The sequence below is a fragment of the Helianthus annuus genome, chromosome 5 (assembly GCF_002127325.2).
Source record: "Helianthus annuus cultivar XRQ/B chromosome 5, HanXRQr2.0-SUNRISE, whole genome shotgun sequence".
Classification (NCBI taxonomy): domain Eukaryota; kingdom Viridiplantae; phylum Streptophyta; class Magnoliopsida; order Asterales; family Asteraceae; genus Helianthus; species Helianthus annuus.
Window position 1 is genome coordinate 112,662,899 of NC_035437.2, and position 63,799 is coordinate 112,726,697.

General features: G+C 36.8%; 3 protein-coding genes and 2 long non-coding RNA genes across 20 annotated transcripts; 3 read left to right on the top strand and 2 right to left on the bottom strand.

Moving 5' to 3' along the window:
- Positions 1–19,898: 19,898 nt before the first annotated feature.
- LOC110940888 lies at positions 19,899–26,374 on the top strand. Of its 14 annotated transcripts, none has more exons than XR_004892766.1 (11): positions 19,900–20,207; positions 20,334–20,530; positions 20,691–20,788; positions 21,133–21,237; positions 21,329–21,382; positions 21,477–21,621; positions 21,713–21,756; positions 21,835–21,981; positions 22,064–23,688; positions 23,848–23,945; positions 24,092–26,374. It is a non-coding gene; the product is annotated as an uncharacterized LOC110940888 (long non-coding RNA). The 14 variants fall into 14 exon arrangements; XR_004892765.1 differs by having other exon boundaries at positions 22,064–22,087; positions 22,273–22,332; positions 22,432–26,374; XR_004892767.1 differs by having other exon boundaries at positions 19,899–20,207; positions 22,064–25,516; positions 25,787–26,374.
- A 3,054-nt stretch (positions 26,375–29,428) lies between these two features.
- LOC110940890 lies at positions 29,429–31,174 on the bottom strand. Its single transcript, XM_022182461.2, has one exon. It carries the CDS (start codon positions 31,161–31,163, stop codon positions 29,604–29,606), a length of 1,560 nt encoding a protein of 519 aa, XP_022038153.1. The 5' UTR covers positions 31,164–31,174; the 3' UTR covers positions 29,429–29,603.
- Positions 31,175–32,391: 1,217 nt separating this feature from the next.
- Positions 32,392–33,415, bottom strand: LOC110938978. The gene is made up of 2 exons (XR_004892771.1): positions 32,908–33,415; positions 32,392–32,818 (listed from the first exon to the last, which is right to left on the bottom strand). It is a non-coding gene; the product is annotated as an uncharacterized LOC110938978 (long non-coding RNA).
- A 3,214-nt stretch (positions 33,416–36,629) lies between these two features.
- Positions 36,630–37,181, top strand: LOC110943366. The gene has a single exon (XM_022185117.1). It carries the CDS (start codon positions 36,630–36,632, stop codon positions 37,179–37,181), a length of 552 nt encoding a protein of 183 aa, XP_022040809.1.
- A 3,306-nt stretch (positions 37,182–40,487) lies between these two features.
- Positions 40,488–51,656, top strand: LOC110940891 (crossover junction endonuclease MUS81). Of its 3 annotated transcripts, XM_022182463.2 has the most exons (16): positions 40,709–40,893; positions 41,956–42,035; positions 42,129–42,207; positions 42,745–42,831; positions 42,913–43,041; positions 44,587–44,821; positions 45,326–45,533; positions 45,627–45,700; positions 45,795–45,940; positions 46,099–46,156; positions 47,038–47,196; positions 48,231–48,310; positions 48,852–49,089; positions 50,233–50,319; positions 51,129–51,281; positions 51,511–51,656. In XM_022182463.2, the coding sequence occupies exons 1-15, from the start codon at positions 40,709–40,711 to the stop codon at positions 51,231–51,233; spliced, it is 1,950 nt and encodes a 649-aa protein (XP_022038155.1). In that variant the 3' UTR covers positions 51,234–51,281; positions 51,511–51,656. The 3 variants fall into 3 exon arrangements, with proteins under 3 accessions (XP_022038154.1, XP_022038155.1, XP_022038156.1); XM_022182462.2 differs by lacking the exon at positions 51,511–51,656 and having other exon boundaries at positions 40,488–40,893; positions 51,129–51,490; XM_022182464.2 differs by lacking the exon at positions 51,511–51,656 and having other exon boundaries at positions 45,627–45,694; positions 51,129–51,490.
- The last annotated feature ends 12,143 nt before the right edge of the window (positions 51,657–63,799 follow it).

Here is a 63,799-nt window from a genome sequence, read left to right on the forward strand (position 1 = left end):
AAGATCAGTGCTTTAGTGCAACAGATGTTAGAGCCACTGTCAAGGGGAAAGTATTAGTGCAAAGCTTATTCTTGATCCACTGACCTGATCCATTTTTAGCTTTAAGTATACGTTCCTTTGATAGGGTTCAATCCCAACACTATTGTTCCCTTATCTACTTTCACGGCGAAATACCCCTTGCGACGAATGATCATCCTTCGTCGGGGCGAGGTGTGACGAAGCACCACCATGTTTCGTCGAGATAAGGTCCGCGCATGGATCTGGGCCGAAGGCCCTTCTTGGCGAAACACCTCCTGGCGAAGAACCCTTTTTCGTCATGGGGGTGTTTGGGGGCGAAAGACCCTAGGTTTTTGTCGACTAGCTTGGGTTTTTCATAAACCAAGTGTGGTGCCATGCTATAACTAAACATTAACACTATACAACCCTTAAATTTCATGCAACAACCAAACAATTTAGTCATTCAAACACCATGCACATGATACCACGTAAAATGAACTGCGAAAACAGATTTGTGAAACAAGTGATGCGTAGTGGGAAGACCTTGAAATTTCGGGTTGTTACAGAATGTGTTTTAGCAAGGCCTACAATAGGTTAAGAAGTCAATATATAGTATATACCTATGCAAACTAACGTCCAGGATTCCAATGAGTATTCTTACCAGACATTTTAAAGCTGAGTTTTGGCTAACTATGATTGAGTGACTGGCTTCAAGATGGAATGTTCTTTCAACCTCTAGTAGCTTAAGGGTTAGCAGCAATCCTGTCAGCAGACTCGGTAGAAGGGGGAGCAAGCTCTAAGAATTTCATTGTAGAAAACAAAGTTGAATATCAATATAAGATATTATGGGTATTCCATTATCCTAAAACCCTTCCTACCCCACACAAGCCATTTCAATGGACGATTTTTTCCTTTAAGAATGGAATCTCTTTTCACAAAAAAAAAATCTTTTCCCAATCTTCCTCATTCTTAGTAGCCTTAAGAGTCAAAGGGGTTTTACTAGATATGAGTTGAAAAACAAAAGGACTGGAGTCGTGGGATCTCTAACTATAAACTGTGGTAAGTCAGCGGTTCAGATGTCTAGGTCATGGGATTTAACAAGATTACACAAAACAAACAAGATCCTCCACATCTCATGCATGATTTGAGCATAGACCGACGAGTTCAAAGAACTCGGAAATCAGTGGTGAGAAAGGATAGGTATGACCCAAAGAGAAGGGGAATGCGAGAAAACAAACCCAAGTTCTTGAAAGAAAATCGGACTTGCAATTCTGATCATATGACGAATGATAACAGATTCTAGAAAAGCTCCTGTATATTTGAGTTGGGAGATTTCTAGGTCAAAAAAAGGACAAACCTTCTCTTCAGGGTGTTTAAGCAAGTTTTGAGTAATGAAATTCCCAATAGTATCCCCAATGGTAGAGGATGAAGGTCGGGTCCTTTTGCTCATCATTGATAATTGGAAAAATATCTAGAGAAAACTAAGAGGGTTGAGAGAAAAAAGAGAAATGCATTTGATCTTCTGAATACTTGCGAGAATGGGATAAATAAAGAGAAATTGGAGGATATAATATAGGCATTTGTCTCCTAGCAACCAAACGAAAACATTTGGTGCCTGGATTCTCGCTCCACATCCTGTCCAACTGCCAACTCTGCCATAACTCAAGTGCATTTGAAAAATAGAACCGTTAGGAGAATAGATCCTTCGCTTTTCCTATTTTTGGGGACAATTGTTATGGGTGAAAATTATGACCGGTATTCCGGACTTAAACTAGGAATCCCGGATCCCAGATAGGTTTGATATCCTGAACCTATTCCTGATATTTTACTAATTTATTTCTTGCATAAGTTAGTTGATGATTGCCGGGAATAAATATTGGTCAAGCAAAAGACTCGGACTTCTTGTTGAAAGATGAACGTTGGAGCATGGTTGAAGAAGTCTACAAACAGTTACAAAGGGATATTCATTGTATCCTGGATATTTCTGGTTATACTGTTATGTTTTTGTAGTATAAATAAAGGGGCTATCAGATCGTTTAGGCACACAATACTTTCATTTCGATTACAACTTATACTTTCTATTTGCAGCTCATTTAAAGAAACACAGTCATTGCCGTTCACAATCATCATAGTAACACTTAGCAATGATCAAAGTAGTTATCGAGTTGTTTTCTTTCCTATTTAACATAACAAATAGATGCAAAGTGACATTTGTCGCCTCCCTAGGTTTTATGTTGGCGATCCCAAAAGATCAACGACTTTCCTCGTGTATCTCGTGTTGTTTAAATGTACCTTGTAATTTTTTACCAAAACATACGTGTACATTTTTTCTAACATTTAAGATGTTATTTAAATATTTGCAGGGGGGAGGGGGTTCACGTATTCTTGGGGATCAACTTGAGTCTTCAAGTATTCCGGGGGAAATGGTTTCATAAATATCCCAAGCGGATGGTTTTCACTATTCCGAGGGAATGACTTTAGTCTTCAAGTATTTTGGGGTAAATTTTTTTCATAAATATCTCAGGGATGGTTTTCACGTATTTTGGGGGAATGACTTGAGGCTTCATGTATTCCCGGGGAATGGTTTTCATAAATTTCTTAGGGGATGGTTTTTACTTATTATGGGGTAGTGACTTGAGTTTTCAAGTATTTCAGGAGGGGTGATAGCTTTATCCCAAAGATTGTGAGATGGAAAACTATGAAGGACTCAAATGATGTGGAGATATTTAGAGATCGAATATGACTTTAGAATCTAGGTGGATGGGTATGAAGTCCAAAGTCTTAGCCTAGATGACATCAAAGTCATTGTTGATTTGGAAATGTTCAAGCTCTGAATCTAGAACTTGGCATTAAAGGAATGATCGAGGAAAGATTATTGGGCATCATCAAATAAGAAAATAAAAGACAGACTAGAATAAGTGTGATTTTGGCATCAGCGGATATAGGGGAGATTGTTGGTTATGTAAGATATGGTGACGATGAAAGCCAAAACCCAAGGGAACCATCTTCCCTGCCTGATGATATAAGTTGATGTATAATCAAGAGTCCAGAAGTTTCCCCCTTGAAAGCTTTCCAATCAACCATCAAAATTGTTGATACAAAAACGGTTGCCTCAAAGTACCAAAGACAATGTACAAAGTGCGAGATTGATAAAGTGTTGGTCAACTAGCCAACAGCTAAGACAACAAGTCAAAGTTGAAGACTGGAAGATCAAGTCAACAAGTCAACAAAAGACCATAAGTACTAGATTCCAAAAGTGTTGTAATCCTTCTAGCAATTCTAGCATTCCAACTATTTTCTCTTTGTAATCCAGTAGTTTAATGTAACAGTTTGTTCTCTTAACTGTCTAGCAATTTTGCAAATTGCTGGTAGTTACATCATATATTAGGTTGTTTAGAGTCGCTTTCACGTTAATGTCACTAAGAGTTCTCTCCTCTTATATATAGTTTTGCTTAGAACACTTAAAGGTGAAATCCATGGGCTTGAAATTTTCAAGGATGTCACACTCATCAGACCATGTGGGTTTGAATTGGTATTTCTCAATCTCCTCAAAGGTTGAGGACCCCATAGATCTTTCCAGAGTGATTTTGTTACCAAGCTTATCAGTTATTTTAACTTCTTGGCCATCCTTATTTGTGGGTATGACATCAACAGTGGTTTGAACAGATTCATTTCCAGCAGGGTTTTCAATTTGATCATGTTTTCTAAAACCTACACCAAATTTTACATTGCTTTTGATCTGATTTTCAAGCATAACTTCATAACCTTTGCAGGATTCCACCCATTTTTCACATGTGATTTGATTGGATTCCAACTCCTTTTTACAGACCTGATATTTTTCTATCATTGTCTGAAGTTGGTCCTGTTGGTGCACTACATCTGTTGATTTCGTCTTAGATCGAGTCTTTCATTTGAATGTATAGATTAGGGCACGTTTTACGAGAAAACTGGAGAGTTTACGTGTTTTAGAGTATAGGTCCGCTTATACGGACATAGTAGGTTCTCTTTTATGTCAGGTCCACTTATTCGGACATTTTAGGTTAGCTTATTCGTCAGGTCCGCTTATACGGACATGCCGTATAAGAGAACCTATCAGGTCCGCTTATATGGACATGCCGTATAAGGGGACCTCCTCACCTATATATACCGTATAAGAGGACCTCATTTGTAACATCTAGAATTCCATACCGAGGTGCTGCCGGTGTGAGAAACGATTGTAAAAGCTGTCAAATTAATCCGAAAAGAGAATTAAGAAGATATCTAGCTGTTTCTACGTCAGGTACTTGTTTTCCGCACCTGTATCTGATCAAACTCCTCTGATTGACTCGTTCAGGTCAGAATCCGATCCTACAAGTGGTATCAGAGCTTCAGGAGGAGGAGTTCTATTGAAATTTGCTGGATTTCGTCACATATTCTTACTTCTACACCTTCTTTCTTCGTCAGACCGAGATTTCACGGTCCGTTTCAGCTGATTTTTGGATATGTTGTGCGTATATACCTGATCTAAAACCCTACCAAGTTTCAGATCGAAACTCCAAGTCGTTTAGGAGAAATCGCAGTTTTTCGGTCCATTTTTGCGTCAAACAAACAGGTCCGCTTTTACGGCATAATAAAGGTTCGCTCCAAAAAGGTGGTTTGGTTCGCTTTTTAGGACATTTTTCTGCTAGATTCGCTCAAAATTATAACAGGTTCGCTCAAAATTACATGCTTGGTCCGCTTTTACGAACACCATATAGATCCGCTCATTGTACCTTTTGTGGTTCGCTCTTTTGGTTAAAGAAACAGGTTCGCTCATAAAAAACAAATCGTGGTTCGCTTTTATGTCACTTCATAGATTCGCTCATAAGATAACAGTTGGGTCCGCTTTTTGTGACTAATATTCGTGGTTCGCTTTTGTGTTTCTGAAATTCATAGGTCCGCTCAAATGCATCTAGGTCCGCTCATAAAAATCATTGTCAGATTATAAAGTTTATCGGCCACCATCAAGTCATATAAAAGGTCCAATAGGCTGTTTGCATAGTGTCGGCCCAATCAAAACATTTTGTTGATAATGATGTTGTCAGCCCATGTGTGGTCGGCCCAATCAACAGATATCGCTTTTCACATAATAGGCTTTTCATTGTTGCATTTTCAATAGGCTGTTCACATGGAGTCTTTGTATTTTTGCGAACCCAATCTTTACGTTTGTCTTTTTGGTTAAAACGACATATAAATCACGTTGGTCCAGTCAATACTTGTCGGTTAGTGGGTTTTATAGGTCCAATCACGTTCTACAAAACTGTTGACTGCATTAAAGTTTTTTCGGCCCATGTATGTTGTTGATTAAGTATAAATCATTGATTGTTGTGAGCATGTGAGTTGATAAGTGTTGGCAGGTTAAGTTGTTGTTAGGACGGTTGGAAGTCGGGCAAGGTCGTTTGAAAGTTCATCAGTTCGTTTAGTGTCTTCTTTAGGTCGCTTGAAAAGATTCGATTCATTTGATAGAAATCATTTCGCTTGGAAATTTTTTCCAGTTCGTACGGTTTGGAGTTTAAAATTGTTAAAAGTTCATCAGATCGTTCAAAAGTCCATCAGTTCGAACAGCTTGACAACTTAAATCTCAGATCGCATCAAGTTCAGTTTGAACAGTCTGTCAACATTCAGTTCACACGGAATATTCATCAGTTTGAGTGATTCAGTTCGCACGGAGTATCATTTTGATTCAGTTGCTTTGATTAGCATTTTTAAACTGATTGTGTTTTGTTTGTTTGTGTTACGTCAGGTGAATTCAAGATCATCAGGTGATACAAGTGTGAAGCATGGATTCTGAGTTCTACAACGCATTCGCTACTCCGAGTACCCCAATCACTGCTGTTCAAACCACAATGCTCGAAAACGAAACAAGGACGATGCAAAAGCCTCCCAAACTAATGAACATCGAAGAATTTAAAGGTTGGGAAGGTCGGTTTGGGAATTGGGTGCAAGCAAACTATCTTGATGCTTGGGAATGTGTCGAGACAAAATATGTTCGACCGATGAATGATGATGAAGAGCCTGTTCCGATAAAAGATCTAAGTGCGGATGCTAGAAAGAAGTACAAAGATGAGAAAATGATGCTGAATCTTCTTCAACAAGCAGTGAAAGAGGATATTATGGTGCTTTTGCAACACAATGGAACGTCATATTCGATTTGGAAAGCTTTACGTTCAAAGTTTAGAGGAAGTGAAGAAATGGTTAAAAGCAAAAAGTCACTTCTAAAGAAAGAGTTTGATCTTTTCCGTGGTTTAAAGAATGAGAGTACGAGAGAGATAATTGAACGATATTGTAATTTGCTTGCCAACATGAAAAGGTTGAGTATTGAGAAGAGTACTGATGAGTTGATTGAGAAACTTGCTGATGCGTTGCTATATGAGACTTGGGGCACATACCTTATGATGCTCAGAAACAAGAAGGGTTTTAGCAATCTGACGCTCAGTAAGTTCATTGAAAAAATAGAGGCTCAAGAAATGGAACAACGGAAAGTGATCAGAATGAAAGATTTTGATGGTGAACAGGACATCGGGTTGTATTATAAGGCAGGAGTTAATGAAAAGAAATCTTCAAATCTATCTCCTAAGGTTGAAACTGCCTACAGTGCCAAGAATTCGTCTGGGAGTCAATCATCTGGGTCCAACAGCAAAACCAGCTTTACGTCATTTTCATCATATGATCCAAACATTTCTGCAACTAAAAATGGGAGAAAATTACAGTGCAATATAGTGTTAAATCTTGAAAATGATCAAGATTATTCTGAGGAAGTTGCCAAAAACCAAATGTCTTTATTAGGAATGGTTTTGGAATCTTACACTTGTTTTGTTGCAGGTCGCATCGGCAATCCAATGTTAACCAAGGAAGATTACGACCAGATAGATGCAGAAGAGATGGAGCTAATGGACATAAAGTGGTGTCTGGCTAGTGTTTTACGGAGAGCTGAGAAATTCAAACAAATCACGGGGAGAGATGATCTTCGTGATGCGAATGTTTCTACTTTAGGTTTTGACAAATCTAAAGTCACTTGTTTTCGGTGCAGGGAAAAAGGACACTTCAAGAGAGAGTGCACAAACCGAGAAGCAAGTGGAGCTCAAAATCCGTTTAACAACAACAACGATTACTATCGCAAAGCCATCTATCACCAAGTTGGTCAATCATCTCAACAACAAAAACATCAAGCTCAGACTGCGCATGGAAGAGATGTGATTGAAGATACCGGAAAGAGAGCATGTGTGGTTAATCCAAATCAAAAGCAGTCGTTTAACTGGGATAAATACATTCCAGATAATGGAAAAGCTTGTTTGATTGATCAAGAAGATGAAAGACTACCAGAGGGTTTTAGCTGGGAGAATTTCACTAGGGATGATTATATTCCTGATCAAACTACAACTTACACTGCTTTAACAGCAAAGATTGTAGATGATAGTGATGATGATACGGAATATTGGGCAAGAAAATACAAAGAAGATATGAAGTTGCTTGCTGAAAGTGATAGCGAAGACGAAAAAGTCAAGAAGAAAAAGAAGAAGATCAAAACGCCGGTGAGTAGTGATGATGAAGAGGTGCCGGTGGTGAGAAGGCAAAAGGTGACAGTAGTGCCTAAGTTTAAGGTTGAAGAAAAAGTTGATGCAAAAGAAGTTCCTATAAAATGTGAAAATTGCGAAGCTGTGAAGAAGCAGAATAGCTCTTTGATTTACAACTTGAACAGTCTGAAGGAGTCGTATGATGTGCTGAACAAGACAATGAATCAGTACAATCAAACTAGTGAAGAGCAAGCTGTTGCTATGAAGACACTTCAGGGAGCGTTTATGACAAAACAAAAAGTTGTAAACAATTACATTGAAAAATGTGCTGCTTTAGAACAGAAGCTTGAGCTGCAAAGAATTGAAACAGAGAGAGTGAATCGTTTGTTAAAAAGTTACTCATGTACTTCCTATGTGATTGACAGGATTTATCCGACGGTTGAGAGCATGAAGGTATGGGAAGATGATGAGGTAACTGAAGAGAAAGAAGTTGGAAAAGGTGCTGATGAAAAGACTGCTGACAAGAAGAAGAATGACAAGAAAATCGACACTGAAAAGACGCCATCTGGTAAAAAGAAAGGTGTCAGTTATAACAAGTGTCCACCCCCGCTGGAAAATGGATATTTGCCCAGATATCCAAACGATGAAAGAGTCAAAAAGGCCACAAATTTACAGTGGGAGTCAGAGTCGTCGGTCAATCTTCCAGAAAGTATTGATGTTGTGTTTACATCATCTGACACTGATCAACAGTCTCAATTAATGAAGAAAGTTGTGGATCATGTGTTAGAGAGTGATGATGTGGAAGAGTCAAAGTCTGGGTCATGCACACAGAGTCAAACAGAAAAACAGGGCAAATTGGTTTATGATAGAAAGTTTTTATTGTCAAAATCTAATTTGGATGATGGATTGTTTAAAGTGGCATACACTTTGAATGATTCTGACAAATTATATTCTGATGAAGAATTTCCAATAAGAGGTGTCAAAACTGAACTGATTAAAAAGGTTTTCATACTCACAGAAATCAATATTTCTGAAATAAAAGGCTTATGTCTTATTGATAAACCTAAACCTTACACCTCAAGAGTTCAATAGAGATTAAACAAGAAAAAGAATTACGGTTCTGGTTCAGATTTCCAAAAGAGATCAAACCATAACGGTACTTTCAAAAAGAAAGGATTAGGTTTTACTCCTACAGAAAAACAGAAAAATGAAAAATATGTTCATGATTTTAAATCAAAAATGTCATTTGTTTCAGGTACGTCATCTGAGGAAGAAGAAAAGACAAGTTTCTGGAGGGAATCAAATAGTGAGTTCCTTGCGAAGAAGCAAGACGAACAGAAGAGAGATACGAGAACCTGTTTCCGATGCAACACTGTGGGACATATTGCAAAAGATTGTTCGAATGCGATACAATCAAAACAGGGAGTATTTCGTAAAATCAAAGATAATGTGGTTGCGTTCGAATCACCACTTGATAGAACAAAACTGTTTAAAGATTCTATTTTTGAAATTGGTGAGAGTTCGAACAAGTTTTACAAGAAGAAAGCCAAATCTGACAACCAGAAATGGGTTATTAAGAAGGTTGGTGAAAGCTCTAGCGATGATTCTGATGGATCAAAATCAGAGGAGCTATCTTCAGGCAATGAAACTGATTCCACAAAGTCAGTTGAGCCACAAATTGTTTCAAAATGTGAAGCTGATGTAAAAATTGATAACTCAGTTCCGATTGTTAATGATGAGGAGTTTCCATTACTTCGGGCTGAGAATTATAAAAAGAAAATTGGTAAAGTTGAAATTTCTAACCAATTTTATCATGATGAACAGGAATTAGATGCTGAGAAGGTCTTTAACCCCAAGGTAAAACACATCTTTGGTAAGATGATTGATCGAAAAGTCAAAGGGGTTAAGGAATTTTATGAGAAGAAAACAAAGAAAGAAAAGGTTGAACCATCCCTGGTTTGTGACTGGGATGGTACATATTATGAACAGTAAGTCTCAGGACTTGCCGGAGTTCCCAGGTTGGTAAGCGTGGAGCATGAATCGGCATCTTTCTTGAATTTTATTCGGTAACGTCAATCATACAAACGGTAAAGAGGTTTGTTTATGTTTGTTGGTTATAATTACAAGTGGTTAGATGATTTGATTGCATATGGTAAATCAAGGACATTAATTTGTACTTGTATTTTCCTACATCTGGTTGGAAGACAAGATGATGAACCACATCCCCGAACATTTGTTTGATAAATCTACAAGTGGTAAAATCAATCAAACTTATTTTCTGGAAAAACCATTTTGATTAAAACAAACTTAAGTGTTTTGAAATCTAAATGGGAAAATAGTTTGTTGATAGGGAGAGTTCTGATTGTTTATGCCTAGTGAATGGCGATTTGAGGTGATTTGATATCGGTTGTCATGTTTCTGTACAGTTTGTTTTCATATTTTCGTTAATGTGTTTGCATTTTAGGGGGAGTAAGAAAATTTCAGAAAATCCAAAAACATTAGAAAATTTGAAAAAGCCAAAAACATGATAAAATCAAAAATGAGTTTTGTTGCGAAAAAGAGGAAATGATAGTACATCAGTGGACTATCACAACATGCTAAAGAATTGGAAAGTCAAAATGTGATAAACGATCTTACTGCGGATGTGTCAGTAGATTTTCGCACATTTAGTAAATTGAAACGAGATATAAACCTAAATCAAACTTGCTTGATTCGTGGGTAACTATTCTTGAATATATGGGTAACCCACGAAATCTTGTTTGAAAGGTCCCGTATTCTGAGATACTAGGTCTTTATACTCAGTGATATCTGGGGTATTATCCCGGGACTTCTGCTGAATGGAAGTTCTGACCTAGTCCCCGGATAATACTTTCAGCAAATGCTTGAAAAAGCGCCGCCCTCAGCAAATCGATGAAACAATAAAATTGATAGTCATTGCTGTTGTAAAAAAGATCCTCTAAAGGGGACACACCGAAAAGTCGAGCCGTCATCTCTCTGCTGAATGGAAGTTCTGACCTGAGCTCTCACGGTTTCGCATCTACCCCTTTACAGATATCATCTATGGTATACTCACCTGTAAGACTGAATATTTGGGATCTGGATACAGGAGTATATTCAAGTGGAGTGATACACAATTAAGTTTAAGTCTCTAAAACATTAATATCGTATCTCAAATCAATTGAAGTCTGTGTGAAAATTTAAGTGGACAAACATACTGACAATCTAGGTAAATTGTTTAGAACTGAGAATGTTTAAAGCTTAACGGTGTGGTGATTTGTCTTAAAACTGATATGATCCTCTTGCACAAACTCACAAAAATATTGTCTGTAAATAGTTCATTTCTGCATGTATTTCCTTTCAGAAAATCCAAAAAGATTTTTGGTGTGTTTTAGCATAAATTTTTGAAAAGTCAAAAAGATTTTAGACGACTGATATTGAAAAGCTGATTTTCAAAATTCGAAGTGCTAAACATGATGAACAATTGGTTTGGGTTTTTGTGTTTGTTTTGATAAAGAAAAAACGTCAAAATTCCAAGTGGTTCATCAGTATCTGATTGATTGATTGGTTTGTAAAAAGTGATGATCTTATGCTTAAACGTTTATCATAAATCTTATGTTTGTGGTAGAGTTTTATGCAGGAAAAGTCAATATTTGAGGGGGAGCGCATGTTGGACTTGATAAACTCAAAAGATGTCAAACTTCAAAGTGAGGGAGTCTGTTGATGATAAAAGAGAAAGAGAAGAAGATAGAGAGAGAGAAGCCCAAAGACTGATCAAGACTGAAGATATGAAGACACAGCATTGTTGTGACTCGATAGTCGACTCCATCAACATCTGAGGGGGAGTCTGTTGGTGCACTACATCTGTTGATTTCGTCTTAGATCGAGTCTTTCATTGGAATGTATAGATTAGGGCACGTTTTACGAGAAAACTGGAGAGTTTACGTGTTTTAGAGTATAGGTCCGCTTATACGGACATAGTAGGTTCTCTTTTATGTCAGGTCCACTTATTCGGACATTTTAGGTTAGCTTATTCGTCAGGTCCGCTTATACGGACATGCCGTATAAGAGAACCTATCAGGTCCGCTTATATGGACATGCCGTACAAGGGGACCTCCTCACCTATATATACCGTATAAGAGGACCTCATTTGTAACATCTAGAATTCCATACCGAGGTGCTGCCGGTGTGAGAAACGATTGTAAAAGCTGTCAAATTAATCAGAAAAGAGAATTAAGAAGATATCTAGCTGTTTCTACGTCAGGTACTTGTTTTCCGCACCTGTATCTGATCAAACTCCTCTGATTGACTCGTTCAGGTCAGAATCCGATCCTACAGGTCCTTAGTTATGTTATGCTCTTGTTTGAGGCTGCAAATCTCATTTTCTTTTTCTGACAATTTGTTTTTCAATTTTTTTAAAGATTTTTCAAATTGTACTTCATCATTTAACACTCTATCTCTAAGGTTTTCATTCACCTCTTTGATATTTGCAAATGCTATGATGCATTTGTCTAAACAAAGGTTTTTAAGAACCTGAGGTGATACCTTAGCTGCAGCCATCATGGCACAATCACGAATATGTTCACTTTCATATGGCCCCTTCTCTTCTTTTTCACCTTGCTTCTTCTCCTCTTCTTCAGACTAGGGGTCAGACAGTGGTTCCAACAGGGGTTCTGAATTTTCTCTCAATAGTATTTCACTAGCAACAGCAGTAACCACTGCTTCAGCAATTGTATCCATTGTTTCTTCATTTGACTGTCCTTCTTCAGTTTCCAGCCCTTCAAGAATTGACTCTAATGTTGTAAAACAAAATTCATCACTAGAAATAGCATCATCAGTATATAGAGCAAAGTTTTCATCTCCTAGTTCCTCAGGCAAGCTACTCCAATCAACAAAGCCTTGTGTAAAAAAGCTTTGTTGGTCTGCTTGAACAGCTGTTGGTGCAGCTTGTTGCACCTGAACCTAAGGGACTGGGGCTTGGACATACTGCACAGGAACAGGGGTTGCAGGGTGTGCATAGTGAGCAGTGTTTACATGAGCAGCAGGGGCATATTGGGAATAATGCACAGTGTTTTGGTTATTTTGTGGCCTTGGGCTAGGATGTGTGATGATAGGTCCACTAGCTTGACTCCTGCATTCTCTAGCAAAATGACGTAACCTATTACACTTGTATCACTTTATCTTTGATTTATCCAACCCTACTTTCAGATTCCCATGTAACCCCAGAAATTTTCTCCCTGTCCTTTTATAAAACTTGCTGGTTCTAACACTCAGTAGTGCAAGTTGGTGTAATATGTCCATTTCCTCTAAATCAGTTGGATCAAAATGCTGGAGATCATTGAGTTTAAAGCACATATTATCAGAATTTTGATTTTCTCTATTTGCTGTAAAAGCATAATTGGATGAGTGAGGATCAGAGTTAAAAGCTCCACCAGCTGTTATGTCAATGTAATGATCATAACTCTGATCCTTACTACTACCAGATTCTTCCTGACCCAAAAGAGCTGTGTTGCCAAATGAATAGTCATCTGCAATGTCACACCCCCAAAATCCACACGCGGAGTACCATCGCATGGAGGCGTGACATGACCAGAATCAAGCCACCAATCATATTGAACAATATAAATACATAGAAAATCCAATCCATCAATATAAAAGGTGTTCAAATCCAAACATAGTTAAAGTATCGCGGAAGCATAATTGTGAAAACCCAAACATAAGCAATAGGTTCATAAAGTGTAAATGTTTAACATGGAACTCAACAGTCCATGTGCCCACAACGATCGCGCCTCCCGTGCAAGCTCCATGTACCTATGGTCCTGCAAGGCATGTAACAGAGAGTCAACAACTAGTTGAGTGAGATCACAGTAAGTAAGTTCGTAATAATAGGTCCGTTGCATCACCATGCGTTATTAACTAAGTCAATTGTATGTTCATTTAGTGGGGGCTTCCCATGAGTATATGTTCAATTGGTGGGGGTTTCCCATGTGATATGTACTAGACTAGAGGTAACCATAAGTGTTCTTCTTAACCCGAGAACAATAGTACGTACGAGGTCTACGTAGGTTTTACGTAAGCATCCTTCTTCACCCGAGGATAATGGTACGCAGGGGTTTACGTAGGTTTTACGTAAGTACCCTTCACAACCCGAGGCAGTAGTGAGTATAAGTTTACGTAGGTTTTACGTATGTGTCCTTCGCAACCTGAGGACAGTGGTAGGTACAAGTATACGTAGGTTTTACGTATGGGTCCTTCGCATCCGAGGACGATGGTAGTTAGTCTAGTAACAGTGTAAGTACATGCATCTGTTCAATCCCATTCCTTCAATCCCATTCCTTTAATCCCATTCCCAACCCCGGGAATCCCATGCCTTGGTAAGAGTGTGAACTCACCTTGGTTTGCTTGGCAGATTACACGAAAGTCAATCAAGCTATATTGTGGTCAACCACGTCCTAACATAGGTGTACCATACAAGTCAGGTTCGTATTTAGGTAGTGCACGTATGTTTTCTACACACACTTGCATACACGCATTGATCATGGCTTACATGTATATTTATGGCAGTTAACAGTACATACGAGTTCAACAGAAGAAATCACGTAACAAACAAAGGCCCAAACATGCAGCCCAATTACACATGTCTAAAACAGTGAAAGTCCGAACCGGAAGTGTGATTATATGGTCTCGAGTCGAGACTAAGGATCTCGAGTCGAGACAGTGCGGTCTCGAGTTGTTGGCCTAAAGATCTCGAGTCGCAACCAAGGGATCTCGGATCATGCATGTACTAGTCGAGACTAGATGGTCTCGAGTCGTAACAAGACCCGCAACCATGGTCTCGAGTTATGTTGTTTGTGCCGGTGTGGTGTGGTCTCGAGTCGAGACCGTAGGTTCTCGACTCGCAACCCTTGTCAAGATCAGAAAGTGTAACAAACTTCCTTATTCACAGCTCATTTACTTCCATAACATCAGTAAACAATTTTTGGCAGTTTCACAAATTAGATCAAATCACAATTATTCAACAATCATTCACCCTAGTAATTCTCTAATCATGAACAACCGTTACCCATTCAATTGGATCATCCGATTAACAAATTCAAGGACTATCATGTAACCCTAAGTCATATGTACATCAAACCAACCAATACCACAAATCATATGTTCGATACTCATCAACTCGGCACAAGAAATCGGTTCTAAATCATCATGCAATACCCGAATCAAAGCTGCTTGTATATCATCCATTCATCTAAACACATGTTCCGATTACACAACATAATCTCATTAATAAACATCACTAGCATGAAACCCTAGTTGTCACATGGTATCAAAACATCAAAGATCATACAACCAAACAATAGCAAAATACTAACCAAAAGTGCGAAGTGATTAACTAGATCAAGATGGAAGCCGTGATCCGTAAGCTTCGATGGGGAGGAGGCTGTCGTCGGGTTTCCAAGAGGAGAGGGAGAGCTTAGGTTTTTGTGTGTGTTGATGTTTTGCAAGTAATGAGAAACTACACCCCTTAAGGGTTCATGTATGCGTAATGGGTAAGTGGGCCGAACCCATCTTTGGGTTGCCTTTTTGGTCTCGAGTCCAAATAGAGTGAGCCGAGAGAGAGAAGTGCACGGCCCAAAAGGCTTGTGCGATTGGCCTAGTGTTGTGCAATCGGTTTGTTTAAATACATACGTTCGTCATCACATATCATCACGTAGCACATAATACATAATATTACATTACAATCAAACACGTCCACTAGTCACGTGTAGTTCAAACAAGTTACATCGAAGCACACGAAAAGTTCTAAATTACGAGTTGTTACATTATCCCCAAGTTGAAAGAAAATTCGTCCCGAAATTTGGTACGTACTCACTGAGGCAGCTAGTTAAGTTGCATGGCTTTCCTGGGGTGTCACATCCTCCCCCCGTTGATCTGGAATTTCGTCCCGAAATTCCGTGGTAGCTTCAGCCTCAGAAATTTCTTTTTTTTTTGTTTTTAATAGCAATCTAATACTAATAAAGAAATACATCTAATGCCATATGACATTATCTTATTTCATTTATTTTCATCTAATGCCGTGTGACATTCTCTTATTTAATTCATTTATATATTATATTAAAATACTATTAATGTATTAGATTAATCTCTGATATTATTAATATATCTAATCATATATAAATATAAATGATTGTTATACATTATCCCAATTTATCTCTGCATCAATTTCTTAAACTTTATTTTTTTAATGATTATATGGATTTTGTCTTTGTTTTCATTTTTTTATTAAAATATTTAAGTTATAAACATACATATAATAAAATGAGTATTTAAACTAAATTTAATATTAAATGAATACTATATTAATATATTTGATTAATCTCTAATATTATTAATTATTGATATATCTAATAATATGTAAATATATATAATTGTTATACATTATCGCGATTTATCTTTGCGTCAATTTCTTAAACTTTATTTTTTAAAGATTACATGGATTTTGTCTTTGTTTCATTTTTTCATTAAAATATCTAAATTATAAACAAATAAATAATTAAATGAGTTTTAAATTAAATTTTATATAATCCTTAACTTAGTATTTAATAATAATTAGCAATAATTATCCGGTATATATTGGCCTCTTAATATGTGTAATTTTTTTCCAAATTATTATATGTTTCTATAAATTTCAAAGAAAAAACTTTGACATTTTCTTAATTATGAGTTGTTTAAAGCATTATATGATATTTATCATTTTTAACTTACTTAATATATTTTATTTATTCAACTCATATAATAGATGAGTCTATAAACTAGTAAATAAATAAAAACGTCCCAATGATGGATCGTATCCTACTGAGGCATCCCCTAGCCTAGTTGGTTCCCATGTGGTTGGTTGGGCCGGTTTCCTCCTTGTGAGGATGCCGGTTCGACTCCCGGCTGCGGCTGTTTGGGGTGGGGGGACGTCCCAATGATGGATCGTATCCTACAGAGGCATGGTGCGGTCCTGAGGGCACACCCGGTTTTACCCAGTTGTTACCCTAACGAGTCTTTCGTGTGGGGGCAGTATGGTTTCCGGGGGAGATCAGCTTACGCGGGAGCAGGGGCCCTATAGAACATCGCGTCTTCAAGTGCGGGGCTGACGGGAGTTTGTATTTGACAAACCCCCGGTGACAGCTAGTCATGTACATAGAAATTCACTCTTAAAAAAATAAATAAATAAAAACGGTTGTGGGACATGACTCATAAGACCAAGCGGTATGGGGGTCGGCTTAGGCCCAGCGAGGCCCGGCGCCGGTCCCCCACACCGCCCCCTTTTTCCGTCCCGTCCTTTCCGGCTCCCCATAGACGATCTCGACGGGCCCATTTTCAAAGTTATAGTCGTTACCAACGGCTAGATTTATAAAAAAAAAACAAAAAAAACTTTTTAACTTTAAATATATACCCCTCTTTTCATCCATTTTTATACCATTTCCTCAATATTTCTCCCATTCTTCTCTCATTCTCATCTATTTTTATAAAAAAAAACACTCCCATTTTTTTATACAATCATGAATCCATTCAACCCAAACAACCCAAACCCGAACAATCCCAACCCGAACCAACCTAACTTTTTTCGAGTCCCGCTTACACTCCAACTATGGATCCTTCGTGGGTGTCTCCACAATTTACGTTTTCGGGTTTCCAACAATCACGTAACGCCTTCTCCCAAATGTCCAAGTTCAACAAATGCAACAATACCAAGCACTCCAACAATTCATGCAACGCAACTCGGTTCAACTTGATCAATTCCAATCGCAACCGCCAACTTCCCAACTGTAACCCCCGGTTCAACTTGACGATGATGATGAAGAAGTCGTCCCCGAATTGGCTACCTAAAGAACTCAAGCGTAAAAAAAAACACGGGGAAGGGGAAGGCGGTTGAAACCGAACCCGACACCGCAAAAAAAAAAAAAAAAAAAACGGTTCGAGAGCAAAGCCGAGACAGTGGACAAAAGTAGAGGAGTAGGCTCTAGCAATTGCGTATGTTAAGTCCTCAACTTGCCCGATTGTCGGTATGAACCAAAGTTTATTTTTTTTATTTAAATTTAAAAAGATTTATTTTTTAGTTTTACTAATGCATTTTTTTTAATTTTAGGGACCAATCAAAGGGGTTCTAGTTTTTGGAAGGCGACAACGAATAGATTTAACGAGCTTATGGGGCAAGGCCCGATGCGTGATATCGATTCCGTATCGGGGAAGTGGCGGAAAATGAACAAGACCGTCAATGAATTTTGCGGGTATTATAACGCAATTTACAATATTCCTCCTAGTGGGAGTAACGACGAGGACATTCTTAACCTTGCGATGGCTAAATGGGATTCAAAAAATCTGGCGCCTTTCCCGCACCTCCGAGCATGGAACATTTTAAAGAAAGAACTAAAATAGGCGCCGGTTCCAAATGAGGTCGCAACCGCCAAACGGACTAAAACTTCCAAGTCCGGAAGTTATAGTGTGGGAGGCTCCATCGCTCGTTGTCAAATCGACATAAACGACGACCCGATATATGACGAGGATGTGTTGCCCGTTCACGAGTCGGAACGTCCCACCGGAAGGGACAAAGCAAAAAAAGAGGCGGCCGGAAAGCGCAAAGGGTCCGGCTTGAGTGGAGGGGGGGCGGCTCGGGTGGAGGGGGCGGCTCGAAGGCGTCTTCGAAAATGGACAAGTTGATATCCGAATTCCGTTCATTCAAAGATTTTGCGGCCGAAAAATATAGTCACAAGAAAACCGTGTCGGCCGATTATGCTCGAGCGGAGGATTTTAGGATTATGAGGTTGGATCTCGACTCGATTCCGGAGGATGAACGCGAGGTTTATCGGAGAATGAAAGAAGAGATTAAGAAAAAATGGACGTCGTAAGTTGTTTAGTTTTTTAATCGTATCGTAATTTTTTTTTTCGTTTTTATGTTTCTAGGATTAGTAATTTTTATTTTTAGGAAATGTAATTTTTTTATGTTATGAAATGAATTTATTTATGTTGTTTTTTTTTATGTTTTTATTAAATTAACCAAAAAAAAAGTTAAAAAATTATAAAATATTTAGGTCGGGTAGGCTCATCCTTCACCCCGCTCAAAATAAAAGGAGGCCCATCCTCCATAGAATTGTGATATAACGCTTATGTAACGGTCCATCCCATCATCATCATGGAGATGAGCCTCCAGTACCCTGTATTCTAAGGCTGCTCGGTATGGTGCCGGAGAAGAAGACGTCGCCGGAGCAAGACCGAGGGGGGCGGCGTGGGAGGACGGGCGTCACCAAGGGGGGCCCACATGTTTTGGTCCGTCGCAAACGGTACAACTCCGACGGGGAGGACGGGGCGGAGGGGGGACGGAGGGGGGGGGCGGCGTGGGAGGACGGTGGTGACGTGGCGGCGCCGAGGTGGAGGACGCTACCATACCGAGTAGCCTAATATATCCATGTACAATGCACTAAAGGACAATTTTGGATCTAGGCACTGTGATACGCCAGATTTGCATGGGGATTTGCTCCAACTTTTGTCTTTGCATATAATTAAATATTATAATATTCTTTAATTGTTTTTAGCAATAATTATTTATTTTCCACTGTTCAATTTTTTGACTTGCTAGCGAGAATTTATATAAGATCCACGTTACCAGCAAAGAGGTGGAACGAATAAAACATACAAATAGTAGTTACAAACAACACTTATTACACAACTGAGACCTCTCGATAGAGAAGATCTTTAGAGTAACACTAGGAAGTTGTGTTCATATATATATATTTTTTTTTGAACGGCTGTGTTCATATTACCTATTACACATAACCTATACAATAGCAAGTACACTTTATAAAATTAAAAAACATATATAAGCAAATTAGTTTAGTATCCACTTGGGAATAGCCCAGTGGTGTTGGTGAGTTTAGATAGAGCTTAAGATAGGAGAGGTCAGGGGTTCAATCCCCATGGTGTGCAACGTTAGCCATTTAAAAAAAAGCAAATTAGTTTAGTGATTTTCTTTTATATTCTATATAATAACAAAATGATTTGTGAATAAACATTATTTTATATCAAGTTTATTTAATAAATTATAATTATAATATTTTCCTTCAGCTTTCTTTCTTTTTTTCATTGTCTTATTGTTATTTTTTTTCTTTTTCACATATTTTTAGATTTCTTTCCTTTTTTTCTTCTTTTATGTTTATGTTTCAACTCCTGTCTTGAATTATGGCACCGTTGTGAAGCGGGGGTTAAATCTACTACTTCTAATAAAACAAAATAATTTTAGGCCACTTGGCAGACTCTTACACCAATTATTGCCACCTGGCATCTCCTTAGGCCTTCTTTTGTTTGTTTAGGAGGGAAAACTTCTTCCGCTTCTTTTCTAAAGCTGTGATTGAACAATCCGTTTTACAAACCCCGTTCAAACCCTAAAAACTATAACGCCGCACATTGCATCATCTTCAATCGATCTCTTCAATCCTTTTATTTGATTTTCTCTTGTAAGTAAGAAGCCTGATAATCTTCCAAATAGCGATTGACAACCACATAGCTAACATTGCCCATGAAATCAGGCCTAAGAAGATATGAAATGGTCGCCATACTTGATACCAATGCTTGGATTGTATGAATCGCCCTATCTGCTCTCTTTGTCTCAATCATCACAAGGACCACCAAACCATTTAGGTTATGATTCCTCTTTTTTTGCCATTAATGACGTATTGATCTAAATTGAATCAGTGTTGGGGTTAGGGTTTAGAGCGTTTTTTTTGTATGAATAATGTTGATGTGTATATGTGATTAACATTGTAGGGGTTTTGAAGCATGATGACGAGGGTTTGAATGCTAAATCTCTTTCATCTTCTACATTTGAGATTCGAAAATTGGGATTTTAGGCATGTAGTCGGGGATCCTTACAGAACGCAGATTGCATTCTTTTTTTTTTTTTTTTCCAAATGAGCACCAATTTCCTTCACAATTGGGTTTTATCATGAGGTTTCTTTTAGCTGGTAAACTTTTAGATTTTGTTCTTTGTACTCCCTCTTACTCTGTTAGTTGTTTTTCGATTTGGGTTTTTTTATTACACTATTAATCGGGATTTGAAGGACATTTTAATAAAGATTATCACTTTGCTTGAATCTTCAGTAATCTTGGATTACAATGTTGCAGTGACTCAGTTGATGAGTTATAGCGGCTGAAAGGAAGGCTAACTTAAATAATGAGCAACTGTGATGCAGCTGATGCTTTGTGTCTTCATTTTTCTACAGGTAAAATGTAGCTGATGTTGATGCTTTGTGTCTTCATTTACCCCTCTTTTAGTTTTTAACCTAAAAGGGTTCGCTGAAACTGACCCGTCCTGCAGTTTGTGTAACCACAGTTAAAAACAAAATGAAGGCTAACTTAAAATGTAGCTGATGCTTTGTGTCTTCATTTTTATACAACTATAAGGGGGTAATATGATTAAAGGAAGGCTAACTATTTTTTATACAGGCTAACTTAAATAATGAGCAGCTGATGCTTTTCATATGCTTTTCGTATTCCTTTTGATGTCTTGAATATTTTATTTATTTATTGTCACATTGCTGAATTGTATGTTGAATTCGTTTTATAGTACTATGTTCATCTTGGAGTGATATCTGGTGATTTAGCAAGATTTGAGTAGTCGGAGATTTAGTAAAGACTTATCGAGATATCTGGTGATTCTACCAAATCTTAGGTAATTGTTTTTTAAAATTATATTGTTCTTTAAAATCTTAGCGAGATCACATAATGCCGATGGTGCAATGGATACTGGCTTGAAAGTGCAGATCTTCTTAAAATCAGGAAAGATGCTGGAGTCTGGTGATTCTACCAAATCTTAGGTAATTGTTTTTTTTTTAAATTATATTGTTCTTTAAAATCTTAGCGAGATCACATAATGCCGATGGTGCAATGGATACTGGCTTGAAAGTGCAGATCTTCTTAAAATCAGGAAAGATGCTGGAGTGAAGGACCCTTTCTGGATTCCACCACCTGGTTGGAAGGCCGGTGATTCTCTGGTCCAGGATCCCATTGTGGCAAAAGAAATCAGAAATCTACAAGTAATTTCAAATATCAAAAGGTGATAAAACTTAACTATATTCAAAAGATTATTATATAATGTTCATTTTCAAAATAGTTTGAAGGTCTAATAGATGGTTTAATTTTTTTAGTCTCTTCACAGGGATTATGAGGAGGAATTAGGAAAACTGAAAAGGTAATTAATTTGTTTATTAATTATACAAATAAGATGATAATGTATTCATTTAGGTAGTTTGGTTATGTGTGTAAACAGGGAGGTCCAGGAGTTGAGTTCAAAGAAAGATGAAAGTCAAGCTATTGTGGTTTCTAAACAAGTTGACCCGGTTCCTAAACAACCAACTGATATCTTTATTTATATGTTTGATTCAAAGTCAGAAACAAGTGAGGCACATAACATAAGGTAGGTAACAGTTTCATTTTTCAATTCTGGAATGATGTCTTATCAATAGATATGCCTTCATTCGTGTTTCTTTCCATGGCAGGATAAACGCAGCAAGGTCCTACAGGTCAGTCTTCTAATCAATGTTAAATGATATATATACATACGTACGGATCAAATGCATTTAATATGCATGAGAAGTTTCTAATTTGATATGACATCACCAAATTCTGTGCACCAGTCTTTCTAAAACTGTGAATATGTGATTGAGATGATTAGTTTAAACTTATCTTGACTACTCGTGTATTTCAGATCTAAAACGGAATTGCAGATCTGTTAAAGTTCTATAATAGTTTCATATTTGGTGTTGTGGTGAGTCAGATCTAAATCACAAGTTTTTGGTAGTGTTAATCGTAGAAAGAAGGAGAAGGTTCAGATTTGTTATTGTTTTTGTTGTTGTTCTTTGAGCAGAGAATTATTCCTGATCTGAGTTGCTTTTGCTTTGTAACACACGAAGTAGAATGTTGATGTTGTACGGCTGGATTTAAAGAATTGATAAACGGATCATAATCAAACTGATTCAAAGAAGAAAGACCGGCTGGTTCGAAAAGAAGAAAGACCGGCTGGTTCGATTAGGTTGCATGTTTTTCAAAGTATTTTTTTAGGCTGAACAAAGGGAATAGGAGAGTTTATAATCGACAGTTCAATCGATTGTCTCTCTGCCTTTTAAAATTGTCTACTTCCATTGAATCGACGGCGAATAGATGAATAATCTCGCTGGATTGGCGGCTATGTCCCACCGCGGCGGTAGTTTTCGGCGTATTCTGGGTCTTGCATTCTGCCTCACCGAAGTCCGCTTATATACGAGATAATTCGATTTCAAGCGTTATTCCGATGGAGATTTCATCGCTTCCATAGATAACGGAAGTTGATCTATCGCATAATCTGCTCACTGGTACCATTCCTTCAACTTTTGGTAACTGTCGTACGCTTGAAGCATTCAATGTATCGTATAATCAGCTCACGGGACATGTGCCTTCGTCGGGGATCGCGTTTTCGAGCCTGCATCTGTCGTCGTTCACTGGAAATGAAGGACTCTACGGCAGGGTTATTAACAAACCGTGTGGGGCTGATGCGGAACATGAGGTGAAACGGATTCAATCGAAGAAGCCTACGGGTGCAAACTTACAAACCGACTTTTTTTGTGCACCACTATTCACAACCACTGCCACCGTTGTCGCCATCCCACTGACGCTGTTGCTACCACCTTCACCACTGCTGCCATCTCCACCTGTCGCCATTAACTGCCAAAACATATTGGGGGATCATTTCCTTTTCTAAAACGACTCATTTTCAACCTGAGCCCATTTTGGTCAGAACTGTTTTGGCATGAACCAATTTGATACTTATTTAAAGCTGCCTGTTTTAACCCTATCCAGTTTTAGTTAGAACCTGTTTTGACCCAAATCCAGTTTGACTTGCATCCGTTTTGATTCGTTACCCATCACAACTCACCCCACCTTTTTTAGGCTTTATTCAGACTATTGTCGGTGCATTCAAAGTTATGATGGAAAGATTATATATATATGTGTGTATTTTGTTTAATATGTAATCTTTTTTTTGTTTGTGATGTTGCAGAGGAGAACACAGATTGCATTCTTTTTTTTTTTCCAAATGAGCACCAATTTCCTTCACAATTGGGTTTTATCATGAGGTTTTTTTTAGCCGGTAAACTTTTAGATTTTGTTCTTTGTACTCCCTCTTACTCTGTTAGATGTTTTTCGATTTGGGTTTTTTATTACACTATTAACCGGGATTTGAAGGACATTTTAATAAAGATTATCACTTTGCTTGAATCTTCAGTAATCTTGGATTACAATGTTGCAGTGACTCAGTTGATGAGTTATAGCGGCCGAAAGGAAGGCTAACTTAAATAATGAGCAACTGTGATGCAGCTGATGCTTTGTGTCTTCATTTTTCTACAGGTAAAATGTAGTTGATGCTGATGCTTTGTGTCTTCATTTACCCCACTTTTAGTTTTTAACCTAAACGGGTTCGCTGAAAAAGTTGATGCTTATGATAAACTACTCAATGAAATGGTGTTGGATATGCGTGCTCGCCCGTCAAACAGGTTAAAAACGCCCGAAGAACTTGCACAAGACGAAAAAGAGCGACTAGAAGAATTGGAGGTATGTTAATTATAATGTTTCTTATAATGAATGGTCGGTGGCCTATGCCACCGACAAAAAGGCAAAAAAGGCCACTGTGCAATCATCTGGATTACGGCCACAGCGTTTGGGTCGGTTTGTTTATTCTTGTGGGCGGAATCCGGTTCTTCCGTGCGAATTACCATCGAGGGTTTGTAGCGGAAGAAGCAGAGACGCGGCCTTCTATTTTTTGTTCTCCTTTTATTGATAAAGGTAAAAGTTACATCATAATTAAGCTTTTTTTCTTAATTAACTTTTATGTGGTTGTTATAAATCTTCACCAGTCTTAATCTATGCACTGGTTTATTTTTTGTTTAACTGGAATTGTTCTTGCTATTACTAATGTACTCCAGATCACTCACGCAGTTGTAGCCTGAGTAAGTTGACATCTCTCCGCGTGGGTTCAGATTAAACCGTCAAAATTTATGATCTATTAATTCATGTTGAAGAACTATAAGTCTCATGACATAGATCGATAGCAACGGTCGTATGAATAAGAAAATTAACAAACTTAAATTGATAAAAAAATGAGTATCTGGGGTTATTAGATTAGCATGTAGTGCAGCTGATGAACGTGCTAAGCATGTAGTTTCGGATGATTTTACTTTATGAAAACTAGGGTGGTTGACAATTTGGTTAATTTCTCTATATTTGTGTTGGTTGATTTGCCAGCAAAGAGGTACAAAAAATTGGAAGCCACATATAATGTACCAATTATATCTATGTAAGTTTTAACTAACAAAAGTTTTTTTTTTTAAGTTAACTTAATTAATTTCTTATTGTTCACTTAAGTTCCACCTTTTATACGAGTGTGATATCTAGCTATTGGTTGTGAAAAGTTTACTTAAAAAGTAGCTTATAAAATAATTTAGGAATAATGGATTTTAATAATCCTAACTATCAGCCGTTGCCATTGGCCGGCAATGGATTTTAAAGTGTGTCCCTTTGCATTTTGGCAACCAACCATCTACCATTGATCTCAATTCAGTTGGAGAGGAAACAAAATCTCAAGATTGAGCTAGAGGGGTACATTTCTTTAGGTTATGATTCATATTCCATATCTTCTAACGAATTTTGACACATTTTATTTGCTAAGAAGCAAATAACTTGAAAATTCTTAATTTAAAATTAGAGGTGCACTTTGCATAAACTCGTGAACTATTGATGATTATTTCCAGTATTATGGAACCAAAGAAGTAAAAAAAATAGACGTGCACCTTGCTACTGATCTGTTAGCTTTATGGGTTGATTTGTGATTGTGTTTTATGTCAAATGGGTCAAAAAAGGGCAGGCAAGCTACGCCGGTGTAGCGGACAGCCACTGTTGCTTGTCCATTCTTCCGACATGAGGTAATAGTTGATTACTATATATGTCGATGTGTGTGTGACTGTGTGCGTTTCATTTACAGAGTGTGTGTCGATGTGAGTTTGGGTGCCTATGTGTTGTGTCGAATGTATGTGCGCTTATGAATGTGTGTGTGTCGACTGTGTTAGATGACACATTAACGGGTTAGAACGGGATTAAAATGGAGAAAGTGTTGTTGATGTTGCATAATCCATAGTCTTTTAAGTATATTGACAGTTTGAGGAGTCTAATTTAAATATATGCAATTTCTGCAGCTAGGACATATCTTCAAGGTAACTTAAGGTTCCATTTCCAAAGCAAACTATGTTAGGTACAAGTGACTCGGTGGACAACTCAACCTTTACTTCTGTACGTGCTAATGTGGCAAGTTCAACAAGTGGAAATGCTCGGATTATGGTTGAGGAAGACTCCATCACTTCATATGTTCAGTACTGTTGTGATGGTTGTTCCACTGTCCCTATACTCAGGCGTAGATGGTATTGTACAGTCTACCCTGATTTCGATTTACATAAAGCATGCTATGAAATGCTTGATGTTGACCGACTTCCTCCGCCTCACTCCTGAGACCATCCTATGTCAGCAATTCCAATTGAATCGAAACTAAGAGGGAAATGAAATGTAGTTCTCTACTGATGATTTTTGTGATCGATGTTGCTGCCTTTTGCATCTGATGCTGGCATGATGGCGTCTGCTCCTACAAGGATATCATCCCTGAGTATATTATATTAATATTTAATCATGTAAATACTATTTTCATACATTTATGTTATTTAACTATATATTGTTTGTCGTTACAAGAACAATACCATGATATATAGTTTTGACATCTATTTTCTTTCCTTGAATTTAACTGTTTTCAAGGATATCATCCCTGGGTATATTAATATGAATTTAAATAAGAATTTAGATATTAAAGTTTATACAAACTTGATGTCAATCAAAAGATGAAAACCATGACCTTTCGTTGATCTATTAAAGGTTCGTTGGTATGTAACAGGTTTTTGGAGAGGGTAGTGATCACTCTGTTCGGTTTTGGGTTTGAACTGGTTAGGGTCGTGTATTGTCTGTTTAGGACCTATTTTAACCCTTAGACGTGAAGCCTAAGTTTGGAAAGGCATAGAACAAAAATGATGATCTACATGGGCTTCAATGCCAGTAGATATTATATGTTTGTGTTAAGCAACCCGCGAAACTCGCGGGATCTTAGGCTAGTAGTTTACATAACAAAACCACTTGTATGTAAGCAAATTAGTTTAGTGAATTTTTTTATTTACATAACAAAACCGCTTGTATGCAAAAACTAGAACTTTAAAAAATATTAACCCATTACTTTTACTAATATTTTTTATTAGTTTACTCTTTAATTGTTAATTTTTTTAATTATATTATTTTAGAAATTATTTAAATTAGTTTTATTTGTTATTTAATATTTTTGAGTATATTTTGTTTTTAATTTACAACTTTATTCGAATAAGTCAAATATAGTCAAACTTTACCGTAAGGACTTTGATCAATATCGTTTGAACAACATCGGTATCGTTACCGGTAGCGTATTCATTTTTATGGCTTTCTCGATGTGACGGTATAAAGTTTGATAAAGATGGAGTTGTATTTACAATAGAGAATTTTTTGGTACCGTAACCTATAGCGAGTTCGGTATAGTAACTTTACCGTGATGAACCGAACTGGTACGTCAAACAATATCGATATCAGTAACGATATTCATTATTTTTTGTTTTCAATCGATGTGTATATGCTCTTGTGCTTGTATTTTTCGGTTGCTATTCCGAGTGCCGATACCATATCGAACCGACCCAACATCGACCGAAACCCGCTACAAAGCGCGGGTAATCTCGCTAGTTATATACACATTACATACTAAACGTGGGGAAGTTACTAAGCATATGAATTATACGCAATTTGCCTCTTTAGTTGAAACTTAAAAAACATGTCACGTGTCAGCATTAAAATACTTTTTAGCCTTTTTAAAAAATTAGAACATCTTTTTAGAAATTAGGACCTTTTTAGACGAAATTGATTCTCTCTATATACATGTATATCTATAGAGACATAGAGTAACACTTGGTGAATGAATTCAGAGGAATAAGCTACTAACTAAAAGGAAAACTACTTTGAGAATTTGATGAGAAAAAACACCCAAACTTAAACTACCAAGAGTTGCATCAATGTGTGACCTCCCAAAATCTTGAGTGACTGATACAATAAACCGACAAAAACCCGGCAGCATAAGAAACCTACAACAAAACTCGAGAACTTAATGCAAGATGACGATGTGTCGGTTGTCACCTACACAAACCGAACCTACCAATATCTTAAGCAAATAATCCATACGAGATTCACTCTACTATCCCAACCAACAATGTTCCGGAGCAAACATACCAATGTATGAATCAAAGATGGTTTAGGACGGTACGCATTTCATTGGGTGATAAAACATTTCATCACCTGAAAAAGGGTGAAAGATATTGCATCATGCATTAAATATACCCTGACACATCGCGATGGTATGAACTTGTACCTTTTACCCAATACTAATATTCCCTAATTATCACTTGCATATTTTGGTGTAAATAGAACGCCACTTGTACTTGCAATAGTATTTGTCACAAATGTCTCAACTCATATTATAAATTGGACACGACCTCCTACAATCTGGAAACCAAGTAACCAACAATGTCACTGACTCGGTTACTAGCTTATGAATTACGCCTAAATAAATTGAATGGTTTTTAGTGAACAACTAGAAAGCCATTGGAAAACTATCAATCTTGCATCCTATCTTCCCTTTACCGCTCAACAAATTTTTGACAAGGGTCATTTAGCCACTGAAGTTGTCATTGGTTCGAATTTCAAAATTACGATAACAAGGAGTTGTTGAAGCTATTTTTGTTAGTGTGTGATATGTACCAATCGGATTTGTGATAAATAATCCGTGAGTGGATTAAACTCAAAAGAAACAAGACGGAAACTAAATGAAATTTAGAGAGAATTTGAGACTTAGTAATATTTTTCATTCATAATTTCATTCATAGAAAAACACTACTTAAATAGATTTACAAAATGCATGCACCAGTACGTGGATATGGTCATGGGAATACCTTTCCACCCACTATCTACCTTAATTGAAGGAAACACTAAACAATAAAAACATAAAAATAGGAAACTAACTAACAAATAAAAATAAGAAGTAATATGCTTCTGAACGTGACTAGAGCACATATCATTCCACCCCCCTTAAATCATCCTTGTCCTCAAGGATTAAGTCGGATCATTAGCGGTGCACCACGGTGGCCGCCACTCGGTTCTCCCAGCAGCATTCAGAGCAGTTTTAGTGAAGCCCCACGATGGGCGCCAGTCAAGGTTTGGGGTTGCTTTCGCTGCAGACGGTGTGGGTAATGATGCCCGTTTCACAGCTAGTGTCGGTACAACAGAAGGAGCTTGTCTTGGTGTTGGTGTAGGGACTGTTGGTTGCGGTTGGGTAGCGGTTTGTGGTGGTGTGGTGGGAACGGGTGACACGGCTGGTGGTGTTGCGGCAGAAGCGGGTGACAGGATAAGTGGTGCAGTGGCGGAAGCTTGTTTCGGTGGTAGTGAGGCAAGTGGTGGTGTCGCGGCGGAAGCGGTGTGGCTGTAGGTTGCCCATCTTTGGGACTCCATTTTTAGAAGATTGATCATCTCTAAAAGAGTCGACTCAATCCGACTAAATGTAGCCTTCACTTCAAGAGTGTCCATTGATGGGGATCAAGACCACTCTGATACCACTGTTATGGTTCTTGAACAGTTTTGCCAAAGAATATAGAAAGGGTGCAGATAGAAAATAGAAAGATATAGAGATTTGTTTAGTTCAATTCATGCATACCTTTATTAATAAACCTACGGCTCTTATATAGCCATTCTAAACAGAAGAAAACAAAATAATTCAAAGCTAACTCCTAACAACTTGGAGGAGAACGTTGGTCATACCACGTTTCCCATTATTCTCTCAACTAATTATTCAAACTAATTATTCAAACAAACAGGAAATGAACGTTGCAATCTCCTGCATGCATGCGACTAGTGTGTAGGCTTCTTGGGCTTATGTAGGCTTCTTGGGCTCATGCATCTTGTTGGGCTCCTTACGTAGCCCAGGTACATAACAATCCACCCCCCCCTTACACTTGCCTTGTCCGCAAGGCAAAACACAGGATAAGGCTTCTTGGTCGGTATCTCCGCAATCCGCTTCGGTTTCAGTTCCTCTAAACCGGAGTGTTTCAACCCATGTAACTTGTGTGACGAATCGCCGATACGGAACCCCATAGTAAGATCCTGAAAGTCGATCTTAACCGGGCCTAAGGTCTTCAACCATTGAATCCCAAGGACGATCGGGTAGGCAGCGACGGGTAAAACAAACAAATCGGTAGTGACGGTATACCCCGAAAACTTAATCGAGAGATTCCGAACCCTACCGGCACAAACTAGTTTGTCTTCATTAGCAACCACTACTTCAAAGTTCACATCATTTACAACCGTGAGTCCCAATTTATCAACCAAAGCCTGAGAAATGAAATTATGTGTGCTTCCACCATCAACCAACACCACAATAGTATGGTCACCGATCTTACCTGATAGCCGTAGTGTTTGGGGAAGAATAGTACCCGAAACCGCAAGAAACGAAATCTCGGCTTGAAGACCATGTGGCACAGGATCGGCGTTTTCGGTTACGTGGACCACGTTATCAACCTCTTGTACCCCGCTAATCATAAACAGTTGAGGCTTACTACACTTGTGCCCCGGCGTATAACGATCGTCACAATAGTAGCAAAGTCCCTTCTCGCGGCGTTCACGTGCCTCCACATTTGATAGACGACGAATTGGACTCGGTGCGGGTAAGCTAAGCCGTTGAGTAGGAGCTGATCCTAATAACCCGGGATTTGACGGAGGATGAGTGGAATCACTAGCTAGCTGTGGCTTTTGTGAAGCCAAACTTAAACCTTCATGCAGTGATAATTTTTCTTCCACCATTCTAGCTATTCCAATTGCATCAGAGAGTGTCCTTGGTTTCTTTATCTTCACCTCCAAGCGTATTTCTTCTTTTAACCCCCCAATAAAACAACCCATAAGGAATAACTCCGGTAACCCATCGAGACGATTCGAGAGCCGCTCAAATGCTTCCTGGTAGGCGGCTACGGTGGTAACTTGTTTAAGGCGATGTAGGGCCTCCGACGGATCCTCGTAATCGGTAGGACCAAACCGATTGAGCAAGGCAGTGGTAAACTCCGCCCATGTTAACGGACCACGAGTCTTTGTATACCACCGATGCCATTGAAGGGCTATGCCGTCTAGATGAAAAGAGGCCAAACTAACCTGATCTGTTGTCGCCACGTTCTGAAATTCGAAATATTGTTCTGCCTGGTAGATCCACCCCGTCGGGTCATCGCCACTGAATCGAGGAAAATGGAGTTTCAAATACGGCTTATGATTGGCATTGATGGTGAGAACCCCATCATCTTTTTGTTCCTTTCGGACATTCAGGGTCTGCAACTCACCCAAAATCTTTTCAAATAGCGCGTCGTATTTAGCGAAGCGTTCTTCGGTTTCTTGTTGGAATTCAGTGTTGTTGCGTTTGCCTGCCATGAGATCACCACTGCTCTGATACCACTGTTATGTACCAATCGGATTTGTGATAAATAATCCGTGAGTGGATTAAACTCAAAAGAAACAAGACGGAAACTAGATGAAATTTAGAGAGAATTTGAGACTTAGTAATATTTTTCATTCATAATTTCATTCATGGAAAAACACTACTTAAATAGATTTACAAAATGCATGCACCAGTACGTGGATATGGTCATGGGAATACCTTTCCACCCACTATCTACCTTAATTGAAGGAAACACTAAACAATAAAAACATAAAAATAGGAAACTAACTAACAAATAAAAATAAGAAGTAATATGCTTCTGAACGTGACTAGAGCACATATCAGTGTGTTGAGTATATAATTTAACCACATAATAGGCACAATACAACATTTTGGATAATAGCTCCATAGTAGAGGTAGACAATCGTATAAATATTTTTTATACATAAGTCTTTTAACGATATAATGCAAGAAAAAATTGTTTATACTAATTCTTTTTGTATTGAAAGATGTGCATCTATATAATCGCATAATACACTCACACCATCCACAATAGAGTGTATTTAGTGGGTGTTTTTAAGGTGTCACATAGCACTTGGTCCCACTAATCCGAAACCCTCTCTCTCCTTTCTCCATCCTCCTCACATTCACTCAAATATGCGTTTTTAGCCAAGAACAAAAGTAGACATTCTCTCCTCCACCTCACAACCTCTCTCCTCCATGTCACATTCTCTCTCCTTATAAACACCAAAAAACAACTCTATTATGATGCAAAGGCTAAGACCACCCGTAGTGGGGCGTTTTTTTTTAAAAAAATTCAAAAAAAACGCCGGATAACGCCCCCCACCCCATTACACCCGGCGTTTCCGGGCGTTTTTTTTTTTTTGGAAATTTTGTTGTCGGCGTTTTCTTTATAACGCTGAAATGGAAAATGTTTGGCCAATCAGATGAGGGCATGTGGGTTAGAGATGGAATGTGGGGTTTGATTTGGCCGGATTTTTGAGATTTGCCGGAATTTCAGCCGGATTTTTGAGTTGCAGGTCGAAGAAGGGATGGAGGTCACAAAGAAGAAGGGTTTGAGTATAATATTCACTTTACACCCTCAACTATTTTATGTGTATAATATCCACCTAAAAAGCTACTTTATGTGTATAATATTCACCAGTGGCGTCTCTGAGAATTCACATACCCTGTTCGAGCTTGAAAAATTGGCCCATATGCTTTAACGATAAACAACATAATTACGAAAATACCAAAAATTGTAGTATTTGATAAACAATGCAATTACAATAATGACAAAATCATAGTATTCTAATGAGTTACATACCGTAAAAAATAATAAGTTAATAGCTAACCAATGATTCGTGCAGCCCTTCTTGCAATCTTCATAGCAAATTGTTGGATTAACTCTTCACAATTTATATTATCTAAGACTTCGTTCTCGATAGCTATCATCGCCAACCCATATTTACGAACTTACGAACAGTTCTATAAATATGAATATGATGATATAGGGTATTGTTTCTCTTGGACTTTTGTTTCTGGAATCGAACAAGTATATTACATGGTATATCTTCCAAATTCCAATACACATATACTCAAATATATTTATGCTATCAAAGTTCATCAAAGTTCAGAACCGCAATAACTATTCAATATATCAAAGTTCATCAATCATCGGAATTTAGAAATTCAGAATCAAACTTTCAATATATCAAAGTTCAATCGGAAATTCACCTGATCTTCAACGTGTTTCACTGAATCGCCAATTTTCTGCCGCGTATTTCCGAATCGTCGTTCGATTTTCCTGCAGTCCTGCCGTTCGATTTTTCTGCTTCGTCCGTCCAGTTTCCTAGTTTCCTGCTGCGTATTTTTGTTTTTTTAATCATTTTAGTATTGAATTGGGCCCAATAAAACTATTGTTAAGTTGGATAACTTATAAAAAGTACAAATCTTTTGATAATAGGCCTCTATATTGGATTTGTTATGTGTATACAATTTTTTTTTAAATAACATATATATATCGAATTTTTTAAAAAAATCTCGTGCCCCTCGAAAAAACGGGCCTTGTGCGAAAGTCTTCCCCGCACACCTAAAGAGCCGCCCATGATATTCACTTTACACCCTCAACTATTTTCTGTACGCAAGTTTGTCCATTATCTTTTTTTAACTTTATTTTTTTTTCGGTTTTTTTATTCTGTTTTTTTTCGGGTTTTTTTTTTTATTTCAAGTAGTGTAATTTTTTTTAAATTAATGAAGTTTTTTATGTTTTAAATTAAAAAAAATAATTGTGAAATGATTGAATGGGGTTATGACATAATGTCCCACTACGCCACTTTTTGCTATAATGCCCAAGTGTGACTAGAATGTCACGTGTCGGATAATGCCCCATGATGGGGGCATTATAACAACTTACCACTACACATGGTCTAACATCTTTATACACTTGTATATGTATCACTTAGTAAACCTTGTTGAAATAATATGAAAAATGCAAAACCTTTCCAACAACAAAATCTAGTGTAGAACCGTAACTTATCAAATTGTTGGTTACCACTTTTATATTCGTTTCAACTCTTCCAACATCTATAATTTGGAAAGGAAGCCAAACCATATTTAGGTGTGTACAAAAGCATAAGCACATAGTACCAACTTTTTATGTACGATCGTTAACCTTTCTGCATCAAATCAAACTCTCTACTCACTACTCAACCCACATAGGGATAGGGGTGACAAAAATATTCGAGTCTGACGGGTATACCCGAAGCCTTTGGGACAGGTATACTTGATACCCTACGGGTATTGGGCCGGGTATAGGTATAGAAATTTTTTTTGCGGGTATGGGACAGGTAAGGATTTAGATGATACCCGACCCGATTACCAGAAACTATATACCTGGTTACCCAAAATATATACCCGAAAACTTTTATGTTTTATATTTATTTTCCTTAAACTATAGTTTAGTAATATTTCATATTCTTATTCTTGTAGCTTTATTATTTGAAATATAAACTTTTCATTTTAAATGCATATTTTGATGGTATCATTTATATTTATATGCTATGAAATACAAAATTATTTTTTTGAGATTAATATCATAAATATTAATAATTTTAAATATATCAAATATTATCATTGTGATGATGATATGTATGTTATTTATCAAAATTTAATATATTATATAGATTTTTAAAACATAATATTGTAAAGAAAAGTAAATATATATATATATATATACATAAAAATCGCAATGGGTATGCCCGATACCCGACGGGTAATGGGCCGGGTATGAGACAAGATTTTACAACCGGGTATGAGTATGGGATTAGCCATATCCGACCCATCGTCATCCCTAACCCACATAATCAAAACCATTCAACACTACAAACCCATGAATAATTTTGTTTAAAGAATGCACAACATAACATACAATAATCAATGCACACTTATGCAGCATGTCGGCGATATTGGCCGATATATCATTGATATAACCAATACATCACTGATATGATTTAACCGATATATCACCGATATAACTAATATATCACCGATATATCACTGAATTGTTACTATAAATTGCTATATATAAATTTTGCTGATATTAACCTATATCTCAATATCGGTCCTTAACCGATATCCCATATTTTAGTGCATTAACTGCATATAAATGCAAACACCAACAAAAACTAACAGAAACAAAACTTCAACAAACAAAAATCAGTAAACAAAGTCTAAATATCAAAGATCCAAAATCAGACATCAAAAACTCTGATTTACTATATCAACAAGATCAGTTTTGATGGCAGATTCATTAGGCACAAAGTCCATACGTCTTTCTCTCTCTTCTTCTTGAAGTTTTAACGATATACCCTAACGGGTCCCTTTTGGATACGTTTCATGATGTGGGTAGAAAACCGGCGATCTTGTTTCTAAGACGTTTAGAGGGGATGAGTGCAACTTCTTCAAGATTCTTCTTGTTGGTGTGGAAATCCAAAGTCATTTTACCATAGTATCTTTCGATTACCACACCCTAGAGGATTTCTTCACGGTTTTGGTGCGCACACGACCCATTATTTAGCTTCTTGAATTTCTCCCAACTAAAAAAATAAAAAAAAGTTGTCAAAAACAGGTTGGCATAAGAGGCAAATTTGAACACATATTAATGGGTTCGTTTGGGCTATGTTTTATCTCCAACAGGTCAGATAAAAATGAGCTAAATGAGAAACGGGTTGGCATCACAGGCGAAGTTGATTTGAACACATATGTGTGGGTTCATTTGGGTTATGCATTATCTCCAATGGGTTAAACAAAAACTAGCTAAAAAGAAATGGGTCAGATGTGCACTCAGGTTGTAAGTCATCCAGATTGTAACAAGATAGTCTACTAATGGCAAACTTTTGAAAGCAGCTCAATGCAGCAATTTTGTTTAGGGAAAATTACCAAGATAGTCAAAGTTGACCCAAAAGTTGTTGGCGGTAATTCCCGACTCATCACAAGCCAGTGATGGCAAAAGGGTGACAAAGGAGTTCAAGTCACAAGTCGGTGAACTTGAGGGATCAATGTTGACAAGTTGGTCATAATTGGTTAAGTTTCCCAATTACATTATAATCATATTTGGTAATGACTTGGTCACCAAGTTAGGGTTATTTGGTAATGTCTTGGTCACCAAGTTAGGGGTAGCCTATATAAACCAAGGTAGGGTTAGACATTATTAAGATAAGGGTCAAGAAAAGATAAACCGAGTTATGGTTTATGAGTTATTGTAATCAAGTTTTTTGAGTTATATTTTCTTGGTTATAATAAAAGTTCTTGGAGAGTTATTCCATTCGTTCTTGTTCTTGTGTTTGATTATTCGATTGGGACTTGAATTGGTATCAGAGCCAAGTTCAATCGTCGATATCAAACGGGTACTCGTGTTCTTGATCGGCGGCTAAGAAGTTACGAGTTGGTGATTGGATTGCAAGATTCTATCAACGGAGCGGAGTCATCGTTTCCAGCGATCAAAGGCAATCAACAGTTCACGGGTGACAAGAAGCATCGGGTTTTACAGTTTGTCCTTTTTTATGGTTTTGTTTTGTGACTAAAGAAATACAAAGTATCACAAAAGACTTTTTGTGATTAAAGAATACAAGAAATCACAAAAGGGCTTTGCATAGATTACGAAAAGAAAAAAAAACCAGAATATCTGAAGGATTATTTTTGCACTTTAAAAATCAAGATAAAGCAATTAAAAGGATTTTTTTTAGAACAACGTTCGAAGCAAAAAGTAATAATAAAAAGTTGGTTTATTTATTATTTTTTGTTGGTTTAAACTAAGTTTGGGTTTAAACATTAAACGTTGTTTGGGTTGGACAAACAGGTTCAATTCAAGATCTTTTTTATTCGGTTTTCGAGAGGTATTCGTGACCGGGTTTCTGTGAGCAAAACGCGTTCGTTTCTGAAAAATTGTTCAGAAATCAATGACGGACGGGAACAGACCACCACTAGTTGTGGTTAAGGATCAAAGTACCACAACTTTACAGTGTCCAATGTTAACCGAAACAAATTACAACATCTGGGCGATTCGTATCAAGGCAGTATTCAAGGTTCATGGAATACAACAAGCTTTAGAACCAGGCGAAAAGGAGGTAGATGCCAAAAAGGATGACATGGCAGTTGCACTTCTACTTCAAGCAATACCCGAAGAGCTCGTGTTTCAGGTAGCTCAGTTTCAGACTGCAAAGGAAATCTGGGAAGCGTTGAAGACACGGTATGTTGGGGTTGAACGGGTTCGAGAGGCAAAGCTTGAGCAACTGGAAAATGAGTTCGAATCCATGAAGATGAAAGAAACAGAGACAGTTGATTCTTTCGCGGGCAGAATAAGTCAGTTGGTTACCAAGGCAGCCAGTTTGGGAACCACCTATGAAAACAGAAAACTTACCAGAAAATTGTTAGGTTCCGTTCCAGGGAAGTATGTTCCAATTGTAGCTTCAATTGAACAATTTGCAGATTTGAAGACTATGACGTTTTAGGAAGCGGTTGGTAGACTGAAGACATTCGAAGACAGGATTAAGGGTATCGAGTCTTTAGTAGAAAATCAAGGTAATCTAATGTTTGCCAATGGTGAGTCATCCTCGAAATCCAAATCCTATGAAAATACGTGTGGGCGTGGGCGAGGTGGTTCAAGTTACCGAGGCAGACATCAAGACCGGGATGATGAGGACCAAGATGGAAGTCAAAGCCGAGACGGTCAAGATCATGGGTCAAAACAAACGGGTCAAAGAAGAACCAATGATCGCCAAAAAGGAAGGAAAGATAGATCACAGGTTCAGTGTTACCGTTGTGATAAATTTGGTCACTTCGCGCCAGGATGTCCGGATCGTAAGAAGAAACAAGATGAAGCTAACTTAGCTAAAAACGATGTTTTTGATCCATCATTATTCATGATTAGATGTGATCAAGAAACGGTTTTTCTAAATGAAGAATGGGTGAATCCAAAGCGTTTCGAGACTGAGCCAATGGAGAAAGACACTTGGTATCTCGACAATGGAGCATCGAATCACATGACAGGTAATCGAGCTTATTTCTTTGAACTTAATGAGCGTGTAACGGGAAAGGTGAAGTTTGGAGATGGATCTTGTATTGACATACGGGGAAAGGGATCGGTATTACTTGAAGGGAAAACGGGGGAGAAGCGCATGTTAACCGATGTTTACTACATACCGAGTTTGCAAAGCAATATCATTAGTCTTGGTCAAGCAACGGAAGGTGGATGCGACATTCACATGAAACGTGATTTGCTAACCATTCATGATGATACAGGAAAGCTTATGATGAAGGTGACAAGGACTAAGAACCGTTTGTACAAGATCAACCTCAAGATAGCAAGTTCCGGTACACAAGATAACATGACTGGAATAAAGAATTTTGCGGGTAGGGATCTACAAAGAGGTGAACTGAAAGATGATACGGCAAGTACGAGTCAGAATCTTCTCAAAGATCCAAGTTTAATGAAGAAACCCAAAATTCAAAGTCCAAAGAAAAATCTTCAAGAATTCAAAGAAAAGTTTAAGAAAGGGATTCAAACCCAAGGAGGTACATTTAATGATCCAAGAAAGCGGGTGTTTGCTCAAGATCGCAGCTGAGTCAATGGTGATGCGAGTTCTTATGATCAAAGGACGAGTCATGGAGAAAGGACTAGTCGAGTACAAGGTCGCAAGAATGTTCGAGCTAGGAAGGAGCCGAAAAGCACAGCTAGAGATCAAGATGTATTCTATGAGAATCAAAACAAAGAATACATGATAAAGTCTACCTATTTCAAGTCGGAAATTAAGGGGGTGATTGTTGGCGGTAACCCGACTCATCACAAGCCAGTGATGGCAAAAGGGTGACAAAGGAGTTCAAGTCACAAGTCGGTGAACTTGATGGATCAATGTTAAAAGTTGGTCATAATTGGTTAAGTTTCCTAATTACATTATAATCATATTTGGTAATGACTTGGTCACCAAGTTAGGGTTATTTGGTAATGTCTTGGTCACCAAGTTAGGGGTAGCCTATATAAACCAAGGTAGGGTTAGACATTATTAAGATAAGGGTCAAGAAAAGATAAACCGAGTTATGGTTTATGAGTTATTGTAATCAAGTTTTTTGAGTTATATTTTCTTGATTATAATAAAAGTTCTTGGAGAGTTATTCCATTCGTTCTTGTTCTTGTGTTTGATTATTCGATTGGGACTTGAAAAGTTTCAAAAATAGAAATTAAGATTTAGGCATTTAACCTACACCAAAGTAGTCCGCTCCGCCCTCATTTCCTCCAAGCAGAAGCCGCCACATCAGCTAGGCCGGCTAAGACATCTAGGATTTATCCTACAATTTTGACTGAGACCATAGTTATTGATAGCGAACATCGGACGATTGCGACCAGCTACCTATACGCTACTTATCGATAGCGAGGACATAACAGGTGCTATTTCATGTTTAGCGATACACTAGAATAAAGTTTTATATATATATTTTACATGTATATTTTATGAAAATTCGGTAAATATGGAAGATATATGCTTCTATTTTCAGTCCCGTAACAAAAAACCCTACAAATACCCTTATTTTTTCAGTCGCTACATGTATTTTCTAAAAAGAAAAAAACAAATTTCCCGCTATTTCCAGGTGCTAACAATCAGATAGCGGCATAGCATCGCATTGCTACGCTATTCGCTTTAGCGGGCGCTGTCGATTACTATGACTGAGACGGCTACAAAAGCGTCGGCTTGGCTTGCGCCCTTGGATAACAAATTTTGGTCAACTTTGACTAGTTTGGTAATTTTCCCAAACTGTTTATGATAATAAGAACGTGTCTTCTCTCACCAGTTTGTTTGTTTTATGAATATGAATTTGACCATATGCAACTATTAAATTAAAATTATAAAGAAACAAAGTTGTCAATACGCAAGAGTCACAATAATAGGGGCATTTTGATCAATTAATGAAATCACAGATCCACTTTTTGGAATGGATTCGACCACCTGCAAGCAAACTGTGTTCAATGAATCCAAACCTACCAATAAGATTGTTGAATGCGCCCCATAAGTGTTTACACATATGGCGTAACAATGTTTAGCAGACGTTGCCGCTCTCTTGATAAGTCCATGACACGGCTAAACCAGTGACCCTTATCATAAGAAAGATGGTACAACTTGTCCTTGGGCAATCGATGGCACCACACAGGGACTTGAAATACGCCATCCTAAATTCAACAATGGGTTGTTGGTGCTGCAGACCTACATTTGTAAGTCTAATAATCATATAACCGATCACGGGACATACAAGTCGTTTGTGGCTTGGAACCTACCTTGATCTCCATAATGAATAATGGACCTACCTACTCGAAGGGATCAAAGAAAAACGATATGGTGATTAAGGGTTGTTTTGTCGCGGATGTTCAGCATATACACGAGTATGTGCATGTTTTGTGATGGAAGAATGTGACATAATCTATAAATATTACATATACTCATTTGTGCTGAAGCGTTTTGTTTACTTGCTAACGATTAGGTTTAAATCATCTCAACCGTATATGTTAACTTTCCATGTTTTGTGAGAATCAAGTATGTGACAAAAGTTACATTTATTGGTAAAATGTATTTTTTTATTTATTTTTTCTAGATCTTCAACATTATTACAAAAATAGCAGGTAGACGAGCAACAAACTGCGCCGCCATTCTTTCTTAATAGAAATCCTAATCTGCTAAAAACAAAGACTCGGGGTTGAAAAGTTGTTGTGGATCACTAAACTCTAGCCAAGAACCGAATCGTAAAGGGCAAAGCCACAAATAACATATTCACTTCACTCCACCAAATCAGAATTTCAAAACAAACTCATTGCACGCGGGAGCAGTTCATCTTCATCTCCATAACCGAATTCAATAACATGATTTCACCTCTTAGCAATCAAATTCACACAAAACATTCAATCACTTCTTCAATCCGCTCATATCCGGATCAAATTCTGCAATAAATTCCTGTTAAAATATCCTAATTTCAAACCCTAAATCGACCGAAAATGGACAGAGTAGCGTGCATCGAGAACACGGAGCTTGTGGAGTTCATGATGAACAAACTAAAAGAATTAGAGAATATGCCGAAAGGAATCTCGGAGAAAAACGCTAGCACCATATCCAAGGCCTGTTTCAACGTCTCTACTTCCAAATCGCATATCAAAACCCTAAAGGACTTCTCCAATGTCAAGTAACGACTTCTTATTCTGTTTAATCTGTTTGTTGTGATGTTAATTTGAAGTTAGGTTAAATTGTGTATGTTATTTGTACTATTAACGTTATATCTGAACTAGTTTCTGACTAGTGAAACTTGAGTAATCTGTTTGTTGTAATGTTAATTTGAAGTTTGGTTAGAACAAATGTATGTTTACTAGATCGATTGATCGGTGTAAAAACGGTTGCAAATTTGGTGTAAATATCATGATATTTGAACTAGTTTCTGATTAGTGAAGCTTGAGTAGTTCTGACTTCTGACGGTATGACAGTATTGCAATGGTGATTGAAGTTGCATGTATTGTATGCAAGTAATGTTACCAGTTTTTAGTAATAGCATTATGTAATTAGAATGTATTTATGTAGTATGTGCATGTCAAGTAGTCAAGAAGTGAATTATAATTGTATGTACAAGCTTAGATAAGAAGCTGGCACTAAGAAATCAACGTTTAATTATGTAAAACTAACTAGAGTTGTTTATCATTGCTGATGCCTACTTATTGCCGTATTGGAAGAAGTTGCATAAGTGAACCACTTTCTGATTAAAATTGTGAACCAGGGAGTAGTAACACAAGTACATAACCATTACTTGTTAAATGATATCATCTCAACATCTCATTATATTGAATGACGAATGTGAATTAGATAAAACTTTTGATAGTATCCGATCTTCATACTTTAATATAAACATCTGAACTGCTTTCTGATTAGTGAAATTTGAGTAGGTCTGACCCTATCACAGTAATGTTAACAGTTTGAAACCACTGGCACTCACATTTCTTTAGTACTTCCATGTTGTAGTTAGTATGTATGTCAGAGTATTCACTATTCAGTCTAGAAGTGAATCATAAATTTACGACTTACTATTATGTAGAAGTGCCGAGAGTTGATTATTGTTGATTATGCCCACTTCTTGGAAGAAGTTGCATAACTGAACTAGTTTCTGATTAAATGAAAGGCAGGCTGATAGATGTCGATTGTTAAAGATTGCTACTGTTTTTTTTACTTCATAAAGCTTTTCTTTTTTTATTGTGATTAGAGGTGTTGGAAAGTGGATCTTAAAACTTATGAAAGATTTCTTTGTTGACGCGGCTGAGAATGAAGAGATTATACAAAAGGGTACTTCCTTTATGGATTCACACTTTTTATAGTTACGTTGCAGTTTCTGATTCCTTACATTGTATATAATCTTCTATTTGTTTAAAAACATAGGCGAGAAAAATAAGGGAAGCAAGCCATACATGCCTCAAAAGAACTCTGTAGCTTATGCTTTATTGATCACCCTTTACAGGTAAACATCATACATCATTTTTCCCTTTTATTTTTCTATGTAATTTGGTTTAGAGTAAAATGCCATTTTCGTCCCTGAGGTTTGGCCAGTTTTGCGACTTTTGTCCAAAGGTTTGTTTTTCTGCATCTGGATCCAAAAGGTTTGAAATCTTGCCATTTTCATCCGGTTCGTTAACTCCATCCATTTTCTCCTTTAAGTCAGGGGTATTTTCGTCTTTTTTGTTTACTATTTAGTAAGGGTATTTTGAATACTTGTACATTTTATGCTAAATGCTTGTACATAAAGTGAAAAAAGGCCGAATTGCCCTTTAAGTTAACAAAAAAAGGCGGAAATACCCCTGACTTAACGGAGAAAAAGGAATGGAGTTAATGAGCCGGGGCGAAAATGGCAAGATTTCAAACATTTTGGATCTAGATGCGGAAAAACAAACCTTTGGACGAAATCCACAAAACTTGCCAAACCTCAGGGACGAAAATGGCATTTTATTCTTTGGTTTATTAACAACATGAATTTTGATGAAAAGTTTTATGTTGTTAGAGGAACTACTGACGGAACTGAGTTTATGCGGAAACAAGAGCTAATAGATGCTGCTGAAGCAAGTGGGCTGTCTCGCTCACCTATAATGTATGTCTTTTTTGTCTTTTTAGCCTTTATTTACCTCAAGTAAATGACGGTGTTGTTTTTAATTATTTTTTATATTTACAGGCCTGAAATAGGAAAGGGGAAAGCAGGCCAGTTTGGTGTTAGCTCCGGCAGGGATTGGTATAGCGGATGGAGTTGCATGAAAAAGTTGATAGATAAAGGGCTCGTTGTAAAATCTAGCTGCCCCGCAAAGTAAATTTTTTAATTTTCATTCTCATATAATTATATAAAGATAGCATGTTTCCTCCAGTTATTTTTTGTTTTCCTAGCTATCTGATTTTAGGGAGTTTCATTAACTAGTTGTAGGGCTGCAAATGAACCGAACGAAAACGAACAAGACCTTGTTCGTGTTCATTTGTTAAGGAGTATGTGTTCATGAACTATTCATGAACACTTACCGAATGAGATATTTAAAAAAAAAATTACCGAATGAGATTTTATGTTCATGTTTGTTTGTTAAGAAAATGAACGAGTTCATGTTCATTTGTGTTTGTTTGTTAATTTTTGGAGAAGAACGCAAACGAACGTCCATGAACACAAACTAATGTTTATGAACATAGTATATAATAAATTGATACTTATTAAATATATTATTTGTCGGAATTTTTAAATAATTAAATAATATATACAAACTAAAAACACTAATTAACTATCGAACACAAACAAACATAAACGAACCTATGTTGTCAAAGACGCAAGGCGCAGGCGAGGCGCATCGGCCTCGCCCGGAGCTTAGGCGCAAGGCGCAAAAAAAGCGTGGGCTTTTTTAAGAAAAGCGCACATAGAGAAAAAAATATAAAAAATATGTTATGCTTTGAAAATAAATAAGATTGCACATATAAAATTAAAAAAACTATTATATATGCCATTTAAGATCATGTAGCTAATAGTTAGTAGCAAAAGTTTAGGACTTATATGTTGGAAGTTTTGGTGTGTGAATGAAAGTCTCAAAAGGTGGTAAATACTTTGTCCCACATTGGTGTGGGAACAAAGTGAGTGGTTGTTTATAAGGTAAAGCCTTTTTACTAATTGTAGCTTCATGACATGGTTTACCACAAGTCCTACCCGCGCGGAGGGGGGGGGGGGGGTTGCAAAAAATGGGTTTCTGAACTGGAATTTGGTTGAACTCGTGCGTGCCCGCACGTCCCGCGGACACGAATGCAGCTCCGAAAACCGGGGCCCGCGTGAGGCAGTTCTTGCATGCCTCGGTTTCGTTTTTAATGGTCATTTGTGCTGTGTTACCTTTTGTTTTCTGCGCCTCAGCACCGTTTTTTTGGGCCTACGCGCGCGCCTTTTGCGCCTCAGCACCGTTTTTACAAAAAAAAAGCCCATTTTTGCGCCTGAGCTACCACGACGCGCTATAGGCTCGCCTCGCTGCGCCCGAGCGCCTAGGCGTGCGCCTTTTGTGCTTTTGACAACTATGAAACGAACACGTTACCGAACGTTCACGAACATAAATGAACGAATGTGGTCTCTGTTCATGTTCGTTCATTTAACTAAACGAATAAAATTTCTTGTTCGTGTTCATTCATTTATTAAACAAACGGACACAAACGAACTTCCCGCCGAACGGTTCACGAATTGTTTGCTGAACATTTGGTTCGTTTGCAGCCCTAACTAGTTGTTTGAAGTTGATCATCTTAGGATTTTTTTTGTTGGTCTTATACTATCTTTGTGTCAAAGATAATAAGATGAAGTGAACATGCCACCTGTCGCTTTTGTTTCTTTTAATCTCAGGTACATGCTGACTGAGCAAGGAAAAGAAGCTGCACGTGAGTGTCTATCAAGATCTGGATTGGTTGATTCTACAGAGAATTTGGTTATTACTAATAAAACTTCAGATTTAAACCAAAACAACACCACAGATTCAGTGTGCGCTAATGCTAACCCGATAAAAAACATGCCACCTCAGCATGTTTCTTCAAAACGACAAAAAAGATCGATCGATATTCCCCATGATACTCTTGATAAGGTATATAGTCTAGAACAAATATTTTAATGCTTAAAATAATAGAGTATAATGCCATTTTCGTCCGTGAGGTTTGGCTAGTTTTGCGATTTTCGTCCAAAGGTTTGATTTTTCGCATCTGGATCCAAATGGTTTAAAATCTTGCTATTTTCACCCAGCTCGTTAACTCCATCCTTTTTTTCTCGGTTAAGTCATGGGTATTTCCGTTTTTTTGTTAACTTAAAGGACAATTCAGTCTTTTTCAGGGGTATTCGGTCTTTTTACATAAAGTGAGAAAGACCAAATTGCCCTTTAAGTTAACAAATATATGAAAATACTCCTGACTTAACAGAGAAAAATGGATGGAGTAAACGAGCTGGATGAAAATGGCTAGATTTTTAAACCTTTTGGATCCAGATGCGGAAAACCAAACCTTTGGGCGAAAGTCGCAAAACTAGCCAAACCTCAGGGACGAAAATGGCATTTTACTCAATAATATTTATTGGTCTGTGTTTTATTTTTTTGTAGCTTGTGGGCATGGGATACTCTAAGGAACGGGTTATCTGTGCGTATACTGAGGTCGCAGAAAAGTCACCAAATGAGGAAACTTCTTCACTTTGGTTATCTGTTTTATGTCATCTTCGGGAAGCTGAAGTTTACAATTTACCTTTGACTTCTCAGAACGTTGAAGAAGTCAAACATCATGCATCAACAAGCTCTCACACACATAAAAATGGTACTGATATACTATTTCAAAAGTTAAATAAAAAAACGACAACCCGGCTTAACCTTGAATTATTGACTTTTGTATTCTTTATAATATCCACAGGTCAAACCGTCCCTTTTAGACGTGAAACCGAAATTCCATGCTCAACACTGAGAGCTTGTTCATCGACTGTGAATGTTGAGCCCACATTGCTATTTACTGCGTTTATCTCTTTTTAAATTTATTTAGAAATTTCTTTTTATATTATTGTTTCCCTGCATGATGTTATAGGATCACAATTTGCTTAAGCGAGGTAGGAATGATCTAGAAGCTAAATCAAATCATTTATCAATGCCACCTTTGACTTTTGGAGATCGGTTTGAGGATATATATGAAGTGGTTTTAATATTGGATGATCGGGAAAAATTTACCAAGGCGTAAGTATCTTTAATTTATATATTATGTCGTCTTCTGCATCACCATTACATGATCCACTTTTTCAACTATTACACCAAGTTTCTTATTGAACTTGTTAATCTTGAGATAATTGTATGTGTAAAGAACAAGCATTAATGCAACGCTTTTTGATTTTCAGGTCAAAGTCTAGAAAACTTCTTGAGCATGTTCAACTCCATTTTAAAATACCAATAGAGGTGAACTTGAACTCTTAATGTAAAATTAGTGAACCACAAGACCAGCCAAGATCATACACACAAACGTAGAGGTGGTAAAATGGATGTGTTTGATGGGTTGGGTAAAGGGTCAAAACAGAGTCGGGTAAAAATGAATTATTTGTGTGGGCCCAGTGGGGTTGACCCAAATACTTTTTACCCAAAGTTTTTAATTTTTACAGAAACGATATATTTTAATTTAAGAGTACAATGCCATCTTCGTCCCTGAGGTTTGGCCAGTTTTGCGACTTTCGTCCAAAGGTTTTTTTTTTCTGTATCTGTATCCAAAAAGTTTGAAATCTTGCCATTTTCATCCGGCTCGTTAACTCCATCCATTTTCTCTGTTAAGTCAGGGTATTTCCGTCTTTTTTTTTGGTTAAAAGGGCAATTCAGTATTTTGAATACTTGTACATTATGCTAAATGCTTGTACATAAAGTGAAAAAGACCGAATTGCCCTTTAAGTTAACAAAAAAGACGAAAATACCCCTGACTTAATGGAGAAAAATGGATGGAGTTAACGAGCCGGATGAAAATGGCAAGATTTCAAACCTTTGGATCCAGATGCTGAAAATCAAATCTTTAGATGAAAGTCAAAAAATTGGCCAAACCTTAGGGATGAAAATGGTATTTTAATAATCTAGTTTTTTGTTCAAATGATTTAATAAGTCTACACATGGGCCAATATCTAATAAGTTAATCCATTTAATTTACCCATATGACCCGTTAGTGATAAAACATAACCCAAATCGACCATTTGTATGTTAATGGGTTGAAATTGTCATCTCTAATTTTGATCATCTTTCTCTATCTGCCTTACCTAACATAGGCTATTCAATTATTAATATTTTTTAGTTTTTTACAGGTGAGACGCTTACCCGTTGGAGATGGAATTTGGATAGCCCGCCATAAGACACTCGGTAGTGAATACGTTCTTGATTTTATTGTTGAGAGAAAAAATGTTGACGATTTGAGATCTTCAATCAGGGATAATCGTTACAGAGAGCAGAAAGTGCGGATACTGGTGATGTTTCTTACTATTCATTTACTTATAAATGTTTTGATTTCAGTTATGCTTCATCGCTAATGGGTCAAACGGGAATAAACATAAAAGTTAGTCAACAACAAAAGTTCAAAACATGTCATTTGGGTTTAAAATTTGCAAGGTGTACTTTAACTCATTAAACCTCCTAATCATTCATTCAAAAAGTTTGATTATTCATAAAAAAACATATATACATTATATATACTATAAATATGCTATTTTGTCAAATCAACCAACTTTGGGATTAACCAACTTTAGCCCCTTAACTTTAATAATGACATGTTTAGCCTCTCAACTTTGGTAATAACATGTTTAGCCCCTCAACTTTGGTAATGACACGTTTAGCCGCTTAACTAAAACAACTTTAGCCCCTCAACTTTAATAATAAATATATTTAGCCTCTCAACTTTAATAATGACATGTACAACCCCTCAACCTGTAATAATGACATGTTTAGCCACTCAACTACATCAAACAACTTTAGCCCCTCAATTTTAATAATGACATGTTTAGCCCCTTAACTACATCAAACAACTTTAGCCCCTCAACTTTTATAATGACATGTACAACCCCTCAACCTGTAATAATGACATGTTTAGCGGCTTAGCTACTTAACTACATCAAACAACTTTAGCCCGTCAACTTTAATAATGACATGTTTAGCCCCTCAACTATAATAATGACATGTGTAGCCCCTTAACTAAAACATCAAACAACTAACTCTCGCGAATTGCTTATTTTGATTTACGTTTCGAACCCACTATGGAGCACGGTTGTAACCCACTAGTTATTTAATAATATTCTGACAAACTAATTATTTGAAAAATAAAATAAAATTTGAACATAGATTTTTGGGTTAAACCAACCCAATTGGACTAGGGCAGAAATTTATAAACATGGTAGGAATCTTTATTTTAATCTAGCAGCTAGTATTAATTTATATTTTTAATATAACTCAACAATAAGTTGCTAATTTGTTAAGTATCTTGTTTGTTGTTTTTTTTTCCATCAAGAGATCAGGACTCAAAAGGTTTATATACCTAGTAGAAGGTGATCCAAATGCTTGTGAAAGTGCCGAAAGTATTAAAACCGCGTAAGTACAAATTTATTTGGTGTTCTTATATAGTTATATGCAATGTTGTAGAAGGCGCCAGGCGCTAGTCGGGCAGTGAGGTACAGCCTAGGGATTAATCGGGATTAATCGGAATGGGATTTTTATATGTATTTTTTCAAAATTATATATATATACCCAATAATATAAAAATAATACTTCAAAATTCACATAAATACTTCAAGTTTCAGATAGTATGGTTCGATTTTGACCGATTTTGACCAATTTTGACCGCCTAGGACCGCCTAGAACCGACTAGGACCGATTTTTATCGATTTTGACCGACTAATATTGTCCGATTAATCCGATTTTTGACCGCCTAGGACCGATTTTGACCGCCTAGGACCGATTTTGACCGATTTTTGACCATGACCGATTAATTGACCGCCTAGCTCAAAATTAGGCAGTAGATGACCGCCTAGCGCCTAGGCGCCGATTAATCGGCCGCCTAGGCCGATTTCTGCAACCATGGTTATATGTACTGCTGATTATTTACATTGACTAAAATTTGTTTATTTTGTAGTTGTTTGACAACCGAAATTTTGGAGGGGTTTGATGTACAAAGAACAAGTGGGATGGGAGACACCCTTAGAAAATACGGTCATCTTACTCAATCAATAACCGAATACTACAAATCTATTGGCAATGATCCGAAACATCAAGATTTACCAATATGCCCTTCGTTTGATCAGTTTATTGAAAGGTGTCAAGAGTTAGATAAGATGACAGTTGGTGATGTATTTGCTACTCAACTCTTGCAGGTGAGATATAACATTAGATATTTATAAAGTAAAATGCCATTTTCGTCCCTGAGTTTGGCCACTTTTGGCACTATCGTCCAAAGGTTTGTTTTTCCGCATCCGGATCCAAAAGGTTTGAAATCTTTCCATTTTCTTCCACACAACTAACTCCGTTTGTTTATTCTATTAACTTGAAGGGTATTTTAGTATTTAACTAAAGTACTAGTTCATAATGCATAAGTGTATAATGCATAAGGTACAAAGATGATGTAGCTTATGCATTATAACTTGTACTTTAGTTAAAAATACTAATATACCTTTCAACTTAATTGAATAAACAAACGGAGTTAGTTGTGTGGGTGAAAATGGCAAGATTTCAAACCTTTTGGATCCGGATACGGAAAACAAACCTTTAGACGAAAGTCGCAAAACTGGCCAAACTTCAGGGACGGAAATGGCATTTAATTCAATATTTATGCATGCAATTTTTCTCGTTGATTTTGCTATTACTAGGGTTGTTGACTGCACTTTAACCTTGGTTTTAAAAAAAATGAGGCGCCCCGGGGCGTTCAGGTTTCAAAAGGCGTGCGAGTTGCACACACGCATTACGCACGTGAGGCGCCTGTCTATGTACGACCAAATAAGCTTTATTTACAACCAGAAGTTGTCTCTCTCATTTGTTTTACATATCAACTTGTTTATCAAGTAAACCTTTCATAATTTTTTTCTTCCGTTTGGTTCGTTTTACAATAGACCTTCAGACCGTTATTTAACCTAGATATTAACCGAACTGAATTATGGTTCACTATTTTCTCGAACCATAATTTTAACAAAAGTAATAGGTTAAATACAATTTGTTTTTTTTTTTTTGGATTCCATAACTCGGTTCCATATTCAAGTTTAAAATATTAGAGAATTAGAAGAGTTACTATTTACGGATGGAGATTGTTAGAACTACATAGTAAGTAATAAATTTAAGTGAAAAAAGTCTAATCCACTCATGTTTGTTCTTAATATTTACAAACATTTAAGAATATTGTCCAAATTCACCAGTTTTTAGTTGACGAAACATTTAATTATGAGAACTTTTTTGAAATTTTTACATGGGTTTTCTAACTTAAAATATTAAATAATAAATTGCTTGAGTAAAAATTCTTGTTGCAGGTTCCACAAGTGACTGAGGATGTTGCCATTGCTGTCTTGGATCTGTACCCAACGGTTTTGTCACTTGCTCGTGCTTACTCGTGTCTTGTGAGTTCTTATTTACAACCATAATATTAACAATTGTTGGTTTATTACTTAGGCAAAAGATCAAATACAAATAATCTTAACATACTAAACATACAAATTGAAGGAAAACCCAAAAAGACAAGGTGGCATTTTTGTAATTACCACCAACTATCAAAGTTACAACCAAAAATACCTAAAAAAACACAATTTTTTTTTAACATTTTTATTAAAAAATCGCTACATTTCGTTAGCAAAAAAAAAAAAAAAAAATTTTTTTTTTTTTTGCTGCTACTAAAAGTAGCGATTTTTTAATAAAAATGTTAAAAAAATAAAATAAAATAATTTGTGTGTTTTTTTTTGTTTTTTTAGATTTTTTAGGTTTTTTGGGGGTTTAGTTTTTAGCATTTTAGCTTGGGTGGGGTAGGTTTTTTTTAGGTTTTTGGGGGTGGGGGGGGGGGGGGGGGGGGGGGTTAGGTTTTTTTTAGGTTTTTTGGGGGGTTTAGTTTTTAGCATTTTAGCTTGGGTGGGGGGGGGGGGGTTAGGTTTTTTTTTTTAGGTTTTTGGGGGGTGGGGGGGGGGGTTGGGGCGTTTAGGTTTTTTTTTGGGGTGGGGGGAGTGGTTAGGTTTTTTTAGAGGTATTTGTAGAGTAACTTTGATAGTTATTGATAATTACAAAAATGCCACCTTGTCTTTTTGAGTTTTCCTTCAATTTGTATGTTTAGTATGTTAAGATTATTTGTACAAGAACTTTACCCTATTACTTATTGTGGCGATAATTTGAGGCCTTTAGTTGTGATTTTGACTCGAGTTTGACCAATCTGGTTTGCAAGGATGGTGACACATGTGCACAGGAGGAACTCCTTAAGAAGCAGAGTAACAATGTGATTAATGGAGTTGCTAGTAGAAACATTTTTCAGTTCATTTGGGGTGGTTGATTACATGCTGTTCCACAACCATGTGCGATTGATGCTTGTTTGGACAAGGTAAGCCAAACATGTGATGTCATAACGTGTGGATGGCAAAACAAGAACAGTTCTGTTTACTTAACATTTTAGCTATGTGGGCTTTATATATGTGTTATCAAGAGAAGTATGTAACCGTGGTCCTTGATTGATCGTTCACGTGATCATGTGAAATCCAACAAATACGGCTGGTTCTTTTATTAGAACTTCTAACATGACGGGTTTTATAACTTGTTTTTTTTTTCCTTAGGGTCGAGCTTTTGAAGCACAACATTATGGGTGTTGGACTACACGAGCATGGTTGATGACTAAAGTACCAAAATGGCATCAACATATGAGGGAAAGTCACCTCATTTTTAATTATGATCTATGGGAAAATACCCAATTTTATTAAAATCTGATTTTCTAAATTAAAACTAAAAAAACTTGTTTAATTAACTCAAAATAATAAAAATGAGTTGAATAAAACAAACATAAAAAACTTACATGAGAATAAAAGACATCGAAAATCAATAAATCACAAGGCTATTCGTACAATGTTGTACAATGTTTTCGTTTAGGAATTATTTTCAACTTCGGTCTGGTTTTATGGTTGTGAGAATCCGTAAAAGTTTTTAAATCTCAGTCCAAACGCTCCTTCCGAATAGCGAGGTTCATAATTTTTAATCTTTCTTCTTTCTCGAGTCCACCTTTTTCAAAATAATTTTCTTCATCGTCACGTAGTTTGCAACAATGCCGCCCAAACTACTTTTGCTTGATGATCCGTCTGATTTTTCTACTTTTCGTGTTAGTCTTGTCGGTGTTGCGTCTTCGTTAAGATCGGGTGCCCAACTAGTGAAATCGTTGTTTTCATATGTGTAGTTAGGGTTGTAAACGAACCGAAGGAACACGAACAAAGCCTTATTCGTGTTTGTTTGTTAAGGATATAATATGTTCACGAACGGTTTATGAAAACTTGCCGAACAAGACTTTTCGTTCGTGTTCGTTCATTAAGGAAAGTAACGAGTTCACGAACACAAACGAACACAGATAAAATCGACAAAGACGGCGGTTGCTAGAGGTTGATGGTGAGAATGAGCGACACTAGACCTTGAAGCTCTAATCGTTGAACGAAAGTTGATAGTATTTTCGACGCGAATAATGAAAAGGAAAGTGGAACAGTGCATAAACAAGGTGGAGATATGGTTTCTAATTTTATTTGTTTGGGTAATGAGATAAATAAGAGTTAAAGAATATAAAAAGTGTTGTGAAACTAGCCTAATAGCAAACAATAAGAGAAAGAGATATAGGGAGAAAGAGATATTTCATTGATAGATATATCATACAAGAGATACAATAGGAAGTATATATAGGAGAAGAAAACTTGGAGAAGCAGCTAATCTATTTTTGGTGTTGATAACCATAATATTAATAATATATTTATAACACTCCCTTTTGGTTATCAACTTGATACGCTTGGAGATGCTGCCTCGTTAAAAACCTTGCTAGGAAAACTGTTAGGATCTGAGGCTGACATGGTTGTGTTTGTTTGCATAAAATGAATAATTAGAATATATGAAATGATAAGTGCAGCGGAAATGAGTAGCAAACTTTGTAAACACAATCAAAGGAAGAAAATAGTTTGATAAACACATGCTTTTCATTGAGTCGAAGGATTAAACAATACAAAGCAAATGATTACAGCATGTTTACATACTAAATTCCCCCTCAGCCTGATACTTCAGAGTTGGTTGCACAAGATGAAAGGATTGAATTGAGGAGAACTCACTCAAAACGAATCAAATGACGTCAGCTGATGTACCTCAGCTGACGTCACCATGATAGTGACATCTAACGACCTAACAAACTATAAACACTGTTCTATACAAACTACTGATATACAACATCTGATAATCAGCATAATACAAACTAGAGATAACTACTACTTCACGTTCCACTGTTGTAGCCTGAGCACTGATGTTGAACTTTAGTGCTTTCTTCAAAGGTGATCAGTCTTTGAGTGGGCAGTGCTTGAGTCTTCAGCAGTACTTAGAACACAGCAGTAGATAGAGCAACAGAGTTTATCTTCAGCAGGCTTTTGAGTATCATCAGTGTTTGATTCATCAGTTGTTGTAGTTGAGCAGCACTTAAGATCCATCAGCTGTTAGAATACCACTGTCAAGGGGAGAGCAAAGTGTAAACTGCTGCTTATTGATAGTCCAGTGATGTGATCCGGTTTTGGCTTTACATTATCTGTTCCTCTGGTAGGGTTCAATCCCAACAATCTCCCCCTGGAACAGATAATGCCAAAACCCTTCATTATTCAGGACCTATTATTACTCATCAAGAGTGCCTTAGCTTGTTCTTTGAATTCAGCCTCAAATTCCTTTGCACTCTGGTCATCCTCATCCCTACATAGTGAAAGTTCAAGGAGATCCTGCAAATCTTCAACATTAAGGCCTAGTGCTTCTTTCCTTGATATGTACTTTACTTCGCCATTGGCTCTGACCAGGGTCGATACATGGGTCTTTTGATCAGACATCCACTTTAGTATTTTAAAGCCAAGTGGGTTTCTTGGGAGAGACTTATTTGCAGATGAGTTGAGGGATGATGGCCTTGAGAACACATGCAAACTATCAGACATTCTTTTGAAGGCTTCTTCAATGACTATGTTTGCTGCAGCTATGTCTTCTGCAGTTTCTTGTTCAATAAGCTCCTGCCTCTCAGTTTCTGACATGTCTGTTGCAGTGTTTGGTGATGCAGGTTTGTTTAACACCTTCTCAAAAAGGTTCTGAAGCTTTGTTGAGCTATCTTCTTTCAGACCCATTTTCATGATGGTGTCCTTGAAGTACTCTGCTTCTTTTTCTTTGACCTCTTCTTCAGTCATCTGTCTACCTTCTTCTTGGTTTAACACAAGAGTAGGTTTGTATGCTGATTTGAACATTGTTCTGAGGTTTTCTATTTTCTGTTCAAGCTTCATCATATGTTCTCTTTTCTTTGAAGCATCTGAAGCAGTTTTCTTCTTTTTCTTTAGCCTCTCATAGGCTTCATCAGTCTGCTGCCTAGACCATTTTGATATAGCTTCAGCAGTGTCCATCTTAGCATCCACCAGCTCCCTTTTCTTTCCTTTATATTCAGCAGTGAGGTCAGCAATAAGCCTTTTGTATTTACTCCAGTTTGGAGCATTTTTCTTCTTTGAAGGATCATTCTTGATTCTTTGGATCCTTTCAGCCTCATGCTTTAAAGCTACTAATGGCCATTCTTTAAACTGTTGTTCTTCTGCAGGATAGAATTTTTCTTTCATGATAAAGGCTAGAAGTTGTTCTCTTAACCTCTTCTTTTGATCAGCCTTTTCTTTATCTAGCTCATGTGCAAATTCTTCTATCTGCATTAGGATCATGTATTCCCTCATTGGCAGGTATTGGCTTCCTTTTTCTACTGAGGAGCTTTGGTTGTGATATAGGAAAGGATAGAGCAGTGGTGGATGGTTGACTAACAACTGTTGAAACAACTGGTGTCTCAACTGCTGTTGTCATTACAACTACTGATGTATCAGCAGATGTCTTCTGCTTTTGAGCAGGGGTTATTGTGACAGTTGTTTGGGTGGTGATCAGTGGTTGACTAGCAGTAGCTGAAACAACTTGTGTTTCAACTACTGTTGCCATTACAACAGATGTTGTGACACCTGTTGTCTTCTGCTTTTTGGAGGTGATGATGGTTTGGTAGTTTTTGGTTTTGATGGTGGTTTTTGTGCTGTGGACACAGATGGTGGTGGTGGAGCAGTAGTTGTGGTGGTGTGCGGTGATGTGGTGTGTGTTGGAGGTGTTTGTGTTGATGATATGGCAGCTGTTTGGCTACTGACAGCAGTTTTTGTAACTGTTGAAGTATCAACTGTTTGATTTGAAGATTTTGTATCAGTTGTTTTTATAACTGCTGATGTATCTTCTGGTTCAATATACATTCCATCTTCAATTCCTTTCTTTCTTAACCTGATTTTCTCCCCATTTTTGGCATTATCTGCCAGGGGTGTATCCATGAAGAAGATGGTAGATGGAACTTTTTCACTCTGGGCAGTCTTTTGTATGCTAGCCTTTATTGCCTTGATATCTGCTTGAGTGTCTTTGAACCTTGATTCCACCATGTTGGTCAGCATTTTTACTTGAATGGCATGCTTTTGATCAGCCATATGTTGCTGTTTTTCAAGCATGGGTTGGAAGATATTCCATAGCTCATTTGCAGCAAATGCTTGTGGAGCAGATGCTTGAGCAGGAGGAACAGTTGATTGGGCTTTTTGAGCTTCTAACAGCTGCTGCACCATATCTTTTATCTCGGTAACAGAAGATTCCAAGTTTTCAACTCTGGCCGTCAATTCATTATATTTTGAATCATCACCTGAATTAACAGGATCATCTGAATCCCCACCAGTGGTGGTTGTATCAATGTGTGACTTAGGAACATAGTCCCAAAAATCATCCATTGATGCCCCTTTTTCTTGGTACTGGGGACTTCTTTCTTTAGCACTTGATAAACCTTTGATGGTACCAGTGTTTAAAGTTAACTCACTGGTGGTTACCGAAGTTGCCATGGAAGAAATTGCCTTCAAGGGAGTCTTATTGATGTAACAACTGTCCAACTGAAGATCTGTTGATCCATCAGTTGTAGTTGCTGCTCCACTTGAACTACCTCCGAGAGTTACTTGTAACTCAGGGGTGTAACCTCCTCAACTGTTGCTGGGATAACAGAGGTATTAGCATCAGACCCAGTCACTTGTGGTGGTATACTCTCAGTAATGGGTGATTGAGAGGAACTGGTTTGTGTCCGTGCAATAACAACTGCATGCAACAGGGGTATTATTGATTGTGGCAATATGATTGGTGAGGGTATGGGTGTTGAAAGAGACATGTCCTTGGGATCAGGACTGTGGAAGATGGATCCGAGTGGGTCCAGAGCTTCATATTGTGGTGTCCCTGTGCTTACAACCTGATCTTTTTGAGAGGATGTAGAGGAGTTTTAGGCTGGGGTTGAGATCTTTCTTCCAACTGCTGTGAGGAAGTAGCAGCAGTGGTTACTTGTGACTTTTGTGTTGTCACTGGCATTGACTCTGGGATCTCATCTTCCAGAGTTGCCTTTGGTGTGGGTTTGGTGGGTTTTCTGGATGTTTTTCTTTTGGTCTTTTTGGTGGCAAGTGTGGGTTTCAAAGCAGTGGGTGTGCTACTTTGATCACCTGGAGCAGTGGGCTCAGCAGAGGTTGCCTGAGGATCAGTGGCAGTTTCTAAAACCTGCTCAGGCATTTTTGTTTTTAATTTTATTGGTGCCATCATTCTTGAAAATGTTTCAATTGTTAAACAATTTATTTTGAAAGAGACACCTTGTTTGGGTAATTCTGCTTCTTTCTCTACAAATTTTTGTTCAAAATAGTAGCTTAGAAATCTTGGAAAGAGCAGAAATGCCTTATTATCAACATTCTTTACCAAATCATCAAATATTTCCTAGGAGTAATTATAATTTTTATCGTTTAAAATTGCATACCCCAGGCATTGGATTTTTGTTGGTATCTCATTAAAAGACGTTGTTTTATTAGAAACACACATGAGTAGTGTGTGGAATAAAAATCTGGGTGCAGAAGGGAAGTAACCCTTTTGTAGGGTATCCCTATTTGGTTGTTCTGCATAGCCCCTGTTCATGAAATCCTTTATCAACTCGTCTTTAGTAAATGAGGTTTTTCCTTTCAAATCATCGAGTTTAAAGATTTCAGATATGGATTTTGGAGAGATTTGTACCTTCTTACCCTGTATCGAGGAGTTGATGGCGGCGATGATGTCTCCTTGTTTTTCAAGGGTGGCATTTTTCCAGAACTCTCTCTGGGTATCAAGGTAAATGGGAGCGTCTGCTGTTATCAAAGTTTTGTACTTTGATGCAGAAAGGATGTCAAGGATGGAGTCGAAGGTGTGGTTATCGGTAGGTTTTGTGAGTATACCTACATAGTTGTGTGGAGCTTTAGAGATGGTTTTGATTTTGTTTTCGATTTTGATTTCGTCATTTTTGATGAAGAAGATCGAAGAAGATTTTTGGAGTTATGAGAGGGAAACTGCTATGAGAAGAGAACTTTTGGAATTTAATTCGACAGTAAAACCCTGTTTTGGTGTTAGGGCAGAGTTTTATTTAGGAAGAAAAAGGTGAATGCTGATGTGAGAGCGGTTATAATGATCTGACGGCTAAAAGCTGACCACGTCCCAACCCCTGATGAAATGGTAAATAATGGAGGACAGTTGTTTTGACAACTACTGATGGAACAATCATCAGTAGTTACAACGGTAATGAAATGAAACAGTGGATGTATCAGTGGATGAAACAAAGATTTTAAACATCAGTGTTTTGGAGAAGCAGAGGTTGACTCTCAGCAGTGGACAGGCTTTAGAGAACAGATGTTGAGGCACAACAACATTTTAAAAACAAGTGGTAGAAAATAAAATTGTTTCAACAATTGATAGTGCAGCAGTGTTTCAACTTTTGACAAACAATGTTAGCATCTGCTTGTTCAGATGTAGAACTTGATTTTGCTTTGTGAAAGCACAATATCTTGTCTAACATCTGTTGAGCACTAGAGATGCTATTCTTAACAAAATACATTTTAGATGTAAATTATCAAGATTAAATTGCCAGCAGTTCTTCAGAAATTTTGTTCAAGGTTCTGCCATCTGTCTATTATTTCAGACAGTGGTTTAGCATTCCAGATGATGAAAACTTTTCTACTAATACCACTCATTTTGTGTCTAATTACTTGAACTAGAGCATGAGTGTCTCAGTAGTTCAGAGTTAATTTGCAATCAATTTTTGACCTGTGACTACCAAACTTGAGCTTAACATGACCTTGATATGTGTGTCATTTTCTTTTGACCAGTTTTAGGGATAGTAATTTCACACAAAAATAAGGAAATTACATCCTGACCAGAGATGAACTTTTACTATCAAAAATGAGTAAAAGAACAAAATATATTCTATAAAGAATAAAATGTATCTGGTTTTATTTAAAGAAAAACACCTTAAAAAAATAATTAAAGGATGTTTTGAAGATAATCAAAAGGATCCGACAGTTTTTCAAGTAAATTCATGATCATATCATTCTCAAGTTATTTTTGACCACTGTTTGAGGTCATTTTCTTGTCAATTGATTGTAAATTCCTTTTAAACACCATCACTGGAGATGCTATTGTTACCAGAACAATTCCTGTATTGATGAATGCACACAGTTGCATAATGACCACTGATGACTTGATTTTAACCTCAAGAGTGTTTTATGCTTATACTCTTTTCTTTTGATTTCAAAAGTTTTGAGATAGCTACACTTTGAGATTTGTTCATTTTCCTTTTCCCTTTCTACCCTTTTTATTCACATGTTCAGAAATACTCACTAGGAGATTATATTTTGAACATACTTTGTCCATAATCACTTTGAAGCAATGTTTTGAGAGATCTGACCATATTTGAGCATGTTTTATTACAGATCACACATTACTTATGATTAGGACTGTTTTGACACCTTATTTTCTCAAAGTGTTTTAGACAAGGTTGATTTGGTCCTTTTGAAGGTACTCAACTTGCCTTTGAGCACATGAGAGATTTTGACTAAAGTTTTATTTCCCTCTTTTCTATGTCAGCAGTATACTAGTGTTTTAGATGAACACAAGTTCTGCTGATCCGAGGTACATACTTTAGTGTTTTATTGAAAACATCACAGATATCGAAACAACAATTGAAATCAATTTTGAAAACATCGAACGATCCCATAATTTATCAGATATTTCACAGATCTGAAAACTATGAGTGACATATGCATGATAACACTTGTTGTGTGAGATTTGTGTGTCATATGACATCTTGGTTGATTTTCAGAGTATCTGAATAACCATTTTGACCATGATTCACTCGTTACTCTGTTTTTCAACTGAATACAACCAACCTTAGTATCAATGAATTTTGAGCTGAACTGTTATGTCAAATTGATTGTTAGATCGAATTTGACTGTCCAAGCTCTGATACCAATTGTTAAGATCTGAGGCTGACATGATTGTGTTTGTTTGTATGAACTTGACATATCAATAAATGTAAAACAATGTAAAGTGCAGCGGAAATGAGTAGCAAACTTTGTAAACACAATCAAAGGAAGAAAATAGTTTGATAAACACATGCTTTTCATTGAGTCGAAGGATTAAACAATACAAAGCAAATGATTACAGCATGTTTACATACTAAACTCCCCCTCAGCCTGATACTCCAGAGTTGGTTGCACAAGATGAAAGGATTGAATTGAGGAGGAGAACTCACTCAAAACGAATCAAATGTAACAGTACAGAGTACCGCTCCATTTATAGGCAAACCAAACTATTGATGTACCTCAGCTGACGTCACCATGATAGTGACATCTAACGACCTAACAAACTATAAACACTGTTCTATACAAACTACTGATATACAACATCTGATAATCAGCATAATACAAACTAGAGATAACTACTGCTTCACGTTCCACTGTTGTAGCCTGAGCACTGATGTTGAACTTCAGTGCTTTCTTCAAAGGTGATCAGTCTTTGAGTGGGCAGTGCTTGAGTCTTCAGCAGTACTTAGAACACAGCAGTAGATAGAGCAACAGAGTTTATCTTCAGCAGTCTTTTGAGTATCATTAGTGTTTGATTCATCAGTTGTTGTAGTTGAGCAGCACTTAAGATCCATCAGCTGTTAGAATACCACTATCAAGGGGAGAGCAAAGTGTAAACTGCTGCTTATTGATAGTCCACTGATGTGATCCGGTTTTGGCTTTACATTATCTGTTCCTCTGGTAGGGTTCAATCCCAACAAAAACCCAGTGGGACAAAACCTTAGCTAAGGGAAAAAGAGTGCAACGCGTATCATCTCCCCTACTTTGCCTCATTAAAAACCTTACTAAGAAAACCCAATGGGATAAAACTTAGTGAAGGGAAAAAGAGTGCAACTTGTATAATACTCCCCCTCATTTGAACATGTATTCTTCAAGTGACTAGTGCCCATTTTTCTTGAAAGTTGCTCAAAGTTTTTGTAGTCAATGATTTGCCGCTTGATCCCTTAATGTGCAATTCTTTATGTTCACAACGTTGTATATCTTCATATGAGCTTTCTAGTGCCTCTTCTTTTAAACAAATATCATAAGATCCACAACTGTGATTTGTTACATTCCCTACATTTACAAAACTAACCAAACTTGTTTTGATAGGTTAGTAAAATATATATCCATATCTTACATACCTTAGGTGTATTGAAATAGATGTTTACGCATTTCAATATTTCGTCGTTTAACACATGCTATATCAAATCGATAAATTCAATAAAGATATATAAAATCATGAATAGATAACAAGAAATACTAATGCACAATTACACTTAAATATGGTACCTCTATACCAAAAATTTCAATTTCTTTCATATGAAGCTATAACAGCCATTTTATATATCAAGTAATTGAACAACCTTTAACGTAGTTAAAGGATAAGCTTTGTCCATGGTAAAACGCGTCAATCTCTTATAGATATAGTTTGATTGATTACACATATACTCGAACTACAGGTCGAGCAATAATTACAATGTGTCAAGGTCATTCAAAAATTCTCCCTCTAAAAGCTCGACAGTTTCTCTCGATGATGCGGAACATCATCACTGTAAACTGCAATTATACTGAACTTTTAAAAGTAATTTTTTTATAAAAGCAATGACTAATTTAATCAAACATATATCCATCTTTACCAGAATATCTTGAGTTTTACAACACTCGACCCGACTATTTTAGTCCATATGCATTTTGTCAACTTCATATAGTACTTTCTTGAGACAACTTAAATATATCAATGCTTCTGGCATTATCAATCCATGAGGGAATTCCTCTCATCTTATCTAAATATGCATGTGCATTCACGCTTTAGGAGTTTTGCTAAATAAACTTGCCGATTTAACATATGGATATCTATATCATATGCAAAAGTGTGACGAACACTTGCATTTATCTCCAAAATCCATATTGTACCATACATGTACACTATTTATTGAATATCATAATCATTGGTACAAGTTTTCTATGTATGTTTCTTGGTGCACAAGAATTACATCGTTAAGATGTTTCAGTTAACCTTTTAAGCACTCAATTGCTTTAGAAACTCATCAAGAGTTCCAATTATATCCAACATGTAAAATAATCATAACCTATTCAAATCAGAATATGCATACAATGATCACATTCTTCTCGAGAACTTACTTTACATGACTTACATAACTTAATCTTTTAAGACTTTCATGTAAACTTTCAGTATCAAATGATACATAACATTCATAAGACGCAAATTGATTCTCTCTTTATATTACCAGACTAATAAGATATTGGAAAGTCAATGCATCCACCACAGGAGAATACGTCTCCTCATAATCAATCATAGGTCTTTGTGAAAATTCTTGTGCCACCAATCTTTCCTTATATCACTCAATTTGATTTTCACATGATTCGCATAAAAGACTCGTTTATATCCAAAATATTTCATAACTTCAGTTGTATGGACTGCTGGTCCGAAAACTTTCCATTTCATTAGAGAATTTAACTTTGCCTTATTTGCGTCTTTCCATTTTGGCCAATCATTTCTATGTTTATAGGCATATCTCAAATCTTGATCCTCATCACTTAATCATTTCATGCGCTATATTATATACAAAAGTATAACGACGTCGATTTTATTTCGATTCCATGTACTTTTAGACATAATACAATTTAATGAGATCTCTTTACTTTCAGGTATCTGAGGTCCTTCTTGAACCTTCATGTCTAATGTCTCTTCAGGAGACATTTTTAATATAACCTCGACTTGACCATCTTAATTAGTTGCTCCAACTTTCTAGGAATTTTATTATTGGAATTGACTGGTCTCCCACGCTTCAAACGTGTAATAGACTCATTACAAACATGTGGTTGTCCTTTTTGGACACTCATTTTAATTGGAGCATTAGCAGTTGGTATATGTGACATAGTAACCTTTTTAAGGTCAGTAAATGCGTCTGGTAATAGATTCGTTAATCTTTGTAAATGAGTTATTATTTGAACTTCTGGTTCAAACCTTTAGTTTTGAGGATCAATGATAATTCATTCCAACTCATTTCTTTTTCAACTGCTTTTTATCTCCCCCTGATATTGGGAATATTAATCCATTGAGATGGATATCAATTAATTGAGTCGTAAATAAATATCTCGTGAAAGACTCTATTCATTATCATATATTCCCAACCATCTTTTAAGGTCCCATATTTGTGCGTAGTGGTGGATCATTTTCAACATATACCGCACAACCAAAATCATAGAAGGGACATCTTTGGTTCCTGACCAAAAACCAACTATAATGGGGAGAAACTATTACAACATGTTGGCTTGATGTGAGTTTGTACTAAAATAGAAACATAAACTTTTGCTCTTGTGATCATTGACTTTGCAATAAGTTGTAGATGTTTAGTGACCGTCTTCAACAAAAAACACTTATTTTAGTGATCTTAATAACTTGAAAATAAATTTCACAGTTATAACCAAAATAAATATGCCAATATGGAACAATGTACTTGCTATATCATTAGCCAAGCCATAAATCACACAATCCTTAGTTGTATTCAATAACCATTTAGACGATGCATCGATTTTAAACACAAAATGGTATCATGTTAGGATATGCGTATCCTTTAATCACTTCCAGAATATTTAGGCATACATACCCTCCTTTATATGGCAAAATATAAAATTTTCCTTGAGAGTAAACATTACATGCTAATTACCAGCTTGAAGAATCTTTTAGCTCTTCATTATGTTTCACATCATCATTGACTAGGTGTGGTCTAACCGGTCATGCCAACTAAGTAAATAATCATGATACATAAACTTCTAGTTTACGATCGTATGTGTATTAGTTGCATTATGCGAGAGAACAACGCATTATCATTGCAAACTATCATGTTATATAACTTTTGTCCTTCACATTTTGTTCTCATATAATCACTCCCTTTATTTGCCACTTGTGGTGATCATATTCTTTATTAATATGATCATCGTTGCATTTCATTTTTGATGGTCGATCTCATTATTAACATAACCATCTTTACAATTTTCTTAATGATGTCCATGATCACAATGATCAATATATATTTACTTCATGGAGAGTAAAACCAAACAAGTTTCATGGTTTTTTTCATTATTTATTTGAACATATAGATATAAAGTTACTTCAAACCGTTCATACCCTTTTAATGGTATTGCTATTTCAGAAGCATTTTAGAGGTTTGACAAACAAAATTTGTTTTATCCAATTTTTCCATTATAAATAAATTTCTCCTCACATAACATCAATTGAGAAGAAATTATATGTCCAAGTATCCCTTTTTATAACCTTATAATGAGATTCCACTTCGGGTGTCATACTAAACATACTTATACTATTCCATGAAAGTGATAATAAATCTTAATTTTGATTATAGTATCCTTTATCTATATAAATAAATGATATCATAAA

Excerpts from the sequence above, each read along its gene's own strand:
- LOC110940890 (XM_022182461.2), bottom strand. The coding sequence starts at position 31,163 with ATGGCAGGCAAACGCAACAACACTGAATTCCAACAAGAAACCGAAGAA.
- LOC110943366 (XM_022185117.1), top strand. The coding sequence starts at position 36,630 with ATGACGGACGGGAACAGACCACCACTAGTTGTGGTTAAGGATCAAAGT.
- LOC110940891 (XM_022182462.2), top strand. The coding sequence starts at position 40,709 with ATGGACAGAGTAGCGTGCATCGAGAACACGGAGCTTGTGGAGTTCATG. Across the intron at positions 43,042-44,586 it reads AAATCTAGCTGCCCCGCAAA|GTACATGCTGACTGAGCAAG; the intron begins GTAAATTTTTTA and ends TTTTAATCTCAG. Across the intron at positions 45,701-45,794 it reads CTTGTTCATCGACTGTGAAT|GATCACAATTTGCTTAAGCG; the intron begins GTTGAGCCCACA and ends ATGATGTTATAG.